This window comes from Mya arenaria, chromosome 12 (genome assembly GCF_026914265.1).
Source record: "Mya arenaria isolate MELC-2E11 chromosome 12, ASM2691426v1".
Taxonomy (NCBI): domain Eukaryota; kingdom Metazoa; phylum Mollusca; class Bivalvia; order Myida; family Myidae; genus Mya; species Mya arenaria.
In genome coordinates, this window is record NC_069133.1 from 67,236,158 (window position 1) to 67,308,246 (window position 72,089).

Genomic DNA, 72,089 nt, shown 5'->3' on the forward strand with positions numbered 1-72,089 from the left:
TAAAATGGTTGTGCCGAACTTCTATGTTGGAGAAGGTTTATGAGCAACATATTTTGCTAGACCTTTCTTCAATTGATGTATTTATAAACATTCTGATGTTGTTTTCCCTCAAAAGAAGATTTCTGGCGTGAGTTTCTTGTCTGATCATGTATAATACAAGTACTCTAATCTGGCAAAGTCGTGTGGGAACAATCCTTCTGTGTTCCCATCCTGAATCTGCAAGGCTGAATTAATATTTGACCCGTGATCAAATTCATCGAATACAATAGCTTACGTATACAAATTCAAATTCAAATAGCGAACAAGTAAACAAGTACAATTGTATCAAATAAATACATAAATGATCTTAACTATAAAATATTATATTTATATCATAGTATTAACAACAGTGTCTACAAAATACAATAATACAACAAGCATATGATATGTATTAAATTTGAAGTTTAAATATTTTACAAAATATACTACTTGTGCGTTATATTCTTAGAAGTACAAACGTGTCTAACATAAAAGAATATGTCCCATTCCCACCCCCACTAAAAGAGCGAAAACGAAATATTAGGAGGGTTTACAGGGTAAAGCTATGTCGATCTTAGTATTGTTTTGCTTACCAAATAAAATGCATTGTGATTTCAAAGAAAATGTTATACAGCTGAGAGCACACATAGTTTCTACTCATTAGAAATCTATACGTGAACATACGTTTTCCTTATTTCAAATGCATTAAATATATATACAGCTAAATATTTAAGATGTTTGCATTTTCAGACTTTAGCAACGAAACTGCCTTAAACATGCTCGGTCTCTCCCTATAATATTTCTTTATGTATTTACATTACATTGTCGTTGTACAAAAGACATTCAAATAACAGGTGGTACTCATCTTCTAACTTATTGCATGTTCTACATTAGCGATCATTTTTATGAATATTTGTCCATCTTCCAGTCTCAACCGAGAGCCGGTGTGATGATAATCGTAATTTAGTTAATGCTATTTTATATTTATTAATGTTTACATTCTTCAAATATGACTGAAACTCAAAGTTTGCAAACACTTTATAGAACGACGCTCTAGTTGAGTTTTCTAGTCTGCTGTACCAATTTTGGATAAAGATATCCTTTACTCGACGCTGAAAAATACTGATAAATGTTTTTGTGTTCCCCACCCCTTGGGCAATCCAGACTTCATGAAAACAATAATTGCACAACATATTTTTAACATTTACTGCCCAATTAATTTTTCTTGGATTATTTTCAATTTCATTTAACATCGTTTTATACATAACCTTTGAATACTTTCTGTCACAGCAATCTAATATTTTGAACCAGTATTTTAAAATGTACGTCAATCGCATAGAAAACAAATCTATTCTTCCTAATTCACCATATACGAAATCATTTTGTGTCGAAGTTTTAACCCCTAATAAGTTCTTACAAAACATTGTATGAATTATTTCTATATTGTTGGCACTGGAAAATCCCCAGACCTCACAACCATAAAATAAGATGGGCTTAACTAATTTATCAAATAGATCTAACACATGTTCAGTTGATATGTTGGCAAAACTCTGAAGATACCTTTTTAGTTTAAAAATAGCCTTATTTGACTGACCTGATAGTGTTTTTAACATTCCATAAAAGAGCCCCCAGATGTGAAAACAATACCTAAATAACAATATCTTGATACAACATCTATTTCTGAGTCACCATAATGGATTTTCAAATTTGGAGGTAGTCTACCACCTATCCTAAGTACAACAACTTTAGTCTTATTTACAGATAGCTTCCATCTGTTACAGTAGTCATGTAAAATGTTTAAATTACGTTGCATTTCCTCACTTGTTTTGGCAAATATTACAATATCATCTGCATACATCAATAGAAATAACTTGATTGTATCAATATCTATTCCTTTGGCTCTATTCAAAAATAATTCATCTTCTAAGTCAATTAGGTACATAGAAAAAATAAACGGGCTTAAACATTCCCCTTGACGAACACCAAGAAAACTTTCAAACAATTCACCAGTTTCTCCAAAAAGCTTCACTTTTGTTTTGACACTACTATATACACCTTTTATAACATTAAAAAGTTTTCCTCGAAGACCTAACTTATATAATTTATACCATATGTTAGGTCGAACAAGATAATCGAATGCTTTAGAGTAATCAACAAATAAACAATACAATTGTTCATTCGCATTAAGGACATGATTTATCAAGCTATGTAAAACAAATATATTGTCAGTAGTTCCCATTTTTGAACGAAACCCGGCTTGTGATTCAACGTACATGTAATTTCTTTCAGCCCATGATGCCAAACGTTCATTGATACATTTAGTAAATAATTTCCCTAATACACTCAATAATGTGATACCTCTAAAGTTCTTAACGTCTGACAGACTGCCCTTCTTGTGAATAGGCACTAAATATCCATCACTCCATAATTCCGGAAAATGACCTAATTCTAAAAGTTTATTGAACAGCAAAGATAATACTGGTGAAAATGTATCATTTCCGTAATATAAAAACTCATTTAAAACTTTATCTGGCCCAGCACTTCGACCTAGATTCAGCTCTTTAATATTTCTACTGATATCAACAGTAGTAAAAGGTGCATCTAACTCATTGAACATTATCTTCATCTCGTTATCAACTACATTTTCATTGAAATAAATAACATCTTCATCTGCTTGAAAAAATCTATCTTCAAGATTTTTAATTGCTCTAAAATATTCCGTGAACGTATTTAAGAAGATGTTATGTGGCGATTTTACGCCAGAAGTTTCTTTTAACAAGCGCCAGTATAACTTTGCATTTTTGACTCGTGCCTGTAATAAAACATCTGTTTTATCCTTGGCCTTCACAAAATTAAACGAACGTACACTTTTCTTATAAATACTTATATTCTACCATCGCTACTCTATTTAACTCACTGTTACTCACTCAATACGTGAGTAAACTAATTATTCACTAATCTCAAAATACAACAACACAAACAGTTTAGGAATTGGCAATGTAGTTGGTGAACATGTACACAGGAAAAGACAGTATTCGGATGCTGGAAGATTGGTAATAGCGTCTAAGCACATCTGGATCTTAACCTTTAGAGTCAGCAACAACTTTTAACGGAATCTTGGAAAACGCCATGAAGCAACTGGAACGAAACTTAATATACGGTGAATCTCAAATCATAAACGTAACTAATAAGTTACTAACTTATGTAAGACACTCACAGTGGAACTCTGTAAATGAAATAAATATACATATTAATAGAACACATGATACAGCAAATTCAACCTGAAAAAAAGGGATGGGATGGGCGGGAAATATGATCAAATTTATATCTTCACTTTCAGACATCGTAAAATACCTTCTAATGTCACCAAATACAAAACCTCGAGTGACGAAAACAGAATAGTTTTCCCCATATAACCAACAAAAAGACGAGGAAATCATGTTACTCGTGTCCCGCCAAACTAATCCACCTGAATACTGAAGTACCACGGGTACTTAAACCAATCTCATGAAATCAATAATGTATATATTTTTCGAAACGTAAATAATTGTATTTATCTTTTCTGTACAAATTAAGTTTACAATAAAAATCCTTCCGTTTATCTTGAACATGGTCAAATAACGGGTTCGAAAATCTTGATGTGTTACTATTTACATAATTGGCATTTCCACTATTAAGCAATTGACTGTTAATCCGTTTACTGAATAAAGGCTCGCATACACCTTCACAACATTATAACAGGTTATATATACATTGATCAATATCATCATTACTATTCGCTCTATCAATATTACAGTTCAGTTCAAACATACTGTGCTTGAATTCCTTTCTAGATATACTACAAACAAAGCCATCTTTATTGCCTGACTTCCATTTGAAATAATGGTCATCTAACGTTTTTGTTACATGTAAATCATTTAGAATATTATTATTTACATTCAATTTATCAACATTCATATGAAAATTCCACAAGACAATGATCTGATAATATATTAGGACCATTCGTGGTAAATGTCGTAAAATGCTTAAGCAACTTCTCACTAACAATACAATAATCTACAAGACTGGCTCCAGAACTTCCTATATATGTAAATGCACCTTTATCACCACATACACGTCCATTGGCAACGTAAGCCTGTCTGTTTTAGAAAATCCAACAGTAATGACCCATTAGCGTTAGTACCATTATCAAACGATAGCCTAGGTAATATATTATCAATATTATAATCGTCTGGTAAAATATTCAAATGAATTAACGATTCTGTATCTTCCGAAACAAAGTCTGGCAAAAGCCCTATTCTTGAGTTTAGATCACCGAGTAACAAAAATAAGCAATTTGCCTCATCATACTTATCCTAAATATGTATAATATTTTCCATGATAACATTGTATGTGTTGGTGTCAACAAGAGCATTCCTGCTTGACGTACTAGGAATAATATAACTAAGACAAACAAATAAATCATTTTTGAAATTGAAAAATCTACCGTCAAGTTTAATCCAAATATGTGTATCACTATGTTCCATGATAAACATATCTTTACTCACAAATTTATCTCTGACATAGATAATTATCCCTCCAGAATTACGGGTTGTGCCAATTATTTTTTCTTTTCTATTCAAAATAAAAGCTTGAAAACCTTTAAAGATGCACTATTACTCCAAAATAAGATTTAACACATTTAAAAAATTGTTTAATAATTTCAAAAAGGATGGACAAATGTCGAAAACAATGATGCTTATGAAGTATATCGAGTTTAATTTAAAAGAAATGTGCAGGAAACACGGTATTGCTACCTTATAAGATGATAGTAGATCGCAGTAAATATTTTAGCATTCACCAATCATTTAATATTTTTTGCGATTTCAGCTTTAAATACACGGTTATAATATTGTTAATGGTAATTAATAGTTTCCATAAATGTATTATTTAGTAAATAGTTGAGGGTTTATCACTCAAAATTTATGTTTGTTTTACATGTGTATGTATTGATTTTGAATAAGAGTGTCAATTTAACAGCAAAATCAAATTCTTCAGATCCCCATGTTTCAGTAAAACAAATAAGATCATTATTTTTGAAAATGATATTTACTTCTGGATAGTTTAATTTATTTTGACGTTTGGTAATTAAACCCTGGATATTAAGCAATGCGAACTTAACTGTAGATTTCGTATTAGTATGTACATTATTCGCACTTGGAAATTCCTAGCCAGCGTGACCTTGCGTTGACCCCTGTGAGCTGTCTTTCCCATTGGTTGCTTTTCTTGTGGATGATGACGTAGCTCGTCGTATTTGAGCGCTGGCTGACCTTGCTCTGCCTGGATTGGCTACAGCTTTCGCACGTGATTTTGGTCTACCACGTGGCGGTTGTTTATCAACAATGGCACGCGGATTACTCTTTAGCTGTATGTTCTGCTGATCAAGTAATGGTTGGGATTGCGAAGTTTCACTTTCAAGTGCCGAAAATGGATTAGCATGCACAAATTGATTCTGGGTGCTATTCAGCATATTTGTCAAAGGTAGTGCATTCTTATTCACAGCAATATTAGCTGGGGGGTTTTCCAGTCGGTTGACTAGCGTTGACTCTTGGAACGGACGGTCGTAGCATCTGCGTAGCATCTGTTGTTGTTACCGGTGGTTGTGTATATGTGCTTCCGCCCGCACCGTCGGACATCACTACTTCCGGTACAGGTTGTGTTCGTTTCAAAGGTCGGTTGAGTAGTCTGTGCCAATCAGGAAATTCATCCTGCACGGTCTGCCCATTAACAACAATAGCCGCCGGGTATCGGAGTTGAGTTATGGCTGAGCGGTTTTTGGCCCTATAATCTTTATACGTTGGCAAGAGCTTTTTCCGTGCTTGTCTTATCTCAACTGGTTAGTCTTTGTCTATGGCCATTCCCGAGCCTGCTAGAAATCGAGCGCTTTTCATAACTCTCTCCACCTCATACACATATCTTAATGTCATCAATATTGGCCTTTTTGTGTTTTTACCCCCTCTAAATCTTACTGGATCACCCTGTCTCTCGGCGCTTTCTATATAAAGCTCTCCTGGGTCCATGTTGAGGTAGTCATAGATGAAGTCATTCACCTCATCATAAATGTCTTTACTGGCAACCTCCTCAAGCCCATATATAAGTACATTTCTGTTACGCTCCTTAGTCTCTAAATCAATTATTTTGTATGTAAGGGCCAACATTTTCTCATCCTGTTCATTAACTCTCTGGTTAATATTTTTCACATTGTCTTGTATTTGTTCAATACTCGTTTGAGATTTCTCTATGCCATTAATCTTTGAAAATAATATGTTGATTTTGTCATGTAGTGACATACTCTCAAAAGAAGAAAGTTCGACGCTACCTGTAGAGTCCCGTTTTCTCTTCTTTGGGTCCTGAGATGATCCTGGCTTCGCCCCAGCTGGTTGTCCATTACGTCCAGCTAGTTGACACTGTTGGCTCTCCGACCCAAACAGATCTTCATTCTCCATTTCTTGGGAATTATTTAATAGTTGTGTTAAACTTTCACTGTTTTCAGCCATCACTATTTGGTATTCCAAACTATTTGTTCACTGTTTGAATCTAATAATCCATCAATAACACAACAAATCAAGTCATAAGCGTGACGGTTCATGCAAGTCAGTAGTCATATACAACTTGAACCTCGATTGCTTGCAATCATGACAGAATGTTTCATAGTTAAAACTTTAATCCTTTATCATTAAAGGGTGTTAGAAAACAAATGCATACTTATTATTCAGTGAAAATGACTATCGGTGCAAAACATATTCATCATGTGATTCTGATCCGTTCGATATACCGCCTCGCATGAATGGTGAGTCAATAAGCTAGCTGTATCTTTATATAATACCTATAATCGTTGTATAACAAAAATGTGTGAGGTGTTTTAGAAAGAGTACATGACATCTCTCTCTTATAAAGTTTTAAGAACATGCCTGGCGAGTGTGCTCAATTTAGACATACAATATAAACAAAATAGACATTTTCGACGTACATTTGTAATAAAGTCAATCCCATTGTATTATTCTGATTCATGCCATAACGACGATTAATCTTCTACAATCCCTCCAACTTCATTCGTTATAAAACAACGCATGCAGGTTTAAATATTTTAACGCATTTTTTTAAGCCTACATCATACGAACATTTTATCAGTTTAAGCGCTGTCCTCAGATAAAACACTTTCACGTTGTACAGCAACTGTGCTGTTTTTATAACAATCATATCGGTTCTACTTTTGATATAAAATTGTTTGTGAAAACCTGTTTTTGTATATACGAGGATACGTTTAACTATGGCGACTGTTACTACTGGTGACGGTAATGACCTCCTTGACTACAGAAGCAGGTTGGAGACAGAGGATCAAGGTTAACGCCATGAACATAATATTTTGTTTCTTCTTGTGTTTTCGTCAAATACAGGTATAAAAACCAAGATTGAAGAATGTATTGCCTTGTGTTTATTTTCATATGTGCATGCCAATATATGTTAATAGCTGCATAAAAATGTGGTGCTTGTCACAATTTTTAGTAGTCTTTCTATAACCAGGCAATAAAGTAGTAGAACAATTCACTTGCTCTTAACGACTAGATGTAAATGTCATGGATGGAGCTGAGACTCATAATGTAGTTATACTCAGATTTTCATCAATTTTGTCTTGAGGACTAGTTTCCAGAATCAGGTAGGCATTCGTCAATAACATCTGCCATCTAGCAGTGGTGTATGCTGTGATTGACCTTTTGGAAATATTGATACACGACTGGCTTTGATTTTGTGCGAAAACGTTTGTATACTTGCACTTGATCGTGGGACCATACAAAATGCTTTATTATACGACAATTCCCCTGGATGGAGTTATTCTATTGATAAAAAGAAACTCTTTATGTTATAATGAGGAGAGTTTAAGACCAAAATATTTTGTTGCAGGTAAGTCCTTTTAATTTTATCTATTTTTTAAACTTGAGTCAGTTCATTATTTTCAAATTTGTTTGGAAAGAAAATCAAAACGCTGCTGACCGATACTCGATTTTAAATTATATGTTTAAGCTAAAAACATGAATTAATCCTAAAGTAAGGGACTATTGAACATATTTATTTACGGCAACAATGTTCAAGCTGTTCAATTTGAGTTATTGTAATTAATTTTATAAGCCAATGCTTAACAGCAAATTACAGATACACTGAAAAAAAGCTTTGAAATGTTATTAACACATGACCATACGCTTACGTAACATCTATCGAACGGTACTGATTTAGATAATAATGTTTCACAATCTATGTAAAATAAACATGTTTAAACTTATGTTTCAGAATTGTAAATGCTTTATTCAGACACATTTAAGTACCTATAATACATAAAATAGCATGGCCAAATGATATATGTTTAATCGACTAATACAAAGAACAATTAAAATCGTAATTTACATTAAATCAGTCATGAATTTAAGAAATACTTTTCTTGTACAATTGTTATGATCCATGTCATAACAATGTTAATCTTTGTATATTTTATTTTCTTAAATGTTAAACAACTATACTATAATATATAATAACACAATGTCTATTTATTCTTATTCCATAATTCTCTATTGTTGATGCATTTTCCGTATGTATGTTGTTAATTGCCAAAGGCTAGCTCATGCCGGTTTGCCAATAAACTTTCAAACCTTTTAACTAAAATTAGATGAATAATTGACATCCTTTTGAATTGATGGCAATTTTAAAGGCGTTTTTTTTTTTCGCACATACAATTGTCAAAAATAATCATGTAAACCTCAAAGTCAATGTCAAAGAAAACTTCTAGCAAATCAATAGGTTGCTGATTAAGAAAAAGCTAAAACTGCGTTCACTAATGCACACGAACTGCAACGAAAACATTATGCAGTGAAATTTGATGGGGTGAGTGATCACGATTCACCATTGGAAAAAATATAAAGATATTCGGTGCTGATTCATATTCACAATAATGTTCGAGGCACTGGTAAAGAAAACCAGCACTTTCGAAGACCTATAAAATTTAAAGAACATAACATATTGAACGTCCCTCGTGCAAAGAGCACAGTTAGAATGGATGGAAATTTTGTTTTGTAAATCCCTTTCGACCTTTAAAATTCTCTGCGTCAACTTAAAGATACCGAACCAAATTTCCGGGCTGATCCAGGAGCTAGAGCCTTTGCCATCGCTCAGGATCCAACAAACCTATCACCTTTCCAAGTAGGTCAACAAAACGACAACTTCAAAAGTCATCAAAAAGATCAATGATAAATAAGCATGTAGAAATGCTGAATCCTGCAATATTGGTTTCGGTGATTTCTTTTGTAATACCGGCACCTGATGTTCGCGTAAATGTTACGACAGCAGATGGCAAATGTTTGCTTTATCTAAGAGGAAACAAAACATTCGAAGAAACACTCAAAGCTTCTAATGAATCAATGATTAATATAAAGTGTTTTGTTAACTGATGCAAAGCATTGCTGTGGAGTCTTCTTTCGTTAAGCTCTTATGACTAGTATTGACTTGAAAAGCACGACAGCAAGTTACTGTTCTTAAACGCAGGCATTATTTTCGTTTCTTATTAAAAGTGCATGCTATTGCGGAAGAAGCACTTTTAACCGATATGAAAAAATATTATACATGTATTATATGATGTACCCTCTAAGACTCAATATTCAAATACTTTATAACTGTATTAAATCCGTTTACTGCTTGTGAACGATGAATTAAATACACGCTTTGTACTATCCCTCTTTCAATTCAGAATTTGCTCAACGAAATAAGACGCTATTTACCTAGTGGTCTGTTTAGTCATTGTATGAGAAACGTTCATCGTGAGGATTTTACCTTCTCACAACTGTCTTCTCGTCATTCTCGTCATTCGATGAAAGAATTATTGCTCTGGAGATACCCAGTAGTATTTTCTTTTGCATACAATTGTTATAAAGGATTTAGATGCTCAAACATGAATCAGCACAGGCTTTAAAACCTTGCCAAGGTATTTGTAGTGGTTTCTCACAACGAATTACATTCCTTCAAATTCAACACGTTCGTGCCAAATATAGGTCAATGTTAAATTGTTGGATTATATTAAGCTTAAGCGGTTAACTATAGCACTCTGAACTGATTTACATTAAATTTGTGTAAGCAAATCGCATAGCGTATTTCTTTGAGAAATGTAAATTAAACACTTCAAAGACCAGACTACTAGTATTCCATTAACGCTTTCGTATATTATGACGAAAGTTAGGTAACAAATATTATAAAGATTCTATAATGTGCTTTTACGACTAGAGCGAACAATCAACTTTGTGCCTCAATCGTAAACTAAGACTTATTTATTTACAATACTTTGAAAGTTTTTGGTTTCAGTTATTGGTTATATATTTACTTGAAACAGATATATGGGACTTCAATATTCATGTATACCTTCATATAATATAGTATTTACGTAAACCTATCGGTTTCGATAGTCCCACGACATTGGAAAAAAGATTAAAAAAAACAATTGCACACCATACTAGTGTATTGTAACGTCAAAGACGTACTCGACTTGAGCTAGTTCAACGACAAACCGACCAGAGATGACAGACTGTATACAGAAGCTTGCACCATTTTATAACATGAACAATTTGAACCGATGGTTTTACTGAACTATTCAGTAATGTAATGTGCTGATCGCAAACACAAATGTAACCCATTACACGATGAAAATATGGGTATGTGAGAAAACAATTAATGCCTTCATTAATTAATATTCATTGTCAGTTACTATCACTTCCTTGGTATACTAATCTCTTTCAAGCCAAAATTAGAGACACTGAATACATTCCTCCTAAACACCTCGTCACACTATAGTTAGCATTTTCGTTCTATTTCAGAATTATGGGTACGTCATAACCTTCTTTGATAAATATAAATAGGGTAATTTTGTGTGACTTTTAAACGGTGCATACAACGAATGACTTATTCAAATGATGTCATAACATATAGTCAGCATGGCACTCGTGACATGGTTATAACTGTGATGAATTTAATCAACATCAGGCAATTATTCAGAACACTGTCAAAGTTTAAGAGCGTGATTAAAATGATTGTTGTTAATTTTTAAACTTGAAATAATCGATGATGATAACCACTCTTTTAATAAAAAAAATGCTAGAACAGTTGTCTCATATATTGTCAGAAATACAACAGATAACTAGTGGTAACGTCAAACCTATAGAACAGTAACAGTTCGAAAGTTAACAATGATGTTGTTAACAACGATGGTACCTTTAACAACCTTCTGAACTATTGGCCCATTGTTATTTAAATTTGCACTTAAATTTAAAACGAAGTAATGTGTATTAATTCATATTTACATTTTCATTAATTATTCAGGAAGTCAATTTCAAAGATAACTTACCTAATTCCCAGAGTTTTATTCGTAATGTACAATTATAAACTATTAAATCTCAAGTTTTCCTTTCGCTTTAAATTTTACACACACGCACGCACGCACGCACGCACGCACGCACGCACGCACGCACGCACGCACACACACACACACACACACACACACACACATACATATATCTATATATATATATATATATATATATATATATATATATATATATATATATATATATATATATAGTTGCAATATAAATATTTGCTTCCTTTTTGAAATGGGTTTCGTAAAAGCCGACCTTTATTTCCTTTCCCTCTAAGAAGTCATCCATATTGAAGCATAAAAGGGTTAATCAAAATCGATTTAATCAAAATGAATAAGAAAGAAACGCTGATTGTTCTAAACATCAGCCTTGTCCATACTTTCACATATTTATGGTGTAGAAGTTAGGAATTTATTTTTATTTACCTGTGAATATCTCTTTTAAATATTCCATATCAATAGTCGCTTGTCGACCTTGTCGACCAACTTAGTGTGTGTTAGGAGGTACTACAGGGTCTGTTTTCTCAAACGTCTTGACTATTGGTTTCAGACTCAATAACCAAAAACTGCAAGTCTTCATGTTATTGTATAGCTGCAATTGAAAAGGCAATAATACTTAAATTGGTCTTATTCGTTGCAAATTATAATATATTTACCAGTTATCTTAGGATTTTCTGTAAAATTATATTTACGAAATATTCAAGACATTTAACGAAAATCTTTTGTCTGAGACTCACAGTTAAACAAAGACTCAAGTCGTTAGTTAATACGGACAATGGACACTTCCCATCCAAAGGCAGCCTTGCTGATTATCGTTTTATCAACTTTACCACTTCTGTTCAGCCATTTGATGAGATTTCTGCTTGGCAAGCTTGGTTCACCGGTTCACTTGGTTGTGTTATTCATGAAATTCCTAAATTCATCAAAATAAATAGATTCTACCCAATGCTCATCAACCACAACATTGAATGATGATGATGATGATGATGATGATGATGTGCACAAATAAAGGGTTACCATTGCAATGATACATATTTTCTATAAAAATGATATAATCAGTTGTTGTTTTAAATTCTACATTACAGGTTAAATAAATTAATTCAAATACTCAAAGTAACAGTGTCTGTTACAGGAATTATTAAATAAAATGAAATAAATCTCCAATGTTTCCAATATAAATTTAATTCATGTTTAAGTTGACAGGAAGCGTGAGATAAGCTTTTTAGGAGGACATTTCTTTTAGAGTAACGAATGCATACGAAGTAGAGTGTTTCTATGCATGTAAAAGAGTGTTGATAATATCAAGGATGAACGTTAATAAGCATAAATAACTACTAAGTACGCTTTGTCAAGATATACTCAGAACTACGAATAGAAGGGTGAAGGGAGAGAGGGGAAGTGAAGGTAGAAGAGGATGTGGTTGGAGGAAAGAAGAAAAGATGAATGGGGGAAAGAGGCAGAGTAAAATAGAAGCGGGGTAAACTGAAGGAAAGGTTGGAGAGGACAAATAGGAAAAGAGGAATATAAAGATTAAGCAAAGCTAAGAGGTAGTGTGAGAAGGAAAAGAGAGAAGAGGATTAGTGGAGATGGTTGATAAACTAGGGACGAGTAAGGTCGAGAGCAAAGGTAAGGAACTGTGAGGAAAGCGGAAATAAGAGACCATTTGGGCTAGTATTAAAGGAGAAAGTCTATTGGATAGGTCTTGTAACATGCTCGACGGCACACGCATGTACGATGGTGACACTGAGAGTCACCAGAATGGCAGAAGTGAAGACAACTCTCGTAGGCACGAACACAGGAACGAGTGGTGTCTCTGAGAGCCAGACTCGAAAACCAGTACTGCTGGTTCACGTACAAATTTTTCCAAGATTTTTAATCCTTGGAGAGTGTGTCAAAGTATAAATTTGAAGGTTAAAATGGCAGATGTCATATCAATTTCCATGGAAATGATATTTGCAAACATCTCGCAGTGATGGACAAAAATATTGATTTAATGGTTTCGTAATTAAGAGCGTCACTCTGGAGCGATAGTTATTCAAAATTGAGGCTTATGTTATATTTACGCTATAAAGAAATATTTTTATGCCTTCCGGATTTGTTTCTACTGTCTTTTTAATATGAATAAACTTGATAAATAACCTATCAATTAACTTGATAAATAATATATCAATTATTATCATTACGAAAATTCTTGTAGCGCTTTTGACCATTACAATAAAAGGTGTAACATGTTCATGATAGGAGGCTTGAAACTTAAGTTACTTATCGGTTGTACATGTAAAACTGATGTCATACCAGACCCTTTAAATCCAAATGATTTTACATAGGTATGTTTTTATGAGTATGCCCTTATCGATAACCCTTTTCTATTTCTATGAACAGCTTTAAATGACAACTTGTCATCGAAAATGTCCATGAACAGTTTTTCTACTGATACCCAAATACAATAAAAGAGCGATTTTAGAATAAACTTCCTTTGTCAATTACAGTATAACATTTCTTACTGCTACTTATGTATCTCTTGGTAATTCTTAGTAGCTATAAGTAGTTCTAGTAGCTCGTAGTAGCTCTTGGTATTGTAATATTACACATTATGATATGTCGCCACAGGTAAATGTTATTCTTCATGTTCTGGTGTACTGATTTCACATGGAAAAAATTTAAGACATATTCATAAATTCTTGAAATAGACATTATTCCGTTGTTTATGTGATGGGCTCATCAGACAGTGATCATTTCTCTCATGTTATGAATCCAGCAAGTATGAAAACTAATTGACCTTTTGGCGAAACTGGATAGAGGTTAATGCTTGGCTCGATCAGATCTTATTCGGGGCCTAAAGTACTAAGATATGTTATTGCACCATTATCCTGTAATCACAATAATAACAATAACCTGAGTGTTCATCACCTATCTTTACTGGACCACACAAGTAGTACGAAGTAATGGTAATTGTGCTAGTATTGTCTTCCCTTAATTGATATGTAAGTAAACAGTATGATCGTATGCAACTTCTTTTCCGATATTATATTATCAATACAAGAACTCATGTCATCTATCAGTCTTGTAAAAACATGCATACTGCCTGCTCATCAAAGAGCTTTGATAGATTATTTCAGGCTCAACTGATGTGGTAACCGTCTGCGTGAAATGATTTGCTTCTTTCATGCACATTAATGATGCACGGATGCTACATTGATGAATAGAAAAAATGATGTTGACTTGTACAACAATATTATAAGTGTGTATAATTGCTCGTAAAACTAGCAAATGTATAGCGCATGTGAGTTCAGTTAAACACTCAATATCAAATCTGCTAAATGCATGTCAAGTTGAAGTCATATCGAGTTTTTCCAGAAGATGTCAAAACATTTTAGTAACTTAAAGTGAAGACCTTATTCTTACGCAGAAGGTCAATAGTAATTGTGGTGTGTAACCTCAGGTAAAGCAGGTAAATGATGTAGATCGACAATCAAACTGAACGACGCCAATAATTGATTCCGCGGTGAAGAAGTTGTTACGCCTCTAATTGTTTAGGCTAGAGACGGTAGGGTGTTCGAATGTTTAGCGATGAAGGTCAGTATCGACAGTTCGAATGTTTTGTTTAGCAGGTTAGCGATGGAATTAAGTTCGATTGTTAAGTGTGGAAGGTTTGGGACGGCAGTATGATCGGACGTTCATTGCGGTATTATAAAATAAGTAACAGAAGAAAATTCGAATGTTCAGTTTGAAAGGTTAGAGTCGATAGGAAATTTGAATGTTCAGTACAGTAGGTTAGAATCAAAAGAACGTTTGAATGTTTTTGTCATGTTATTTGCGTGTATCATACACTTTAAAGGTTATGTTCTTTATATTGTCCTTTTTTATAAATGTTCTAATTTTTCTATGACTTACAGTTGTAACTATAGTAATGTAATGATGTAACGAATACTATAGTGTTTTTTGTACGAATCTGCTGCTTTGAAATGTGGGGTATTCTGTAGATTCATTGAGGCTTCATATAATCATGTACTAGATTGGCATTCAAATCTACTTGTTTTACGTACTTTTACACGGCGAAAGAATTGTTTATGCCCTCATAAACACGTTATGGATATTTAATCAGCTAATGCTCAGTTACACTAAGTCTTTTCACTATTACTGTAGATAATTCCTCTGGATATGACGCATAAAATCTAGTAGTCTCCATACAAGCAGGGTCTTGTCTTTAGCTGTGGTTGTTTTGAATTTCAGGCTTAAAGGGGCTGTACTCCGTATGATGAAATAGCTATGAAAAAATAAAATTATCGAAAACTGACAAACTTGGTAACGATGTGTACAATTCATTGAAACTAACTAACTGAAGTACCACATAGTTTACAATTAATTTATTTTCCTCAGTTTTTTCGTATTGTCCAGTAAAAAAGTTTACTAAGTATGTCTACTTAGTAGAATTCATTCCTTACGCGTGATTGGTGTGTCGATGTTATCACGTGATATTACCAAGTTAGGTATATAGCTTAAATATTCAAGCTATTTAGGGTAAGCCTTCGTAGCACAGTGGATACAACACTGGACTGCAATTTTGGCGATCCCATTTCGAATCCGTTCTCCGACTCGATTTATTTTTACTTTTTGGAATTTTTTATAGCAATAATGATATCAAAGAGTAAAACATTTTATTAAATAATTGTCTACAGATTCGTCCTTTAAAGAGATGCATGCATCGATATGATACGACTGGCATTGCTTTTTGTGTTACACAAAACAGAAAATTAAACGTTTTAATTCATTCCCATTTAGTGTTGAGAGGCGACAAGTGGGTTTTGCAAAACTTGAAACTTGATTTAACTTTACCAAGTATTTCATCATATTAAAAGTGAGTAGTAACATATAAAATAGTTTAATTGATTGCTGTCAACATCATGTTTATGAGTAATTCATGGACGAACGATTACTCTCACCACGTTGGTACTCTAACAAAAGCAGAATGCCGATTGCAATTCTGAAATGAGACAAACCTCTTACAATTGGCATTACAAATCACATCAGTGCATTAACTGACTTTAATGAGGAATGCTCAATTAAAGGTCAATGCAGCACTGTGAAATCACTACACCAGACATTCATGTTAACGACATAATACACATCGTGCTTTGTGCTCTCCGATAAAATGACAATCAAACGCATATCAATTCTGAGACATTGGCTTCGAATGCATTTATTTCATAATGAGAGTGCAACCTGAACTTCATCCGCGCACTTATTAATGAGTATAAGCAAACCTTTATCTTCGACATGTTCATGACGCGATAAAATATAAACTACATTTATTAAAAAAAACATGTATAAACACACCTTTCTGTAGATCAGTTATTTTAATTTGTGTTTTTTTTTCGTTCTCTATTTAACAGACCGCAAACATCTAACATTCAAATAAGTTTATCTTTATTTACAGATATTTCTTGTTTTATGTCCTTTCAGTCACAAGTTACTACTTGTTTTAACGGAATCACCGAGAGTCTATCGTTGCATTATTGAATCGTTGTACCAAACACATTCGTAATTTAACTGTTATCCATGGCGTCACTACTTGTTGTTTTAGTAATAAATTTAAACGTCTAAAAACCTACTGTTAGGTCATAGATTGATTGATTGATTGGTTTTTCATATCCAATTAGTACACAAGATTGTTGATAATGAGAATATAAAAATAGTTGAAATAGATGTAGTTGTCTTTCATTTATTCTAATCTTAACATAACGAAACGATAATTGCCACTAGAAAGAGCTTTAACTAGCGAAGCGTATATTTGACTGCTATTTACTTACGCTCACGTTACTTATTGACCGTAAGCCTTCAAAACAAATTTTAAAACTTTTACTTCACTCACATGATTGAAAATGAGTATGATGAATTCAAAAACTCGGATAGTAAATGCAGTGACTTTGGCGTATTTTTTGTGAAACTCGGGCAAGATGTTTTATGATTATCTGGTGTCGTTTTAATAATCTGTAAATGAATGGAATAAACTCTCATCATTGTGAATTTTGTCCATTTGGAACCAAATGTTTAAGGTACATTTTTTGATATTGTTTGTTCCCAAGTACCTATACCTTCGTTTGATATTTATAGACATTAAACAGCTTGAAATGTAAAGCCTGACCAAGATTATTTTCTGAGCTCACTGTGTATGACGAATCTTGTCTGTCTGAAATTTGTAAGTATGTCTACAAATCATAACTAACAATATGTGTGGGTATATTACATTCGTCCAAAATGTTCAAACTTCATTTTACATTAGAAACAAACCTTTCACTTCCAGTGGCGAAGGGTTTAATATTAGAATTGTGAATGTTTAATGGATGAAGCGAAACAGCTGCCAAGAAATGTTGAGTATGCTGTAGTTTCACGGAGGGTTTCTATAACCATGTAATGAAGAGTCATCAAAGTCCACTTGAAGGTTCTCCGTACCTTTACATGTCAAACGAATAGTTAATGTCTATTCATAAACGTAATGGGTATTTATTCAGCTGATCCTTAGGTATACTCAGTCTTTACACTAATTTCTAAGATATTGTTTCTGGATATTACACATTAAATTAATAGTTCCTAAAACGAGCAGGCCCTTGTCATTGACGATGGTCGTTTTGATTTTAGGCCTTTATGGATGCTGGCATCCATAGGACACGACCGGCCTTGATTTTCAAACAGAAAATAAAAATAAATGATTAATTCATAATTATAGTTGAGAGGCGGAGAAGTGGGGTTTCTTTGAAACTGAAAGTACCTTTAACCAAGTCTGTGTTAGCATTTAATGACACTAGAAACATTTTAAATATTGATTTGATTGCTGTCAACATTATGGTTTTCAGTAATTTGTCGTGAAGAATACCTCTCTCCCCGATGTAACACCTCTGACAAAAGCAGAATACAGAATTAAATTCTGACATGAGAGAAACTTCTTAATATTGGCAATATAAATGACGTCACTGCATCAACTGAAATTCAAGAATAATGAATGAATGTCCGGAAGGTCAATGCAGCACTGTGAAACACTATACAACACATCCACATTAACGACTATCCACGACTTACCTTCCTTAAAATGCAACACATTCGTGCCAAATATAGGTCACGGTTATTTTGTAGCTTTACGGTATAAAGCTTTACGTTTACAACAGCTTTTCTGAACGGATACGAATATTTGTGTAAGCAAATCGCATTGTAAATTTTCACTTACACTTGCGTTTATTATGACTTAAGACAGGTACCAAATATCGTAAAGACACTACAATACGCTATTACGACTACGATTTGTAAGAACGAACACTCCCAACCTTTGTGCCTCAATCGAAAGCTAAGACTTATTTATATACATGTATACAATTTTGCAAGTTTGTGCTCATAGGTTTACAGTTATCGGTTATATATTTACTTCAAACAGAGATATATGACTTTAATAGCCATGTATACCTTCATAAAACCTAGAAATCACGTGAATCTTAATATGGTTGGATAGTCTCACGACATTGGAAATAAAGATATCTGTATTGTAACGTCAAAGACGTACTCGTCTTAAGCTGGTACTGATATTTCATCCAACGACAAATACGCAGTGCCATTCCGTATACAGTATACGATGAGCACTTTTATAACATGAACTATTTAAACGATCATTTTACTGGACTATTTAGTAATGTGATGGGCAAATCAGAAACATAACTGTTACCCATAAAACGATGAATATAGTGTGGGTATTTGAGAAAACAATTAATACCTTTATTAATTAATATAAATTGTCAGTTACTATTACTTTCTTAGTATACTCATGCCTTTCAAGCTATAATTAGAGACAGAGAATAATTCCTACAAAAAACCTCATCACTTTGCACCGTAGTTAGCATTTTTGTTTTATTTCAGAATTAAGGGTACGTTATAACCTACTGTGATAAAAAGGGTAATTTCGTATGACTTTTATACCGTGCATACAACGGATGACTTATTCAAATGATGTCATACCACATAGTCAGCATAGCACTTGTCTCAGATATTGTTAGAAATACAGCAGATAATTAGTGGAAACGTTAAACTTCAAGAGCACTTACAGAGTGAAAGTTAACAATGATGATGTTAGGAACGACGATAACTCGTCCCAAAAATCAGCCTTGTCTACTCTCTCATATATGTCTCTTGTAGATGTGACGAACTTATTTCAATTAATCTTTGTATGTCTCTTTGAAATATTCCATATTCATTGTCACTTCTCGACCAACTTGGTATGTTTCAGTGTGTGCTATGAAGTTCATCAGGTCTGTATACACTAAGGTCTTGACTCTGGCTTTAAAACTCAATACACAATACTGCATATCTTCATGTTATTGAACAGTTGTTATTGAAATAGCAAAAATGATTTAATTTGCCATATTTGTTGCAAATACAAATGTATTTAACAGTTATCATAAGATTTCTGTAAAATAATAACTATGAAATATTCAAGACATACACATATTCACTTGTCTGAGTCTGGCTCTCAAACAAAGACTCAAGTTGTTAGTGAATACGAACACTGTTTATTTTCCATCCAAAAGGCAGCCATTTGAAGAGATTGCTGTATGCCATGCTTGGTACACCGTTACACTTGGTTGTGTTACTCATGAAATTTCTGAATTCATCAAAATAAAAAGATCCTGCTCAATGTTCATCAACCACAACATTGAAATATGTGATGATGATGATGATGATGATGATGATGATGATGATGATGATGATGTCCTTTTCGAACGTTTTATCATTAATGTTGTTACAACTTGCAGGTACAATAAATTAATTCAAATATGCAAAGAGACAGTGTTCATAAGGATTCTTCTATAAAATGAAATAAATCTCACTTCACAATACAGTTGTACGGACATCTAGTTCTAAACTGTTTCTCTTTCCTTTCAGCACCCTAAAGGAAAATTTATCAACCTTCGAAATGTGTTTCACAATACATGCCTGTTAAATCCCTTGTTTCCAATATAAATAATTCATTTATAAGTTCACAGGAAGCATGATAAACGCTCTGATGAGTTCACTTGTTTTTACAGAAAAAGCCACAAAGATCCAAACTAGCTCTACGAATAGAGTAACGAACAGTCATACATACTGATTTTATAACTAAAAAATGTTTCTTTACATGAGTGTTGATAATATCAAAACTGAAAGTTAATAAGCATAACGAATTTCTGAGAACGCTATGGCAAGAACTTCTCAGAACTACCAAGACCTTTAAATATAGTATATTATGATAGGACGTTTTTCTTGTAACCAGATCACGTCGAGTTCGGTATGCGTTTACTCGCCGAACGAGAGGTGATGCAGGTCACCAGAAAATCTCCCTAATGCAATATTCCATTTCTTACTTAACTATTTGTTCCTGTTCATTTTTCGGTTTCATTTTGATTTAAAGTTACCGCCATCTGTCAAATTTCCAAATATAAAATGGCTTGATCGTATGAATATTTTACGTACTATTGTGTACACAAATCATGAATGGCTACTTCAGCGAAACAAGTCAAAAGTTACATAATTCACTTAATTGAGCAAAATAAGAAGATATTGTTTGATTTCTCAGCAAATAAATAAATTGCTTATACGAAAACAAGTATTAAATGTCACAGCACAAAACAATACATAAACGGTATTTATTTTACAAGTGTATATAAAATCTTCATATCCTAAGGCGGCCATTTTAACAAAAGTTAATGTTTATGGGATTTTTGACGATCATTATATGCAGACCTGAGGGAGGCTCATGAGTCAATTGCAATTACTATCGATGACACGAATAAGACTTTTTTGTATTGGGGAACTATTCATATTTATGATAATGTAACAATCTATGATATTCGAACTGGCTGGGACCAATAATATATCCTTCTAAAAGAGCAAACAGATAGTTGTCTAGATAATCGGACGTGTTCTCTGCCTCACGCGTATCCTCATGTTTCTTTGAATACTATGTTCCTGAATATTAACATGCTACTGATGGCGTGAGCAAAATTAGTAAATGTTTTGCAGCTAAAATTTGACAGGTTTTACAAGTAAGTTTTGTCACTCTTTTTTAAGAGACGCAAAAGTAGTTCATATATACTACACACCGTATAAGAATGATAAGGAATCTGAAAACCACAGTATAGTGATACGGATTTTTAAATGTTATTTTCACTGTTTGATATGGAAAAGTAAATTGAAAGGCGTATATTTAATCTCTTTAACAAGATCTACTCAGAACTGCTAAGATCATAATTTCAAGAGCTACTAAGTACTCGTACTAAAGTAATTTTACAAGAGCTGCTTTGAACTACTAACAGCTATTCATAACTTATACAAGAGATACTTAGAACTACTAGCACTTATAAATAATGAATTTGAAAAGTCCTTTAACCTATTGAGATTGGTATGTCTACATGATTATGCCTTAATCGAGACCTCTTCTTTGGGAACAATCTTCAATGTCAACCTGTCATCATTATTTGAAATACAGTATTACATTTATACCGATTTTTTAATATCTCGGCGTAGTTCTTAAAAGGTCTCCCTGGGTATGTATTCGTAGCTCTAACAAGCAATTAGTCTGATAAAATAACACATATGATATGTCGCCACAGGTACATGTTCCGATTCATGGTCATGTGTATTGATTTCACATGGAAAAGGATTTGGGGAATATCCATACGTTCTTGAAAAATACACTATTCCGTTGTTTATGTGATCGGTTTATCCGATGATGACCATTTCATCCATCCACTCTAAAAACTATTTAACTTCATAGCGATTATGTAGAAAGGTTAATGCATGGATCGATCATTTTTGATAGAAATTCGGCACCAAAAGTACAGACAAAGATATGTTATTGCACCAATATCTTGTAGTCACTATAATTACACTGCTTTGTATGTTCAACACCTATCTGTATTGTACCACAAATACAAACCAATGGCAATTGAGCTAATTTTTAACTTAACTGATATGTTAGTAAACAGTATGATCGTATGCAGCTTCTTTTCCGAAAGTAATTTAACGCAAGAACTCATATCATATCATATCGTATTGTGAAATCATGTTTCCACCTGCTCATCAAAGATCTATGATAGATTATTTCAGACTCCTCTGATGTAGGAACCATCAGCGTGAAATGAGTTGCTTCTTTCATGCCAATTGATGGTGCAGCGATGCTACATGGCTGATTAGAAAACTCATTTGCTGCACAAATTGTTTTACAATATTATATTAACACCTCAACTTCCATTCCTTAAATGAACTGCCTTTCGGCAATTGTGTTCATCAATCGATGAACGCAACATCTTCGGATATGTTCGGATCACAATTCATCGCATAACAATATACATGAAAACTATTGATCTTGTTATTGTTTGTAATGTGTCAGCAGGTCCCGTAAAATATCATACCCCGATAATGACATCAACCCCGCAATTCATTCCTTAAATAAGTGTGAAGTATTGCTCATAAAGCTGTGTATTTGTTTAATTTATTGGGTATGTTTCAAAGGGTAAAAGGCAATTGATCCTTGCATTTAAGTTCAATTATACATTAGATCTTAAATGTGAACTTTTGTTTCTTCTATGACAATTAAACGCATATCCAAGATATTTGTTTCAAATATCTTGAGTATATAAAGCGTGTGCATACTGGAACCCATCGAGGCCTTATTTATGAGAATTAACAAACCTATACATTCTACGTTTTCACAACGCGGTAAAAAGTTACAGAATTATTAATAAGTACACTTTTGATATGGAACTGTATTGAAAATACAACATTTTTCATTTTTTTTTAATTAATGTGAGCTTGCTTCTTTTGACCCCGACAACTAAAATGGTAAGGTAATGTTTAGCTATTGTAGATGGCGAATCCAGCTTATTAACAAACGGTCTTCGGTTTGAGGCCAACACAAAGCGCATTTGTTTCCGAACAGGTTTACTGGTACAATCAAAGTGAAATGTAACAAGACTTAGTCGACCAAAGCAAACACACTGGTTAATGAATTATACTACCATATTATAGTATAAAAGCAGAGGTTTATCAAAGATTTATCTAGAATGATATCTACTCTGTTTCGTAAGTTCGTAGTCGTTTTTATCTTTCTGACACCAATACTACGACTTATTTTGACTTCGAAAATAAATGAAAAATATAAATTATTCAAGTACAACAAAAATACCATACAATTGGTAATAATACTCTTTTATGGTAAAAAGTAAGTATTTGTTATCATTGTTCTGTTCTGTAATCATTCGAAATCAGGTTTCGCATATATAATCAGTACACACGAGTGTATGAAATAAGAATATATAAATTGATCAACCATGTGTGACAGCGTTGGTCTCCTCTACAATAAAGTCTCATAACAAAATAATAATCGCCAGTTGACAGACCTTAACCAAAAACTAGCGTTGCGTATATCCCAACGATATTTTATACTTACGTCACGACGTCAGTTATTGACCGTAGTCCCAGACAACAAATTTCAGTACTCTTATGTAACGCACAACCCTATGATTGAAAAACAGACTATATGCCTGAAATAGTATTTACTTTTATATCCAGCGTATTAAAAAGTCGAAACTTGAACACTGTTTTGTTTTGTATGATATGTAAGTTTTATAATAATCATAACGATGTATTTATAAGTAGAATATGAGTAAGCATAACTTAGAAAGGTTAAAGGCTTAACCGGATGAATTTAACCTCATTTGTAGCACAACTTCGACAGCCAATCATTTATATGAAATAAGGTGAAATGCAATGACCTGAGAAGTACATGCAGTAACTATCAAATATTTTGTGAAACTAGGGCAAGATTTAATATGACTATCTAGTGTCGGTTTGCTAAAAATACCTAAGATTGTTATTGCTGGACATAAAACAGCTGGGATTTTAAAACTTGTATAAATGTATTTGTCCTAGCTCATTGTGTTTGTCGAAATATTGTTTGTCGTAAAATTTCTGCTTTCGTGATATACATGTCTACAATGCAACACAAACAGAAGATTTAAGGACATGATATTCGTATGATCAAACTTCAATTAATATCAGACACATTTATCTCATTTCAAGCGGTGATTGAGGCATTCATTTTCAAATAGAATTAATGATCTATTCCCAATTCTTCCTCCGCTTTAATTGATCAAATTAAAATTTCAGGTTGATTAATATAACATCCGTTTAACATATGAACCATCCTAGCCATTTATAAACTGAAGAGGACACTTATAATGCATTGTCGGATACCCCCAATACAATATCATAATGGAATTAACGGAATGAAAAATGTGGATGCCCCATGTATTAGGAAGTTGTACCAATTGATGGTAAAACTAAAAAGAGCCTATTTTTATTGATAATTAAAATTAGCGAAACTTCAAAACAACATAAGAAAACTTACACAAAAACTTTTCCGTGAAGATTTATTTCTTGGTTGTTGTATTGTTGGTATCGCCTTGGCTCCATGAGGACTTTCATAATCCTGTATTTCTATCTATAACTGAAAACACTTGATCAAGTATACTTGGACTGTTCTTACTTATCAAGTTACATGTACTTGTGATGATTACATTCATTGGCACCATTTTTACAAGCCTCCTCTTTTTCATAGCCAAAATGTAAATGCATACTTGTTTAGTATTAACGTGAACCGCAATCTGGTCAGGGAAGTATAAGTTAACTTCAAAATACAGAGATCATTAACGGAACGAAAAAAGTGTAATATCATTTTAAAAAATAGCCATACTTTATAGTAATTGTAATTTGGCCTTTGTTCAATGGCCCTCAATCCGGGTCGTATATATGTCTATTATTTGGATCGTATATGTGTCTATTATTTGGATCGTATATATGTCTATTATTTGGATCGTATATATGTCTATTATTTGGATCGTATATATGTCTATTATTTGGGTCGTATATATGTCTATTATTTGGGTCGTATATATGTCTATTATTTGGGTCGTATATATGTCAATTATTTGGGTCGTATATATGTCTATTATTTGGGTCGTATATATGTCTATTATTTGGATCGTATATATGTCTATTATTTGGATCGTATATATGTCTATTATTTGGGTCGTATATATGTCTATTATTTGGATCGTATATATGTCTATTATTTGGATGGTATATATGTCTATTATTTGGATCGTATATATGTCTATTATTTGGATCGTATAGTCTTTTCTTACGAGTAGTATCGTTTTCAAATCTAAGCCGTTAGGTCTGCTTATCGGGGCTGTATGTTTCATCAAGAATGATGACATTGACCGAATGGTCCGCTAGCCAACCCTGTCCGTTTTTACGACAGCCTTTCTGTAGTTGTTTATATAAATATTGGCTGCATTGCCCATAAGCAAAATACGTTTTAACGTTGGCCTTATAGTAAGACGATCTTGGTCGTATCGTTCGTACGAAATGTATCGGCGATGGGAAAAGCTACTTGCACTTTTAAATTATTCAGTCAAACATTCTCAAAAATAATGTGACCGATGGTATTGTAACAATTAGGGATGCAAACGAATATTCGATCTAATGTTTGGTATTCGAATGTCAAAAGCGGTATTCGAATATTCGAAAAAAAGTTAAATAAATAGAATAAAAAAGATTTGCCTACAACGCTGCTGTTGTGTATAAAGTCCGTTTGTCTTGTTTTTACAACAATTGGCCACATGCCAGGGGTGTGAATGTGATGTCAATACACTAAACACGCGTCATATGTCATTTTGGGACATATCGTGGGGTATTATAAAATGTCCCCCGTAATTTAACAACTGGCTATTTATTGGACAAGTGACACCAAAAGAATAAATTCTTTTCCGAAAATTTAGATGCCTTGCCAAGTAAGGATTTCAGGAATCGGTCTTCACACTAATGTGCTGTCTTGGTTGCAAATTAAGCTGTGCAACATTGTTCAAATCGCCGTGATACTTTGTTTGGCATGTGCTACAATAATGTAGTTACATGTATGTGCTGTTCACTGTTCTGGCTTTGAAATGTAACTGTATATTTTAGGGATTTAGGATATGTTCCTGTATTGATGTACAATTTCGTTTTATTATTCTACTAGTTCCCGAATGGGTTTAGTATACTAGGTAGAGGTCTATCCCAGAACGAGGGTGCTCCTTCTACGGAAATACCTTCCATTGGCTCATTACGACATTTAATTAGGAATCCGTTTTATTTCACATCGATTGCCATATGAAGGCAACGGAATCGAAATTATTCAATTTTGACTTTTGATTGTTCATAATGTATTATTTGTTTCTTTGTAAACATGGGGAAAATACAGAGGCTCATTTAGGGAAATCAGGGTCCGCCGCGCGTACTTCCTACGACAATGTAGGATTAAAATGCCTTTGTTATTACTTAAGCGAATGATAATAATAGTGTATTACAACTTCTAAAAGTTGTATTTTGGTTATCAAAAATTCGAATATTCGATCGAAATATTTAGCAAAAATTCGAATATCAATTTTGTCATTCGTTTGCATCCCTTGTAATAAGACAAGCATGTTCATTTGCTACTGTTCCAACAAACACTAAACATATGAATAAAAGAAAAAGACCAGCTGATGAATATAATTTAATATAATTACAGCAAAACAGTTTGAATTCAGGCTCTGTGTTAATTTAGCCTTCTTGGTAATTAAGCAAAGAGAATGATCAGTCAATTTTTGGAGCAGATCTGGTATGTGCAAAGTAGTGTACGATGATCATTTCATCAACCGAAAAGTAGAACAATTATGCTATTTATAGATCAAGTGACATTCTATTGCCGTTAATTGTATTTAATTGTATTTTACGTCGATGAAACTAGTGACGACATTGACGAAGCCGCTGATCAAATAGATAATAAATACTACGTTCAATTGACATAGAAGTGTTATGTTCAGTGTTGACGTTTGTTTTATCCAATATAAATTGACAATAAAAAATAAAAAAAATAAACATTAAAGAGTCAAAACATGGGGTTCGGACTTAAATGACCACGTACTTACCAAATAGTTTAATATGCTGATGATCCGCAATACGAAAACATTGTGGGACGTCAGTAAGTTCTGCAGAGAGTAATGATAATATTCCATCCATTCAGACAAAATATTGTTATCACATATTTGCTGACAATGATTAAAAAAGGGGATTTTATTCCGGTCATAAACTTATGTTCTAGAAATAATTTCACTGTATGAACATACGGCAGGGCTTAATGAAACATGTGTTTCACCTTTTGTTTAGAAATTTCGAGCCCATTTGACTGACTTTTGCAGTTTATATATCATATATGATAATGCCCTTACCTCGGGCCCGAGAGAAACATGCAAAGATTTTTGCTCCGATCTTTCGATCGTATTCAAAACATTAAACACGTACGGAATCCCAGAGACTGTCTAGCTTGGTGGTAAACTGTCGCTCGTCCGATAATGAGATAAAGCGAAATACAGCATAGTTGCAAACAAAGTACATTAAAGGACGTTGGTGCCAAATGGCTTCTTCCCAACTGGTCTATTTACTGATCTTAGTTGTGTACACAAGGTATGGGGGTCAACAAATCAGTGAGAAGTGACTTGCTCTTGCCAGTTACAAGTGTTCATCACCTATAGCGGCAAACCCGTGGTCTAGTGGTTAGACACTTACCTGTTTTTCTCGTGTCAGCTAATGTTTTATCAAAGAGCTCTAGTAGAATCTTGTAAAAACATGGATACTATCGGGTTGCTACTTTCATGCTGATTGATGGTACATTGATTTTACATGGTTCATTAGAAAACTAGTTGCATGCACTAATACTTCAGCAATATTGTATTGTCCTTTAGGGCGCATAAAGCTGTGTATAGTTGTTATATAATTTGTGTGTTAACGGATATTTACATATGTATTTAAAATAAGGGTTTTATGTTAAACCCTTGGATGCTTTATGATTGATGAATGTATTAGATTTTCAAGAAGACCGTATTCCAATAAAAGTTAAAAAGTAATTGACAGTGGAAATGTAACTTTGTCCTCAGAAGAGATTTATATGTAGTAGGTTTGCTTTTACCCGTATACTATAAGAATATTACACTAAAGTAAATAATGAACACCTTGACACATTCGAACACATTCAGATGACATTCAAGTGTTTGAATGAAGCAGAATAAAATCAACGCACGAGATACCTGCTATATGAGCCCTGTATATGCGTCGTTTGATGTATATGAAACTTCCAATATTTTCCATAATTAACTTCACTCCTAATTAAATGACTTTCTAATGTTCGTTTGAAATAAGTAGATTATGGGGGTGGCGGGTCATTCCATTGATGTATTTCTCAGACGACTAACCGCATATTAATTATCTTAATATTATCTGTAGTAGTATAAACACATTTTGAACTCTCACATATAAAATATAGTTCAAGCCTCCTTCAATAAACCCATGTGTGCCAGCAAAACTAATATAAGAAATAATTCTGTAAAATATGATACCATCATGGCGATAATATCATCAATGTAAATTAATAATGCATAATTATTCTGTTATAAGCAAAATACAACGATAACGCGCTAATGGAATAAATTAATATGGCGACAGTTTAACTAGAATAAGAGTTTGATTAGTGAATATGCCGGACACAGGAGTGTTTTCTCCGGACATTCTGGTCCACCATCCCCCACATCACAAACACGCACACGCACACACGCACACGCACACGCACACACACACTCACACACACGAAACAAGACCACATTCTGGTGTCACATCTTACTAACGGGAGAAATAAATGTTGTTATAACTTGTCGTTTTTCACGTATTGTTTCAAAATGAAACATAATATAAAACAGTTTCAACTAAATGAACAAGCTTACGAAGAAGATATTTTCTTGATGTAAAATTATTCACAGTTCATTTGCAAATACGTTTATAAACCTTCACTACTTTTACTGAAGCCATAATGATTAAGCCGTAGATGAGAAATTCGTTTCAATCTGGGATTGTTTTACACAGATGAGAAATGTAAGAGGCTTCATTGACAAGTCTATCTGATTTGTTTCTCTTATTTGGCTTCAGCGAAGAACTAATGACAAGCATAGTAATGTTCGGTACGAAAGTATTTATTTCTTCGGGACTTCCCAGGGTAGCGCTGTGACTAGGAGAATACGGCTGAGAATGCCAACACCGTTCAACGATCTGGACGGAACCAGCATGAGTAATGCAGATAAGCATCGGATGGCAAATATATAACACGTGTTTTGAAGAAAGGATAAACATTACACACTTTTGCTTTTACAATCAACTTGATATATATTAATCTGGTAAAACAATTTTTTGTTTGTTTCCGTTATGTCACAAAATCCTTTAGCTGGTATGGCGATAACACTTAGTCGTTCAGGCGTGTGCCAGTAAAATAGTCTTATAAGAAAGTACAGATCATACCTGCTGTGCTAGAAGCCTTAGTATTGATTTTAATAGTGTTCTGTTTATTCTGCCTCAATATTGCTAAGTAATCTGAGATCTTAACTTGGCGTGTCAAATTACCGGCGTAAAGTATCATCATACAATGCATTATCGAGTACTTTTAACGTGTTGAAGATTTTTAGATTTCAAAGTTATACAAAACCATTCGGAGATAATATGTGTGAAAGGTATAGATACATGTGGTAAGTGTAGAATTAATTATATTAATCCATCGCTAAACAACATCTTTATTATGAAAACGAGCTGGTGGTTTGTGACAAAACGGATAATCATCAAAAGCATAATTTTCGAAAGTTGTATCAGCAATGTTAATTAACTAAGACAATATTGTACTCATATATTTTTGTAAGCTAATTGACAAATTTTACTTTCGGCTCTTTTGCACATTCTTCACGATTGCTCTCATATAATCAATAAAATTGTTCAATTATATTCAAAGTTGCAGCTAGGTCGCTTAAATGTACGAAAAAAAAAACATTCCTACATTCATTAAACCCTCACTCGTTATTTTTACACTAGTTCCGTTTTATCACAACAAGTGCATGGTCCGTTTTAGCTCGTCCAGGTTGTATTTATACCCTCATTCATCCTAGTAATGCTTAATTGTTTCAATGCACAGGTGATATGGGTTTAAATTAATTTCAATAATGTGTGTGATGTAAGTTACGGTGGTGTTGACTTGTATTTTGATGTTGAGGCCTCTAACGCCAAATGTTTGCCTGTCCGTCATTCCCATTTATATATTAAGAATATTTAAAATCAAAACCAATACAGTGTAATGTTCTGTGATAGTTTTACAATTCATGCAAGTTTAAATGCTTATCAAAGCGTTTACGCCTAGACGAAGTTTGAAAGTTTGCCAACGGAATAAGTGCTTAAATTTCTTTATATTAAGCTTACAGTAAAATCTTTTTCGGTAATTAAGGTTGCATTTACTACATTGCATTTATTATGTAGAAACAAATGTAGTTGCTTTTCCTGCGGAAATGTCTGCCACATGAAACACGTGAGTTTTGTTTTATCTTTAAAATGTCAAGTTTATATACATAGCCCTGTTTTGGCAGGATTCAAACTGTTCTTGGCAAATGAATGTATGAGAATAGACGTGAAAGTGTTGGTAGTTCTGGACACTTACTGTTTAGTTCTTGCCATTGTGAGGCAAACGAAACCACTGCTGTTACAAGTTATTAATATATACTAACACCAATCAAGCCGTTATGAGTCAGACAATATTTGTTCCACGAAAATATAAGTAGTGACGTACTTTTGTGCACGTCCGTCTTATTGTTATGTAGTGCGGACAAGGTCGCAATCTGGACTTAATTGGTTAATTGAGCAATAAGGTACGGTGCCAAGCCTGAACTCACATCATTGTATTTTCCATGTTCAATTCGTCCTCATTTTCGGACTTTTGAAATAACTTAAAATATTAAACCTGAAATGTGTTTATGTGTCCAAGCAGTGTTGCGATCTCCAAATGTTTCATAATTAAGAATGTTTCTTCATGTGTAGATCCCGCAGTCGATGTATTATTGTCCTGGGGTTTTAGAGAACATCTTTCTGTTTGTAAGTAATGAGAACATAAAAGTAAGTCCTAGCAATATTCGTACTTCAACGTATTAAAGGTTAAGCAGAACTATGTACTTGCCCAAGTGTGCCATCTGGTTTGGGATTTTCTTGTGTTTGAGGCATTTGTGTTTTGTTTTAACCTTTTTATACTAATCTCTTTCCACAACAAAATGAAAAGGCAATTACGTAAATTGAAGGGAAAACATGCAGACACTAATATGGCCAGACATTTTCTGGCATTAAAACGCTATAAACATTTCGAACTTACTTAAAACCAATGGTGAAAATTCTTCGAGGTTTTTTTAGCCTGTTTCCATGATACACATCACCATGCAGCCATCACTCGCTCATTAAGAATGGCTCATGTTGTTTATACTCAAAGTTCTTGTCTAGTTACATGATCGGAATAAAACTCTTATCTAATAGAGAGTATATCAAAGATAGTTTTGTTGATGAACTATCTTTGATATACCATCTTGAGGTTTTCTACATTATAATTTCCATTTCTTTAAATTTCATTTTACATATATAATGTAATAAGGCGTATGTGATTTCCAACAAGCATAGTATCGCGTTTTATATTTCATATTTACATGAAAACATTAGAGTACAAATCATAAGTTACTACCTGTAATGTACGTGTGCTGATCTGTTGTTTCCATATTTCATAGCTTATAAAAAGAATCAAAATCCTTCAAACCAAAATGCACACTGTCAATGAATTTCCAGTGAAATTAAATCCTATTACATTTCTAACTCATACAAAATATTTCGTTTGCATTATTATTTTATGATTTTATTATCAAGAATTGATTCTGTTAGGTTCTGTTGTGATTCTAAAGACCAGACCATTATCTGGTGCGTTCCTGTTGATTGGTGGTTTAACTTTGTTGTTAATTTTACATAAATATTTTATAACTATAAAGACGGTGCAGGGCAAATATTTCTCAGTGGATTAAAAGTGAACATTTCTTACAAGTTCGAGGTGTTTATGCTTCTACTAGAATAACTGAAATATATTTCCAGAGGACATCCGTCTCCTGTACAAACTGGAAGGGTCGATGGACGCGGATGACGGTCATTTGTCGGTGTCAGCTGCCGGCAGTACGGACACATTGGCCACTGACGTCACGGTTTCTTCGGAAAAGCTGGACCAGCCCGAGGGATGTCTTGGAAAGACAAAAAGAGTCGCCCAAACCGTGTACAAGGCGGCACGATCCCTGGTTGGGCTTATCATTATTCTTATAGCATACACCGCGCTCGGCGCCGCCATATTTATGGCCGTGGAATCATATCATGAACAAAAGTACAAATCCAATATTACGGATATTAGAAAAAATCTAATTACTCAATTACTGCAGTCAGTGAATCAGGTCCAAGGCGTGAACAAGTTCAGGGCGGTCACAACCAATCTCTTGGTGGACTATGAATCGTCGATCCGGGAGGCGATTAAGAATGATGTGACCACGGACTCCACAGTAGAGGTGTGGACGTACTGGGACAGCCTGTTCTTCGTATGGACAGTCTATACCACCATAGGTAATAAGAGTGCATGTTTTTATAGAAAAATATATCTCTCGCCTTGTACTTTCCTAAAACCTTGCATATCGATATCAAGAACAAAAGGACAGATACATGCCTCCAATGCATTATTTGTTCGTCTATATTTAGAAACAGCATCTTCAACTATACATACGGTCACTAGTCCAAATAGTTTTGAGCCGACGTTTTTAACGATGTTTTATATGGCAAATCCTTACAAATTGTAATTCTTATTGAGATTCCGGGTAAAACATATTACGTCTGAAATGATCAAAACATTTACAAACATGCTATATAACCATGATATTTGATTTCATAATAGCTCCGTACACGAAAAGACAGTATCCAACGAACAATTTTAAGTTTTAGGTTTTTTTATTCCATCCTGTCAAAACATAATGATATATATATATATATATATATATATATATATATATATATATATATATATATATGAAGGGCACCCATAACTCACAATGAAATAGTGTTGTGTGTCAGACTCTGTGTCATTAGAAGCTTTGTTGACCTGAATATATTTTATTTTACGAATAAAGCCTCTTTTAATGCATTTAATGCGTGTTTTTTTACAGTTACATGGTTTAATATGAGTGCTTTTTTTTATAATCTATTTCAAACGTCCCGTACTAGTCTAGAATAATAGACGTTTAAAACGGGATTCTTCTCATCTCTAAACGTCCAAACGGGTTAGTGAAAAAGTGTTTGATGTTTGAAATAGGCAATTAGATAACGGTGTCATCGCGTTCCAAGTGTACACGAAAATGTAATGACCATGTTTGCATCAATACTTTTCTATCAAGCACTCAATAATTGCTAAGCTAGTCACCTGAGATATTATGGAATGCACCATAATATATATATATATATATATATATATATATATATATATATATATATATATATATATATATATATATATATATATATATATATATATATATATATATATATATATATATATACTATACAGAATTTGAAGTCTAAACTGCGAAAGAAATAAACTTTTTGTCAAGCACCACAACACGTTCAAAACATGCGTCTTTTATTGTGCAGTAGAAATCCAAACCTATCAGTTTTACAGAAATCAAACTAAGCTTTATCTAAGCGGTATAATATTTACTTTGAAATCTTATAGCTTGATGCCGTTTACCCTGATTATGATTAGAGATGCAGAACACCAGCTCTATATCCAATATTTTTATATGTTCTTTCTCAGACAAGGCAGGGTGTTGTTAGGGTTATACCAATTATATGATTTTTTATTTTCCATTCGTATGCAAATTTGGATATTTTTGGGGAGAAATGATAATAATGACTATCGAATTATGTAAAGTTATGGGGGGGGGTATCAATATTTTATGTGTCATATCCCTATAGTCATAGCGAATGATGGCTTTCGTTTAACAAAAATGATATAACATAAAAAGCACACGCCTTATCTCCCTCCCTTTTTCTTACAAACTAACGCATGAAAGACTCCGATTAAATTTTCCTATACTAAACAATGATATTAATTAACCTATCAAATACATGTTTGTATGCATGTATTGTCTACTAATATGAACATTTTGAAAGGCATCAGCTTTGTTATGATTCGTAAGGTAATAAATGACAGACAAAATTTATTTCTACAGTATTTGTACAAATGGAGTTCAAATGCAGTTTTCAAGAACTCTCCCATGCCTATCGATTTATTTTCAATAAAGCTAGATTTTAACATGCATGCTTTGTATAACAAGAGTCCCACATATTATATATTATATCTATAATTTATTTTTGAACTCTTTATGGAAAACGATAGATGTTCGTGTTTTTTTATGAATAACACATTCACTATAAATACGATTTAAGGAACCTTACTTGGGAAATAACTTTTTTAGTTTTTTAAGTTTCGGAAAATTATAAAAAGGGTATAGCATGAGTGGAAATATAAGTGATCAGTTCTGGTATTTCCATTAAACACAGGTAAGTAAAAACAATCGCCAAAATTATAAATGGTAGAGTTAGTGCTATTGTATTCCCTGTATTTTTAATGATTAGATCGCATTAGAGTTGTGCTGTCTTGTCTTCTTTTCACCATGTTCGTAATTCACAAAAATGTTCATGATATAAACGAATTGTTTATCAAACATTGATTCGAAATATTGTTATTTATTATAAAATTCTACTGTATGGAATATTCTCGTGTGCTGTGCAGAGTTCATACAGCATAAACGCAAGATCAAATGCGATCAATCCTCAATTTATAACACTTCTCCCTTTAATTTGTGTTAATACCGTTTCAGAAATTTGCTCATATTATAGAAACGTGGCATGCACAGTTTTTTGCACATAAAAGCACAAGTTTTATACACAGAGCTTTTTCAAACACTCGGGACATTTTAGAACCAGTACTTTCCAAATAATATATCTGCACTGTTTTCCTATAAAAGGTGCAGGCATTGAGCGAGATAACAAGTCAGTCCGTCTGTTGAAACATAAGTTTGTCTCTCTTGTTTAGCTTTACATATTGATAAGCACTTTAACAATGAAACACTTTTAGTAAGGCCTAAATATATTTGAAGTCACGTTTGCGCACTTTCCGCTTTTCAAAAAAGGTGTCTACCTAAATCTAAAGGTTATTATTTTGTCATTTGGTGTAATAATTATGTATTTAAAATAAGAATCAAAATAAATAAAAGCGAGCTGCAATACTCGATGCCCGTTGTACTTAATACAAATGTAAAACTGTTACCATATTTTATATATTTTTTTTCAACGAGTTGTTGAAAATAGTTAGTAAGCGAGCATTTTGCGTGATTCCTAACCTATTTCTAGCAATTTTATATTAAACGATGAGGAATGTCAGATCCTTTTTATCACATGTTGTTTTTCCTCAGATAAAAAAAAAATATGTTTTACCTGCGCCGATGGCAAGCCGAATACCACAAACTGACAAAGCAATGTTATTTTCCGCGCTATATTCACTGCAGAAATGTAGTACCTAGAAGAATAGAAAACAGAATATATATATCCGATCATTTTAATTCCGTTTAAGATAAGATTAGAAAGAATACTGCGATAATTTCCAGTAAGAAATGCAAAATAAATACTTTACTTTTAACAAAATCTTAATATTTTACTCATACCCGGTTTGGTGATGTCATAACTGTTAATTGTAATTTGTAATGTGTGTGTCATTTTTTAATACTGAAAGTGCCGAAGGTTTTGCGTGAGAAGAAATATCACGTTTTCCTCTTTTTTTTAAATAAAAACAAAACACTACTTTTTTCGAATATATCTTTTTTTTTATTAAAAAAAAAAGAAACAATCGTATAACTTGCTGGAATTTTGCCATGAGTATTTAAAGATGAATGGTGTTTGATATTCTATTTGGCACACAATACACATGTTTCCTAGACATGGCCGAAATTGTCCGATGTTTGTATCTATTTCACTTTTATTTAACTTAAAATAATTGATTATAATTGAGTTTATAAGTTTGTTTGAAAATATTATTAGATTATGAATTATTTTTAGACTGACGCATCAGTTTTGCCTCAGTTGAATACCATTTTAAATGTGTTCGACTGCGCGGAATAGTGATACATAAACACGATGAACAAGATTTGTGTGATTGGTATTTAGCACATTATTAATCATTACATTTTCGGTTAAGATCTACTAGAGATACATAACACGATGAACAAGGTTAATGTGATTGGTATTGATCACATAGTTACATTTTTGGGTACGATCTACTAGACATACATTAACACGATGAACAAGGCTCATGGGATTAGTAATTATCACATTTTTACATTTTCGGTTAAGATCTACTAGAGATACTTAACACGATGAACAAGGTAAATGTGATTGGTATTGATCACATAGTTACATTTTTGGGTTACATAACTTCTACCTAGCTTTTACTGGGTGGTTTTGTGTGTGTTGGTGATCATGTACTACGATGTATGCCCTACTCTTCAATGTGTACACTGGTAGGTAATTTGTAAGTTCGTTACATTGTACAGTTTTTTTACTGTTTTCCAGGTTACGGGAACATATATCCCGTAACGGGTATCGGGCGTATGTTGACGATCGTGTATGCGAGTGTGGGGATCCCCCTGGTGCTTTTGGTGCTTGCGGAACAAGGGAAAGTGTCCACTCGTGGTCTAAAGTACCTGTGGGCCTTCTTAAGGAGGTACTACTACACCGGCTACTTCCGAAAGGTCCGTTCTTCGCTGCAGCATAAATATCAGGTAGCCCTTCATGCTTTCTATCAATTATAGTAGTGTTTGTTTTTATTAAAACGTTCAAAGCATTGAACTAAATGCACGCATTTTCACACTACTCCTAGTATCGTAAAAACTGTGTATATGTAAATGTTTGAACATCATTTTATAATTTAAAAAAACACTTATTTCAAACTACTTCTGACAAACAATCAGGTTACGAAGGCGGACTTTAAGATGACAAGAAGCTCCAGCGCACCAGTCCTCGTAGAACAGGCGCACGTTGAAGCAGGAGAGGCAGATAGCCTGGAGGCAAAGAGCCTCCATAGCCTTGACGACGAGGCGACCGCGGCGGCGGCGGGGCAGCGCAGTCGCAGTAGTTCCAAGGTGGTAAATGGGTACGAGGTGGACGATGAGTTTAACCTTCCAATCAGTATTGCGATCGGTATCTTGTTTGTGTACATCATGCTGGGAGCGACCATGTACATGATATGGGAGGACTGGACATTTATAGAGTCATTCTACTTTGTATTTGTGTCTCTTTCAACCATTGGCTTCGGTGATGTTTTACCTGCACATCAGAAGTTTTTTATTATCTCATCGATATACATGTGTGTCGGTCTGTCATTGGTTTCTATGTGTATCAATGTCGCGGTCGAGTTTTTCCACAGTATGTCCAAAAGGGCTAAGAAGAAAATGGGCGAGGCAAAAAGGAAGATAGGTGATAAGGTAAACCAAGCTAGCAAAAATGCGCGGGAAAAGGTATCAGATATGAAACACAATATTAAAGATGAAACAAGCAGGTTAAGGCAGAAGACAGATGCACGTCTCACTAACCTAAGAACAAACATTACTGATGAAACATCCAAGTTCAAACATAAGACTGACAAAGCGTTTACTGGTATTAAAACTAACATATCAAACGAAACAACCAGATTTAAAAAGCGAGCCGATGAGAAATTCAGAAAAAGAGGGTCAACTCCGGACGGCGGTAGCTCAGCAAATATTTCCAGAGAAAAACTAGCAACTGTAGGCATTCCCGAAGACATACCTGCCGCCGACGACACATATAAACCAATTGGTGACGTCCAGTCAAACACCAGTGAAAATCCAATATCACCAAAACACCGGAAGGAGTGTAAGAAAAGGGCCCCAACACCGCCTACATCAACTACAAAATCCTCAACAAGATCCCCTACTAAATCGCCGACGCAAACATTTGTCACACTTGGATCATTCGAATTTCTGTGAAGAAAGACACCAAATAGAGTTCTGAACAAGCAGGACTTTCTGGTCGTATACTGTCTTGGTTTTCCAATTACTTAGGAAATAGGTCTCAGCGCGTTGTAATTCCAGGAGCTACTTCCTCATTATCTGAGATTAAAGCTGGAGTCCCACAGGGATCAATTCTAGGTCCTCTTTTGTTCCTCGTATGCATCAATGATATTGTTAAGGATGTTGATTCAAATATAAACCTTTTTGCGGATGATACGAGTCTCTTTGTTATTGTCGACTCCCCTCATTCTACAGCCTTAAAACTACTGAATGATATTAACAAAATATCTCTCTGGGCCGACAAATGGCTCGTTAAGTTCAATCCATCAAAATCAGAATCAATGGTCATATCTCGTTAAAGAAATAAACCCATTCACCCACCAGTAAATATGTTCGACACAGCTATTCCTTCTGTTGAATCTCACAAACACCTTGGCATTTTTCTCTCTGATGATTGCAGTTGGCATGCTCATATTAACTACATCAAAGATAAAGCCTGGTCCAGAGTTAATATAATGAAACGTCTTCGTTATCTACTTGATAGGCGGTCTCTGGGGGTAATATTTCTTTCCTTTATTAGGCCTATCTTGGAGTATGCAGATGCTATCTGGGATAATTGTACACAATACGAAAAAGACGAACTGGATAAAATACAAAACGAATGTGCACGTATGGTTACTGGTTGTACTAGACTTGTTTCTCTGCATTTACTACAAATTGAATCTGGTTGGGAAACTTTAAGTACTAGACGCGAGAAACACAAACTTCTTCTCTTCTTCAAAATGAAAAATGGTTTTACGCCAGATTACTTGTCGGTTTTGGTTCCCCAGACAGTAGGACAAGCTTCATCAAGAACACTTAGAAATTCATCCAATATATCTAGTTTCCGAGCCCGCACATCTTTGTTTTGAATTCATTCCTTCCTTCTACAATATCTGCATGGAATTCTCTTCCAGTTGACACAAAGCTATAAACAATATCGTTGGTTTTAAATCATACCTCTATTCTGATAAGCTCAAAACATTTAGAATATTTTATTACGGGAAACGCCGGCTTCAGGTCCTGCACACTCGCCTACGCAACGATTGTAGTTTCCTGAATCACCATCTCTATGTTCCCTCACCATTTTGCATGTGTGGAAGACAGGAGACTACATACCACTATCTCTTTATTTGTCCTCTCTTTACTGAACAAAGGCAAAATATGTTTAATCTCCAACTGAAGTTACCCTCCGTTGCTTACTATATGGTGATGACACACTGACTGAAGAGCAAAATAATACTCTGTTTGATGCAGTTCATTTATTTGTCAAAAAGATTTGAAAGCCAGTGATCGACTCAAACCACCAACATTCACACATCTTTTACTTTGCCTCTCCTTCATTTCTTCTTCGTTCTTTCTCATACTATATTTTTTTCTACCTCAATACAGTTGATTAATTTAGAGTAAAGTTTTTTGTTCTACAATAAATGTTTTTGCATTTAACGTCTATCATTCAATTGCCTAAATTTTAAACATTATTTAATATGAGCTTGTATATTAATATGATTATAACTCCATCACTAGTATCCGCCTCAAATGCTAATTGTAATTTATCATAACAGGGAAAGGAACTCTATTAGTTTATTTCTACCGTTCCAATCCTGAAATTTGATTATGTATTTGTATTGAAATGTTGATAAATTTTGCTCAATAAAATATGTTTAAACCAAATAGATATCTGAAATACCTGGGTGCAGTAGTTTGTGTTTAGATGACAATTTAACCAAGACAATGTAATTGCTCTCTATATGTTATTGTTATAATCAAGAATAAAAGCAATACAGATTTAAATTTGTTTCAACATATATGAGATGTATGTTGTTTATTTTGACAAATTGATAAATATCATATATATACACAAAATGTATCATGGAATGGTTAAGGTAATTTAAAATGCATTTACCAATATAAATTGACCAGGAATGTCGGAGACACACGGCGGATGTATTTGGTAAATGCATACTAATAATACTTTTACCAGCTTAGTGTATGATATAATGTTTTGCCTACTGATCCAACCTCTGTTAAAATCGACTGATTCACTGTTGATTTACGAAAATCACTTCATGTTATACTCGAAAGATATTGCCATCACAATGGACAAATATAATTTCAAACACCAAATAAAGCAAATTAAGAACTATCGGTTTAACGTTTTAAAATGTACTTGTATTTTATTTTCAAACTACATGCGAAAAGCTGGACATTTGCTAATAACGTTAATTGACGTGTGTATTCCATCATGCGTCCATATCTTGCTCAAACCTGCCGCCACTGTATCTATTACTCAATGTGTGTTGCGTTTCATTAACATACAAGTCAGCTTTTTGTTCATTTAAAGTTTATGATTTAATGTATTTGACATTTACGCGATGCCATTTCAGTTTCCTAATTGTGCTATGTGTTCCTTTTCCAAAAAAGTATAAACGTATCCCTTTTAATGTTTCAAATATATTTAACTGTTTAAAATTATGGGTCCTGTGTAGTTGTAAATGCATAGGACATCGTATAAGTCGTGTATACGTTGAGAGTGCTAGTACGCCCTTTTTCAGAGTCTGTTTTGTGTTTCATGTTAATGTAAAGAATTCTACATAATATCCAATTAAACAAACAACATGTAAATTGTTTATTTTGAATTGTGTTCGAATCATGTAAACGATTCGAATTCGCATCAATCAAGTATTTATATGAATCTTTTTAATAGTTCTTAAGATGGTTTCACATACAAATATTGATCAACGCATGTCTTGACGGCTCTCTTACTCTGAAAGTGGTCAACGGCTGTAACCATGACGTCAGCTCAATCACTCGGAATAAAGGGAAAGGGCTGTGACATGACGGCAGGCCACTCACTCGGAATTTTGGACAAGAGCTGTAACATGACGTCAGGCCACTCACTCGGAATATTGGGCAAGGGCTGTAACATGACATCAGGCCACTCACTCGGAATATTGTGCAAGGGCTGTTAAATGACGTCAGGCCACTCACTCGGAATATTGGGCAAGGGCTGTAAAATGACGTCAGGCCACTCACTCGGAATATTGGGCAAGGGCTGTAACATGACGTCAGGTCACTCACTCGGAATATTCGGCAAGGGCTGTAACATGACGTCAGGTCACTCACTCGGAATATTGTGAAAGGGCTGTAACATGACGTCAGGCCACTCACTCGGAAAATGACGCTTAAGAAACGTAAATGAGATTTGTATTTGAATATTGTCACATAAATATTTTAATTGTACTCTGAATAAATTTCAAAACGATTTGGTCACTGATTACGCATCTATTTTCAAATTCGGGTCCATGGCGTAAGCTTCGACTGCTTCCAGAAAACGGCACCCTAAACTGTCAGTAATAGCTACTTTGCACATGCGCAGAGGGCGGGCAGAGCGATTTATGAAAATAGTCGACTTATCCAAATCATGTACATCGACAAAATACACGGTACGAAAATGAATGTTTAAGTTCATTGTCAAATCTGCTCTACATGATATGGAGCTGAAGTAAATATGACAAATTGTTATTGGCCAACAAATGTGTGAGGACACCAACTCGTGTGGGATATTAAGACGGGGAGGTCTAGTAATACAACGTAGACTTGTTAAAGTCAAATAGTCGTATTGACCTTTCGAGAGAACAAGCAAAATCCATATTTGGCAGTGTACGCACGCATTTTGTGTAATGCAGACTTTCAAAATTCTTAAATATTATTTGTGATATAGAATTCGGATATGCCATATTCAGTCCGCAAATAAAATGAGGACATTGTTAGCACCAGAAGCAAAACACATATAATTGTGAATAGTGACGCTATGTATCATGCAAAATAAGGTTGAAATGGTTGATTAATATTTTTTGTTTGTGCCGTAAAACTACGTTGGTGAAGGTTTTATTGCAACATGTTTTGCTAGACATATTTCCAATTAAATTATTAGTAAACATGATTGTGTTGTTTGCCTTCAAAGAAGATTTATGGAAAGTTCATGTCTGATAATGTATGCTAAAAGTGCTCTAATCTAGCAGAGTCGTGTGGAAACAAGCCTGCTGCGTTCCCATCCTGAATCTGTCAGGCTGAATCAATATAGGAAGCAGTGTTTATAATAAGGTTACGTTTTATAATTAGAGAGGGAATAAATATACACAACTTAATTTATTTACTTTCTTTCAAATTTACTGTTTGCGTGCGTTTGGATGGGCGGGAAGCAATTTAAATTCCTATTAGCTGTTGTTCTTTTTCTCGTCAATTACGATTGCAACGCTTGGATGCCAGACATTTTTTTTACCATATGTGACGTTTAATAGTTTCGAACTGAACTGATTTTGAAGCATGGTATTTTCAAAAAGGTCAATACGTGTTTTAGGCTCCCACCACAAGACAAAAACGCTATTAATCACGAATCACGTGACCACGTTTACTCCTTTAAAAATTGTAAAACTAAAACGGTTTGATAATACAGCGAAAACGAACTAGATGCCATTGGCATTGACACCGATTCGAAAGAACATTGTGAAAGATAAAGAAAATAAAGAAGTGAGGCCATATGCTTAACCGTTCCCTTATATAGCCCATATTATTTGTTCCATATCCGATCATTATGTAAGTTTGCATGAATTACGTCTATTTTGTTATTGCTTTATATTATCGCCTTTTTATGTAAATGTGGTTTGTCAATGACCATAGTTTAAACATATTCTTTTTAATCAGCGTATACATATATAACATAATTACAAACAAATACACATGCCCACTCTAGAAAACGGGGTAAGAACTAATATAAATATATCTGATGAAAGTGTTTCTTTGACCTTCTTGGAAATAATGATCTAAATATTCTGTTCTGTTCTGTATGATGATGCAGATTTTCATCGTCTCATCATTACATAAAAAACAGGCAAATCGAATGGAACAGCATGGATCGCGCCGTTGGGCATATAAAAACATGTGGCGTAATAAATCGTTGGTTTTTCATCAATGACTCAACTATGAAACAATCTACTCTACAAAGATTAGTTAAGGTAACTTTGTGTTTTGCTATATGTAAGTAATGAAGGCTTTTGGCAAAAAAAACGCATAATTATGATTCCACAATGTACTACTATTTTGGCTTGTCCTTTTCACACGTATCTCTTTACATTACATTAGAATATCTGTATATTGTCTTCAAAGCTTCCTGGCGTTTACATGAAAGGACATTATTATTATTAACAAAATTATAAGATACGAAGAGAGATATATCACCTGTTGATATGTGTTTGAAAGTCGCGTTAATGTTTCATTAATTTATGACATTTCAAGAAATTTTAAGAAATAGTTGTTAGACATTCAAAGCTGATATCAGATCAGCCAGTAAAGTAGCAATGCATTTTCGCGACTAATACAACTGTCCGATCAAGAATTATTCATTTGTGACTAAATTGACTTGCAAAAACAGCTTTTTTATTTAGTCTATAGTATTAATTTCGTAAAACCCAATGATATTAGTATTGAAGCTATCACAATTAACAAAGCCAAGGCAAACTTTGAATTCAAATTTAGAATGATAATCTCAGTTGATCACATAAGCTGTAACAAAATAATGGCTAGGGTGCTACAATATTGGGAACAATTTGACTGATATCATTTGAGCGGAAAAACAGCAGAAAAAAAATCTATCTAATATGTACTTTCAGTTTAAGATAATTTATTTTGATTTGGTTTTCATGCAATGTAACAATAATTCTTAAAATAACTGCGTGTTGTGTACATTTTAAAAATAGATTCTTGAACTCGATATCTGATCCCAATAGTAGCATGGTATGTATGCTCTCTCTCCCCCCACCCCCCACACACACACACACAAAAATACACATACGCACACACACACAATATTAACTGAATAAAGTCACAAAACTTTCAATCTGTTGTTAGTTAACTACATAAGGTGGTAAATTATTATGTGCAATATTCAAGTACATTTTCAATATTTTTATTGGTTCCGACAGAAGCTATGTATTTTATTTTGACCTTATTCCTGTACTTTATTTTGCAATATTGTGAATGCTAGACGGTGAGACATTTTTTGTACCTATTGCAACTTAGTGGCTGTTTAGACAGTGCTCGAGATATATTCTGTTTGCGGGATTTCAGCCTCTCAGAACTCGTCATTCAATGAAAAGATGATTTTTCTATTTTTACAACTTGAACCTCGATTACGCTACATTTAGCTCGAACAAAACTCGCAGTCATGGAAGAATATTTCATAGATATAATTAGAAGTTTAAAATTATTTATAATTGAAGGCTGTTAGAAAAACAATGAATAATTATGAGTCATCTGTTAACCTGCCTAAAGGCGTAAAACATACTTATCATGTGAGTCTGATTCGTTCGATAGACGGCATTGTAGGTATTGGTGAGACAATGAGCCAGTTGTAAGGTGCTATAAGAACAATGAAGGACTTTGGAAAAAGGTTTTCTCCTTTTCTCTCGGATAATGTTTTAAAAACATGTATGAGGATAGTGAAGTGTATTCAATACAGACAAACACTGCAAATAAAGTTGACATTTTCGACGTGCGTAAGTAAAAATGAGAATCCCATTGTATTATTCTGACTCATGCCATTAGGACGAGTTTCTTACTATCATCCCTCCAACTTCATTCGTTGTAAAAAGTATTGTATTCTTTTTTTGATGTAAACAACGCAAGCAGATTTAAATATTTTAACGTATTTTATTGCACTCCTACATAAAACGAACTTCCTCTTAGTTTAAGTGGTGTTCTCGGATAACACGTTTTTACGCTCTTCTTGCAGCTGTGCTGTTTTTATAACAAACATATTGTCTGCAATTTTAATATAAAATAGTGTGTGAAAATCAGTGAACGTTTCTTGTATTCAACTTTTATCGAGGATACGTTGAACTATGGCGATGATTTCTACTGGTGACGGTGATGATCTTCTTGACTTCAGCAACAGGTTGGAGACAGAGGATCAAGGTAAAAACCATCAACATATATTTTTGTTTTATCTCTTGCTTTTGCCAAATACAGGTGTAAGAACTAAGATTTAAGAAAGTATTATCTAAGTTTTAGTTTCATACTTTGCATGCCAATTCATGTCAATAGCTGCTTAGAAATGTGGTGCATGCCATAATTATGAGTAGTCTTCCTATAACCATGCAATAAAGTAGCATCATTATTCACTTGCTCTTAATGTCTTTATGTAAATATTATGGATTCTTAATTATTATATTCGCATATTGTAGTTATACTCAGATTTGCAGCAATAATGTCTTGAGGATTTGTCTTCTGATTCAGGCAGTCCTTCGTTATTGACAGCTGTCACCTAGGAATTGTATGCAGTGAATGAACTTCAAGCAACTGGATTTGAGTTTGTCTCCTTGTATTCGATCATTGAACCATAGAAAAATGTTTGTTATGCAACAATTCCTCTGCTTGAAATTATTTGATTGACTAAAAGGAATTCTTTGGGTTTCAACGAAGAAAGTTTATGTCCCAAATTTTATGTTGCTGATAAATCCTTTTCATTTTAAGAATTTCTTTCAAAATTGAGTCATTTCATTATTATCAAGTTTATTTGAAAAAAAAATCGAAACACTGCAGACCGATACTTAATTTAAAAATATAATATATATATATATATAAGCAAAACACTATTTTATATTTTACGTGACTCTTACATTTGGGCATAAATGAAGCCTCAAAAGAGGGACTAGTTTACATTCTTTATTTCGGCAATGTTCAAGCTGTTCAATTTGAGTTATTGTAATCACTTTTATAAGCCAATACTTAACAGCAATTTACATATACATTGGAAGAAAATTTATAAATGTTAGTACCTCGTGACCAAACGCTTACGTAACATCTAGCGAACGACAGTGATTTAAATAATGTTGTTGTTTCACAATCGATCTAAAATAAATATGTTTAAACTCATTGAATAATTAAAGCCTAAAATAATTCCATTTTCGATAGCGTTTTTCACGCTTATCAGCTCAATAAAGCATCAAATGTCACATTTTTTATATCGGTCATTAAAAGAGCTCATATTTTACCTTTTGGTCATGTTTTATCATTGATACAAGCTCCATTTTGTTGTCATTTCAAAAGGGTTTCGAACATGCCAATCTTTATCCCCTGTTCCTCTGAGAAAGCATCCTTGTTGAAGTATAAAAATCGGTGATATCGACTTAATCAAACTGAATAGGAAAGAAAAGCTGTTTGTTCAAAACATCAGCCTTGTCTACACGCTCATATATTTATGTTGTATATGTTAGGAACTTCTTTTTATTTACCTTTCAATATATCTTTGAAAGATTCCATAGTCACTTGTCGACCAACTTGGAATGTTTCAGTGTATGTTATGAAGTACTGCTGGGTCTGCATTCTCTAACGCCTTGACTCTGGGTTTCAGTCTCAATACTCAAAACTGCATAGCTTCGTGTTATTGAATAGTTGCTATTAAAATAGCAATTATGATTAAATTGGCCATATTTGTTGCAAATAAAAATACGTTTTAATATTCCAAAAAGGATGAATAAATGTCCAAAACAATGGTTTGTGAAAGGATATTGAGTTTAATTTAAAAGAAATGACATTAAAGCACAGTATTTCTACCTTATGAGACTATAGTAGAACACAGTTAGTATTTTAGCATTCACCAATCATTTAATATGTTTGCGTTTTCTGCTATTAAGTTCACGGTTACAATCATGATATCAGTAGTTAATATTTTCCGTAAATGTATTATTCAGTAAGTAATTTAAGGTTTATCATTCAAAGTTTATGTTTGTTATACATGTGTATGTATTGGTTTTGAATAAGAGTGTCAATTTAATCTTTTTCATTTTCTGTAAAATTCAGGACTACGAAAAATTCAATCCATTTAAAAGAATCACTTGTCTGAGTTTGACACTCAAACAAAGACTCAAGTCGTTAGTGAATAAGGAGCCTAAACACTTTCCATCCAAAAGGCAGCCTTTCTGATCATCTCTTTATCAACATGATATCTTCTATTCAACAATTTGAAGAGATTGCTGCTTGTCATGCTTGGTTCACCGGTACACTTGGTTGTGTTATTCATGAAATTCCGAAAAACGTCAAATGAAATAGATTCTGCTCATCAACCACAACATTGAAATCTGTGATGATGATGATAATGATGATGATGATGATGATGATGATGATGATGATGATATGGAATAATACATATCTCCTATTAAGATAAAATAATCAAGTTTCATTTCTCATAGAGGTAAACAAAGCGTCCTTTTCTAACAACTAATTGGTGACCATTACAATAATAGGTGCAAAAATGTCAATGAAAGAAAAAAAAACACGTTTGAAACAAAAGTTACATTTTGGTTGTACATGTAAAACTGATGTCATACCAGACACTTTAAATTCAAATTATTTTAAACACAAATGTCTATTACGTATGCCTGAATTGACACCCCTCTTATATGAACAGCCTTAAATGACAACCTGTCATCAAACATTGAATTACAAAATTACATTCATACTTTTTAAGTATGTCGTCGTGGTTCTTTATAGTTATATGTACCTCTGAGTAGGTCTTAGTAATTCTAAGTAGTTCGTAGTAGCTCTAAGTAGCTATTAGTCCGCGAATACAACACGTATCATATATCGCCATAGCTAAATGCTCTGCTTCATGTTCAGGTGTATTGATTTCACATGGGAAGTGATTTGTGAGATATCCATACGTTAATGAAACAGACACTTATCCTTTGTTTATGTGAAGGGTTTATCAAACTGTGATCATTTCATTTATGCTATGAATCTATCCACTCGGAAATCTTATTGACTTCAATGAGAATCTGGAGCAAAGAAAATGCATGGCTCGATCATTTCTGATAGAAATACGGGGATTAGAGTAAGGTCTAAGATATGATATTGCACTATTATCCTGGGGCCGTATTCAATATGTATCTTAGATCGGTCATATCCTTAGATTTGCCATTTTTATCTTAGATTTGATCTTAAACCAACTAAAATCTAAGAATCCGATTTAAGTTTTGCACAAAACTAAGATTTCTACTTAGATCGTTCTGAAAGTTTAAGGAAGCGTCTACCTTCCTTAAAGGTGATCTTAAATATAATTATTGCGGCGATTAACCATATTTTTTCTTTTTTTTTCACCGAAAAGACCTGCTTCTAACACACGCCGGTAAGTAAATTATCCTTCGTAATAGTTCAGTGTAACCTGCTGTACATTAGGGAGTAGTATTTCAATGAGAAGGACGAATAAGGATGTTTACCAAAATGTGACTTTTTTATATAGAAGTTTCTGTGGCTCGTATATTATTCACAAATAAGTAGATTTGTTTAAATTAAATCATGAGAGACGCTACGGATATGTATGATTGTTTCGATAAATACACAAATACCTTGAACATTAAATACCCCCATGCTGTGGCCATTTTTTTTTTTCGCACTATCGACTGTTGAAAGCAAATTATGCATTTTTCCTAAATATATATTTATTGTTTCATCTCAAATTAACAGTTTTTTTGTGTTCTTTAAATATGTAATGTATTTGAATTCACATTATACAAAACTTGACATTGACAGAAATGGTAAAAATATGCAAAAATGGATATTGCCTCGGAAAATGAAAGATCATAAGTTTCAAATGTGAACGGGTGTTTTTATGCAGGACTTGTTTTATGTCTGAATTAAATCATAATTCGAGTCTTGCTGTATGCTACCCAACACATCAGTTTCTCCGTGCTATGAAGCACAAAATTGTGGCCCGGATTGTTCATACATGAAATATGTTTGGTAAGGAAATCTATCCGTGATTTTTAAGGTATGTATATTATGTATATTTTTTAAGTAATAATAATGGCGAAAACACTTCAATGAGGATTATTTTACATATTTTTTTCCTTAAGGTGAATCATAACTGACTATCATTTCAGTCCATGGATCGTGCACCGGATTTGGATAATCTTCAAGATGGGGAAATCATCGAAAGATACAGATTTGACCGGAATGGAATAGACTTCTTGGTTGCCTTATTAGGACAGTCGATACAGCCCAAAGCGCTAAGAAATAAGGCTTTGAGCACAAAGCAGAAAGTTCTCATAACTTTAAGATACCTGGCAACAGGCCCAATTCAGCTTAATGATGCTGACATACATGGGGTGAGTCAGCCAACCGTGTCAAGGGTTTTATCCCAAGTAATTGCAGCCCTTTCTTCGCCGGAATTGATAAGGCGTTATATCAGATTGCCACGCCGAATTGAAGAATGCAGGCGGAATGCTGAGCATATCAGAGGCATTGCGCGATTCCCTTCTGTCATTGGGGCCATAGATGGGACTCATATTAATATCGTGGCACCTCATGTTCAAGAGGAAATATATGTGAACAGGAAGGGACAGCATAGTGTTAATGTCCAAGTTGTGTTTGATGGTTCATACAACATCATGGATGTTGTTTGCCGCTGGCCCGGCTCAGTTCATGACAGCCGCATTTTGAGAGAAAGTGGCTTGTTTCACCTGTTTGAGAATGGCCACATGCCCCAAGGGTTCCACCTACTAGGTGACAGCGGATACCCTGCCAAGTGGTGACTGTTAACACCATACCTGGCCCCCTCAACACCTGCAGAACATGCTTATAATAGGTACAGTATTCAAGTTACAATCAACATCTAGTAGTTTCTTGAAACGTCCTGAAATTTCTTCAGAAATGCTTGTTTCAAAATATATTACAGCTGTCATGCCATATATGGGATTGATATTCCATTACATGCTTTCTTGTTAATAAGAGATTTATTAGTATCATAATTTCACTGTTAGAAACTTTGAAATAATGTTTTTTATAAATATGTCTCACAGTTTTGATTTTTTTATCCAAAGACCATTTCTAAAAGCAAATTTCAATGACAATTATATCACCTATTAGTTTAAACATTATTTAATATACAATTATTGTTAAGATATTTATGATAAATTATACTAATTCACTATAATTTGCAAGATTTTTCGCGAGAGTGTGGTCTTGTGTTGTGGGGTAAGCCGGAGTACCCTGAGAAAACCCATTTGTCCGGCTTGGTGACCACCAACCCAACGTACAGGCCGGGAATCGAACCTATATTGTCTCGGTGAGAAGTGAGTGCATTAACCGGACAACCATCTCTTAAATTACAGTATGGTAACTTATAAATATTACTTTCAGTGCTCATCAATAAAATTCAAATTATATTCCTCTGAAACAAACAATTTCCATCTTAATTTACTTTGTTGCTAAATGTATACAGTTAATTAATGAATGTTTTGCACATAACTAATATCATTTTAGTTATTTTTGAAACAAAATGTATTGTTTTATTAAGTTGTCAATTAATTTTAACCTAAACAAGCAAATCAACATTTTATGTGATATATCTCAAATGACATGAACATGTTTTGAACTCAAATAACCATTAATTTGTTCCCATTGTTGAATTAATTATAAATGTCTTGCATTTTTTTTCCTTGCATGTATGAAAAATATATATTTATTTTACACACCATTTAAGAAGTCACAAAATCACCAGGGCATTGGTTGAGAGAGGCATAGGCCAGTTGAAGAGGAGATTTGGGATTCTCCATAGAGAAATCGTTCTTCAACCGGAAAAATGTGCAGTATTCCATTGAATGAAATAACCTTGTCAAGTAGTCTTGACTTTTTATGTGCTTGTCTGTGCTGTATCTGTACCAATCATTATAGGATTTTTAAAAACACCTTGCCTTGAATGTTTATCATGATGAGGCGGCATATCACACACAAGGTCAAGGTCATGGTTAAAGGTCAAATGTTGAAAAGAGGACTGTTGATAGGACTTTTTCCTGACGCCTAATAATCAAACATTATGGGATTTCCAACAAACTTGACATGAATGTTTGTCAAAATGGGAGTCTGTGTTGCAAGTGCATGGAAAATCATTATGTCTGTGTGAAAGACTGTTTCAACAGGCTAAACTTTTTTGTCGCCTCTTTGACGTCTACTTTTTAGTATTCAGTCTTGTTTAAGGAACTCTTAGCTTTCATATGCATTCATACTTGATTATATAAGAATAAACGAGGCGTAACATGTTTTCTTTCTATCCAGCCTTTAATGAAATACATCTGTGACAGAAGTTATTCAACATGTACATTGTGCAATAATAATAGTAACATCACAGTATTTCAACAATTTGTTCAGCAGAAAGAAAGTAACATATTTATATTTAAGGCCATAGTTGTTGTTTTTTTGGCACTCAAACTTTGAAAAAAAATGATATCCGCAGGATTAGGTAAATACATAAAAATATAAACCAACATTTTCAACGTTTTGTTTCAAAACTATTAAATGTCCCATTTCTATAATTTCTTTTACATTTATTGGATTATCGCAAACACTGTCACGTAAAAAACTATTATTGTGTTAATTAAACGTTTATTTATGTTTGTACTTCTATTATCATGCATTAACAGTTAAATAGCTTTTAGTAAATGTATTTAGATGCATATGTTTGTGAAATAATTATGATAGTTGCATCTTTGAAATGTTGAAATTAATTAAGGTATGTGTTTCCTCTATACTATTCATTTAATATGGACCAATGCAATCTATGAACAAACTGAAATGAATGGGAAAAAACGCACAATTATTATCATAATTCTTGTCATTCAATTAAAACAAAAAGCTTATTCATAAGGTTAAACAAAAGGAATTGTAGGATCATACAGTAACACAGTGAGCTGGTAATGGAAACCAACTATAAGAATAACCACAAAGTAAATTTGTAAAATCAGCTAGAACATTGTACATGAATGTGGACATTATTATCTTATGACATAAAATTCATAAACAGACAATGGCAAAACATACAGCCGCTCTATTCAATGTATGGGGGCACACGTACGGCATCTGAATAGAAGATCTCACAGACAGATTTGGTATGACTAGAACTATGGTTATCACAATAGTTTTGGGAACACTTTGTATCTAAAAACAAGTTCACATACTATATATTTGATATGACTAGAACTATGGTTATCGCAATAGTTTTGGGAACACGTTGTATCTAAAAGCAAGTTCACATACTTCGTTTGATATCATATGACTAGAACTGTGGTTCAATATCACAATAGTTTTTTTTGGCTAACACTTTGTATATCTTGATACTTTCATAAAGAAAGACAGCCTTGTAATATACAATCAAATTAAATGCCATAACTCTGTTAAAGATTAAATAAATAAGTATCATTTTAACACTTAAATACATGTTTATTTCTTATAATAATTAATTCATTTATATGATAAAAAGGTTGGTGCTTGCATGTTGTGTACTGCACAATATTTGCAAGGAGAGAGCCATTCCCATGGCAGGACCAGATGATGGAGATGCTGTAAATGATGGTGATGGCAGGCCACAGCCTCAAGCAGACAACCTTGTGGGCCTTAGATACAGAGAACAGTTTACAACAAGATACTTTGGTAAGACTGTATCTGTTTAATACAGAAAATTAGTAAATATGCTGCTAATTTTGCAAATATAGTAGTTTCTTTATTATCCTGCATTTATAAGATAAATAGACAATTATCCACAATGTGGAAAACAATTATAGTACTTAATACAACACTGTACAAATTTTCAAGCGACAAAATAAGTGGACATTAATATAGCATGTAATTCTACACTGTACAAATTTAATAACTAAAAGTTAAATGGAAATAACAAACAGTCACATTTTTGTAGTCTATAAACCATAGTTTCAATATGTTGATAAATAAGCATCCGTTCATGTGGAAACTTTCCTCGACCTTATAAACCCTGATTCACTGTACAGGCATGGAAATGAAATTCACACAAATGTAAGTTGACAAGCTTTATTGTTCTTTTTCAAATCGCTTGGCAAGTATAGCCACCTCCAACTCCAACTTCCTTTTCTTCAGCCTCCTAATTGAACCGCACTCATGGCAGCTGCAATGACTGGATGGTGGAGTCGTGCCTATACATGACTGTGTGCTGGGTGCAGCAATGGCCATTTCAGCACACTCCGACAATGGCTGATATGTTCTGAAATTATACCATTTTTATTGAAATAGAACTTGTTTAACTTGTTTAAATTTGTAAGCTGTTTTTAATGATTTGTCTTTATGTTTGTGAAGTATTGAAGTCTTTGGGACTGTACTATTTCTGAATTATGATGTTGCAGACTTATGTGTGTTATATATTTGTATGTGTAAATATAAGGTATGAGTAGTGGTATTTATTTGCCAGTGGTATGTATGTGCATGCATATGTCAGTATTGAAGTAATATGTATGAGTTATTTCTGTGTATTTGCTAGTGGTATTTATTTGCCAGTGGTATGTATGTGTATGCATATGTCAGTATTGAAGTAATATGTATGAGTTATTTCTGTGTATTTGCTAGTGATATTTATTTGCCAGTGGTATGTATGTGCATGCATATGTCAGTATTGAAGTAATATGTATGAGTTATTTCTGTGTATTTGCTAGTGGTATTTATTTGCCAGTGGTATGTATGTGCATGCATATGTCAGTATTGAAGTAATATGTATGAGTTATTTCTGTGTATTTGCTAGTGGTATTTATTTGCCAGTGGTATGTATGTGTATGCATATGTCAGTATTGAAGTAATATGTATGAGTTATTTCTGTGTATTTGCTAGTGATATTTATTTGCCAGTGGTATGTATGTGCATGCATATGTCAGTATTGAAGTAATATGTATGAGTTATTTCTGTGTATTTGCTAGTGGTATTTATTTGCCAGTGGTATGTATGTGCATGCATATGTCAGTATTGAAGTAATATGTATGAGTTATTTCTGTGTATTTGCTAGTGGTATTTATTTGCCAGTGGTATGTATGTGTTTGCATATGTCAGTATTGAAGTAATATGTATGAGTTATTTCAGTGTATTTGCTAGTGATATTTATTTGCCAGTGGTATGTATGTGCATGCATATGTTAGTATTGAAGTAATATGTATTAGTTATTTCTGTGTATTTGCTAGTGATATTTATTTGCCAGTAGTATGTATGTGTATGCATTTGTCAGTATTGAAGTAATATGTATGAGTTATTTCTGTGTATTTGCTAGTGATATTTATTTGCCAGTGGTATGTATGTGCATGCATATGTCAATATTGAAGTAATATGTATGAGTTATTTCTGTGTATTTGCTAGTGATATTTATATGCTAGTGGTATGTATGTGTATGCATATGTCAGTATTGAAGTAATATGTATGAGTTATTTCTGTGTATTTGCTAGTGATATTTATTTACCAGTGGTATGTATGTGTATGCAAATATCAGTATTGAAGTAATATGTATGAGTTATTGCTTTGTTTTTTCTAGTGATATTTATTTGCCAGTGGTTTGTATGTGCATGCATATGTTAGTTGTATGTATGAGTTAGTGAACTCTGTTAATTATTTCCTCCATTGTTTCTTAGACATTGAAATGATTGTTAAATGTTGCACTTGTTTTCACTCTGTTATAATGATATTATATACTTTAAGAAGTTGAAACTTAAAAGGAGTTGTTTTAATTCTACATGAATTGTTCACTTTTTTGTTTAAGTCCCTTGTACCTACCTTTCCAATCTGAAACTTCTTTAGTCTTCCATATCAAAATCAATTAAACAAATCAAAGGTTTAATAGCCACTCTGGTTACATGTAGCATGGTGTAAGTGCATTCATTAATTGAAAGAATACATGAACCCAATCATTAAGGAAAAGCAAAGCTTGTGTACAGTTTTTAAAAAGTGGTATAATATTTCAAGCTGTAGGTTTTAATGCTTCATTTGAATATTAATTTAAGAATTTATGGGGGTGCAAAATTATATCAATAGCAATGTTATCAAAGTGTTCTCAGATTGTACAGATCGTTTCCATGCAATCTTCACTTATACCATATTTATGGTACATGTATGTAAATATCAAAGAAAATGTTATGATCTAACTAAATTTATTTTTTCCTTGTTAAATTTTGCTTAAAATTTAAATAGCTTTGTGAAATACTTACGTGTACTCGTTCAACATTTGGTAGATTGGTACCGTGTCTGTTTCTCCAATTTCTGTTACATTTTGGCTGAAAAAGTAATTTGTTCAACCAATATTCATTTTACAACAGTTGTGAAAAAAGTTATATGAATTTTTACCAAGTCACTCTATTTTACACAATGTTGTGCAAGAGTGTGGTGTTGTTGTGTGGAGGAAATCTGAATACCCTGAGAAAACTTACTTGCCCAACTACAGTCGTGTGCAATTAGGTCGGGAGCAATCCCAGATCAACTTGGTGAGAAGCAAGTTTGCTTATCACTGCACTTAAACTGGGCAAACTAAATAAATAAGGCACCAGTGAAATGATAATATGCATTTATGAATGAAATCAAGCACGTTTAATCCCTTGTGTGCAGTCAAATGCAACAAATTGTTAACTATAGACATGAAAATTGATTAGAAAGGAAATGTTTGCTTCATTTAAAAAGAACTGTAAACGGCCAATTGATCATTATTAAATAGCACTTAAATCATCTAGCTATACAGAGCTACATTTGTACCTAGGAAGATAATATAACAAAGTGTTTGCCCACAGAGTTATAGGTAATGGGTCTGAACCCTGGCTGAAACACATACCATTTTTGTGCATACTGTTACACAAATTTCTAACCAAGAATTTGACCCAACATTGATAGTTAAATTGTGTATGGATAATCAATCATTAATTTAAAGTACCTTTCATGAATGCATGTCGCGTCAAAGGATTCAGCAACACCAATATCCTCAATGCCACAGTCTACTTTTCCTATCACATTCATGACAGCATCTGTGATTTCCGACAACACTGCTGTATTGTTCCCATGACCTGTTGAACAAATGGCTCGTGAGTTTTTTGCCTGTATGCAACATATATAATTATCAATTACCATTTAGGACTGACTATAATCACATTTAATATATACATATAACTTAAACATTTAAACATTGATATGTGAATAAGACATTTTTTAAAATAACACTAGTACTTTATCTTAAAACTGTCACAATCTTGCAGAGATAAAACAATTTAGTTAACATTTATGAACATGAAGTCTTAAAAGTCATAATGCAGTCAATTTTCAAAACATAATGAGAAATATCCTATTTACAAAAAAAAAACTAAATAAATGAAGGACATATCAATGAACCTGTAAGTTGCAACTGCCGCCTATAATCCATGTATTTGGGACGGTGAACCTGCACCAGGTTGTCCCATTTTTTCATAAGCAGATCCAATGACCTATGGATACCATTGGAATGGGAATTAAATTCCAATTCAACCACTGCCCACATTTTCTTTTTGGTTTCAGATGTAATTCCTGTGAAATATATACAGTACCGGGTCATGATTGCGAAATCTTGTTATTTTTAATGAGACATAAAATAGTAAAAAACACATCTGTCATGGCCATGCCAAACACATATTACGCAAGCCTGCTGCTCCTACCCACAACCCACCGAATGGAATGTAAATATTGTGCCTAGGCTAATATGTACGGGAACCTAAGGTGCATGTTAACATGGATAAAAACATAATGAAATTGGCATTCATTTAAAAATGACTATAATATTTATTATTCTTATTCCTGTACTTTTCCGCACATTTGGTTGTGGATGGCGTGGCCAATACAACATAGCCTGTGCGGTACAAATGAAATTTAGCTAATGTTAGTAACAGTAAACATGCATTCACATACATGTACATTTTCAAGTACAGTTACTTCATTTTAACTAATTTTACTGGTAATATAAAATAAATGATTTTATTTCGAAATTGAATTTTATTGATAAACAATAGAACTCAGTGAAAAAATGCAAACAAAAATGGTGATAATAAAAAAGCAATGAAAACAAACCATACATTGTCAACTGTCAATTTTGACATTCAATATTATTTACGCAATTGTATTGTCTTTTTATCAGTAACAGATCATCTTACTGGAAGAAAATCCCTTCTTATACTGGGCGTGTCAGGACATATCATGGCCGATCTTACCCCCCATTAACTTCGCCAACAAAGCGCATTCCTCCTTGGAAAAGTTTGGGTTTCGTTTCTTTTCCCCCCGTGCGGCCATGTTTGTTTACATCTCTGCAGCGTAACCCAGTTCGCGCGCATGTATATATTTCTATTTTTAACGCTGGGAAACCAGACAAAATCTAATTATAGAAACGGAGCCTCGAAATGGCATTTGAGATCGAATCTTAGTCGGGATCTACTCTTAGTTTTTGATCTTTTGATCCAAGGACCGATTTAAGATTTTTATTTTAAGATCAGAGCGAATCTTAGTCAAAATCTAAGATACATATTAAATACGGCCCCAGGCAATTATTCAGAACACTGTCAAAGTTTAAGAGCGTGATTAACATGATTGTTGCTAATTTTTAAACTTGAAATAATCGATGATGTGTAAACACTCTTTTTGATAAAAAACAATGAATGCTAGAGCAGTTGTCCCATATATTGTTAGAAATACAACATATAACTAGTGGTAACGTCAAACCTATAAAGCATTAACAGTTCGAAAGTTAACAATGATGTTGTTAACAACGATGGTATATTTAACAACCTTCTGAACTATTGGCCGATTTTTATTTAAATTTGCACTTAAAACGAAGTGATGTGTATTAATTCATATTAACATTTTCATTAATTATTTAGGAAGTCAATTTCAAAGATAACTTACCTAATTCCCAGAGTTTTGTTCGTAATGTACAATTATAAACTATTAAATCTAAAGTTTATCCTGTTGTTTTAAATTTTTATATACACAAACACACACACACACATATATATATATCGGCTTCTTCGAAACCCATTTCTCGAAGGAAGCAAATATTTATATTGCAATATAAATATTTGCTTCCTTCGTGAAATGGGTTTCGAAAAAGCCGACCTGTATTCCCTTTCCCACTGAGAAGTCATCCATACTAAAGCATAAAAGGGTTAATCAAAATGAATAAGAAAGAAATGCTGATTGTTCAAAATATCAGCCATGTCCATACGCTCATATATTTATGGTGTAGATGTTAGGAACTTCTTTTTATTTACCTATGAATATCTCTTTTAAATATTCCATATCCATAGTCACTTGTCGACCAACTAAGTGTGTAAGGAGGTACTACAGGGTCCGTATTCTCAAACGTTTTGACTCTGGGTTTCAGACTCAAAGACCAAAAACTGCAAGTCTTCATGTTATTGTATAGCTGCAATTGAAATAGCAATATTGCTTAAATTTGTCATACTCATTGCAAATTAAAATATATTTACCAGTTATCTAAATATTTTCTTTAAAATTATATTTACGAAATATTCAAGACATTTAACGAAAATCTTTTGTCTGAGACTGACACTCAAACAAAGACTCAAGTCGTTAGTGAATACGGACAATGGACTCTTCCCATCCAAAAGGCAGCCTTGCTGATTATCTTTTTATCAACTTTACATCTTCTGTTCAGCCATTTGAAGAGATTTCTGCTTGGCATGCTTGGTTCACCGGTTCACTCGGTTGTGTTATTCATGAAATTCCTAAATTCCTCAAAATAGTTTTTACCCAATGCTCATCAACCACAACATTGAATGATGATGATGATGATGATGATGATGATGATGATGATGATGATGATGGTGATAATGATGATGATGATGATGACGATGACGATGACGATGACGATGATGATGATGATGATGATGATGATAATGATGATGTGCACAAATAAAAGGTTACCAATGCAATGATACATATTTTCTATAAAATAATATAATCAGTTGTTGTTTTAAGTTCAACATTACAGGTTAAATAAATTAATTCAAATACTCAAAGTAACAGTGTTTCACACTGTTATAGTAATTATTGATAAAATGAAATAAATCTCCAATGTTTCCAATTTAAATAATTCATTAATAAGTTGACAGGAAGCGTGAGATAAGTTTTTTTAAGAGGACATTTCTTTTGACGAAAAAGCCACATAAAGTTAAACTAGTAATACGAATAAAGTAACGAATGCATACGAAGTAGAGTGTTTTTATGCATGAAAAAGAGTGTTGATAATATCAAGGATGAACGTTAATAAGCATAAATAACTTCTAAGAACGCTTTGGCAAGATATACTCAGAACTACGAACAGAAGGGTGAAGGGGAAGAGGGGAAGTGAAGATAGTAGAGGATGTGGTTTGAGGAAAGAAAAAAAGATGAATGGGGGAAAGAGGCAGGGTAAAATAGAAGCGGGGTAAATTGAAGGATATGTTGAAGAGGACAAATAGGAAAAGAGGAATATAAAGATTAAGCAAAGCTTAGTGGTAGTGTGAGAAGGAAAAGAGAGAAGATGATAAGTGAAGAAGAATGATAAAGTAGGGACGAGTAAGGTCGAGAGATAAGGTAAGGCATTGAGAAAGCGTAAATTAGAAACCATTTTGGCTAATATTAAAGCAGTACTGCAAACATCTCGCAGTGATGCACCTTCATTTAATGCTTTCGTAATTAAGAGCGTCATTCTGGAGCGATAGTTTTTTTTCAAAATTGGGGCTTATGTTATATTTACGCTATAAAGAAATATTTTTATGCCTTCCGGATATGTTTCTACTGTCTTTTTCATATGAATAAATTTGATGAATAACCTATCAATTAACTTGATAAATAATATACCAATTATTATCATTATAACAATTATTTACTGTAGCGCTTTTACAATAAAGTGTGCAGCATGTCCATGATAAGAGGCTTGAAACTTAAGTTCTTTATCGGTTGTACATGTAAAATTGTCATACCAGACCCTTTAAATCCAAATGATTATGTCTTTATGAGTATGCATTTATCGAGAACCCTTTTCAATTTCTATGAACAGCTTTCAATGATGACTTGTTATCGAAAATGTCCATGAACAGGTTTCCTACTGATATCCAAATACATAGAGCGATTTTAGAATGAACTTCCTTTCTCAATTGCAATATAACATTTCTTACTGCTACTCGTGTATTTCTTAGTAATTCTTAGTAGCTATAAGTAGTTCTATTAGCTTGTAGTAGCTCTTGGTATTGTAATATAACACATATGATATGTAGCCACAGGTAAATGTTCTGCTTCATGTTATGGTGTACTGATTTCACATGAAAAATGATTTGAGACATATTCATAAATTCTTGAAATAGACATTATTCCGTTGTTTATGTGATGGGCACATCAGATAGTGATCATTTCTCTCATGTTATGAATCCAGCAACTATGAAAACTAATTGACCTTTTGGCGAAACTGGAGAGAGGTTAATGCTTGGCTCGATCAGATCAAAAAGTACTAAGATATGTTATTGCATCATTATCCTGTAATCACAATAATAACAATAACCTGAGTGTTCATCACCTATCTTAACTGAACCACACAAGTAGTACGAAGTAATTGTAATTGTGCTAGTATTGCCTTCCCTTAATTGATATGTAAGTAAACAGTATGATCGTATGCAACTTCTTTTCCGATATTATATTATCAATACAAGAACTCATGTCATCTATCTGTCTTGTAAAAACATGCATACTGCCTGATCATCAAAGAACTTTGATAGATTATTTCAGGCTCAACTGATGTGGTAACCGTCTGCGTGAAATGAGTTGCTTCTTTCATGCAAATTAATGATGCACGGATGCTACATTGATGAATAGAAAAAAAATGATGTTGATTTGTACAACAATATTATAAGTGTGTATACTTGCTCGTAAAACTAGCAAATGTATAGCGCATGTGAGTTCAGTTAAACACTCAATTTCAAATCTGCTAAATGCATGTCAAGTTGAAGTCATATCGATTTTTTCCAGAAGATGTCAAAACATTTTAGTAACTTAAAATGAAGACCTTATTCTTACACAGAAGGTCAATATTAATTGTGGTGTGTAACCTCAGGTAAAGCAGGTAAATGATGTAGATCGACAATCAAACTGAACGACGCCAATAATTGATTCCGCGGTGAATAAGTTGTTACGCCTCTAATTGTCTAGGCTTGAGAGGGAAGGGTGTTCGAATGTTTAGCGTTGAAGGTCAGTATCGACAGTTCGAATGTTTTGTTCGGAAGCTTAGCGATGGAATTAAATTCGAATATTTACATCCGTACTTGATTTTCTGAACGATAAAAATTGAGTTCATTTTGCATGAACCGGTCGACCTTTTGTTACCTTTGTAGGCGGAGTTTGGCAAGAAATCAACGCTCTGATTGGACGCTGGTGAATCACCGCGCGTAGTGATCTTACTACGATCTACTTTATAGCTAAAAAAAGAAGAGCACATGTTCTGTCGAATGTCGGCTTGTTTACAAGTTTCTTTTGATTTTAATTTAACGTAGAATTTAATTGAAAGACATTATTTTTTAGAAATATCATTTGAAAAATGGATGTTATTGCATTTGATAACAAAAGAACACGCTTTGAACAAATAATAAAAACAAATTAAAATTGACTTACGCGGTTTTTACTACTGTTCGTCTGCAACAACTGTCAAAGCAAACATGGCTGATGATGAGTTCGGCGATTTCTTTTTAGAACAACTATTTGATCAATTATCGGATTCAGACAATGAATTACTTTCAACAATAGAATTATGCGATATCTTCGCCCAGTCATTTGAAAAAGTCAGTAATAATATACTTTCAACTGAGACAACACCAGTGTCACTGGCGACAACACCAGTGTCACTAGCAGTGGACGGGACATCAGAACCGAAACCAAAACGGTTTAAGGCACTGGCAGATGATGAAATCGACAGCACTGAGGGAAAACCAAAATCTACCTCCACAAAGAAAAACTCCCAATGGGGCATAAATTTGTTTCAGGGTATGAAATAAATCATTAAACCCTTTTTATGATAATAAAGTAAAAGGTAACAATTTTCTAAAATAAAAAGTCCTTTCCAATGCCTTGCATTAATCAATTAAGGATTGACTCTTATTTTTTGTGCGTTCATGCAGTATGAACGCTCGGCCTGTATATACTGTATGAACGCACAAAAAATAAAAAATAAAAATACTTATATTTTCGCACTTTATTCCTTTATTTTTTCAACCTAAAAGGATTGACTCTTATTTTTTGTGCGTTCATGCAGAATGAACGCTCGGCCGCGATTTTGCAAATCCATGAATCGCGCTATGAATCATACTGCATGAACGCACAAAAAATAAAAACTCAATACTTATATTTTCGCACTTTATTCCTTTATTTTTCCAACCTAAGAGTGTTCGAGAAAAACTGTTTACTCTTAAAAGTCGTCCATGAATCACACTAGTGTTTCTTGGGAAATTTACAAAGCCCATTTAGCCGTCACCAGGCTATAACATTGCATGAAGACACAAAATATATCAATCGTCCCCAATAAAAAAAGTAATTAAATAATACAAAAAGTAGCTGTAAAGAGCTTCCTATATAAAATTAAATCACTTACCAGAAAATAATACACAATCCCAAGTCAATATTTTAATCAGAACGATGTGTTTCTATGCACCAATATATAAATCAATATTTCTACTCAATAAAAAAAGAGTAGACAAAATTAACCATATATACTAGTGCATATTTGTTGTTCAACAATGTTTGATTTTCTCCATCCATTCAGTGTAACCTGAAATTGGGTATGAAAATTAAATGAATATTCAATAATTGTAACCCTATGTTCAAAACTATAAAAACACAGTAGATAGTCTAAAATAATACTATAATGCCATATTTTTTTACCAATTATAAAAAAACTATACAGCTTCTTTTGAAAAAAAAACAACGACATTGTTTACATTTAAGGCAAGGAAAATTGTAGATTATCATCCGTAGTTTAAAAGAACAAACACAGGGTGTTGTTGTTTTCTTTAATTTTTAAAGAAAAATTGCCGGGTTATAATCAATAAAAAGTTTTGGCTTTAGGTTTGGAACAGGTCTAGGTTCAATACGGATAAAAAAATATCAACCATTAAAAGACATCTTTTCTTTTCAGAAAGGCACAAGGAAGTTTTCGAACACGAATTAGATTTTTACACAGTCACTAAGGACAATCTCGCTGAAAAACTAAGAAAGTTCTACTGCGAAGCTAATCCGAAGCAAAATGGTCACCGTGAAAAAGTTCTACCAGCCCATCAAGCCAATGAGTACCATCGCAACACAATGACCAACATAAAATGCGATAAATCGGTTTCTTAAGGATATTGACAGGAATGTTGATATTGTACGTGACCCAGAGTTCACAAAATCTAATCGCACCTTTGATGGACATTTAAAAAGTAGGATGGAATCCGGAACTTCTCGTCCAACCCAACATAAGGAAATCGTCTCATGTGATGATCTGAAGAAAATATCCGATTACCTGAAAGGCTATGAAAACTCTCCAATCATTCTGAGAGAGGCAGCATGGTTCCTTATAGCTATCCATTTTGTCACAAGAGGCATGGAGTTCCATTACCAGCTTCGGAAGAACAGCATTGAGTTCCGTGAGGATGCTGATGGCGAATTCCTGATTCTGAACCGAGAAACCAAAGAAAAAAATCACCAAGATGGCGCAAACCAAAAAAGTCTCCTCTCTGAAAAGAGAATATATGCAACACGAGAGGCTCTATGTCCTGTGAAAGTTCTCAGGCTGTTTACCAGTAAACAAAATATCAATGCCAAGATGCTCTTTAACCAAATGGATAATCATGCACTTGTAAATCCATCTCAATTTAAAATTTGGTACACTGAGAAGCCCCTGGCAAAAAGAACATATGAAATGTTCATGTAGAACATAAGCACCACAGCTGGTCTCAATCAACGCTACACTGCACACTGTCTACGTGCAACAGCCATTCAAGCCATGAATGATGCGGGGTATGAAGCTAGGCATATAATGTTCATGAGTGGCCACAGGAATGAAGCTTCGATAAAGTCATACAACCGGGGATGTAGCACATCTCAGAAAAAAGCAATAAGCAACACCCTGGCAGCACTCACCGAGGGAGCATCTAATTCCAATCTTCCTAGACCATCAACAGCTCTGCAGCCTTACAAGCAAACTCAAATGAGTTTTGTTGATGATCAGGTGCCAACTTCCTCACAGATCGTTCATAGCAATGAACAAAATATAAGTCATGCCGATTTTTTCAGAGCTGCCACTTTCAGCAATTGCACGATCAACATTACTTAGCCACAGTAATAGATTGACAATATCTGATTTACATTTACACATGTTCATGTTTGTTACAAGGCAGTTTTCTGCTTTATTAGTTGCAAAATTTGAAATACCTACAAGACAGTTTGTTATCATTTCATTTAATACTTAATTTAATGGACATAAAGAATATACTGTAGTGGTATTAAAGTTAGAAGTGTGATTTAAGCTGCACTCTCAAACATTAACCATTTTGACAATTTTTTTTGTCTTAGAATGAACCAATTTTGGCATAAATATCTTGAAACCATCTGTGAGAGTTCAGCTTTAACACAATTTAAGTAAATACTAAAACATATATGAATGGTTTCCAAATAGTATGTTTTATACGACAGTTATATTTTGAAACATTCTGGCTAATACAAGACTTTATGATATTTAATTCATAAAATTTCAGAAAACTGATCATTTATTGTGTGCATTAAATTGATAATTTGTTGTCAGGCGCATAGCTATGGCCAATTTGGGCGTATGCCGATCAATGACATACAGCATATTGAACCTTTCACTGTTTTGTTTTTACTTAAGATTCGGGATTTTTTGACTGACAAAAACTTTGACTTGTTAAAATCTTATTAGTATTACACAACAGCTTATTTGCTTACAGTCAGCTACGCGCCTGGTTGTGTTATTTTTCTATGCCAAAATATCTCAACAAAGCTTAAATGTTACAGGTTCTTGATCATAAATGATCGTTTTGATGTAAAGTAAATAACTTTAATTGAAATAAAATGTAACTATTTTTTCAAGTTTCGATGTGAAATAAATTGAAAAAAAAATATGATGTTTTATTAACAGAATATTTCAAAACTGCGGGCTTATACAATTAAATTCGTTCTGCCTTAGCCTAGAGTCGTCTTGTCTTAGTCATGTACCAGAACTAGCTGATAGCTGACGTCTGAACATTTTGAACAGAAACAACTGATGAAAATGAAATAAATGTGTCCAATTTTAAAATTTTGACATCATGAATAAAATACATTTTCACATCATCAGAAGAATTGAATATGAAAAAGTTTGTAAGCGTGCCTCTATATTTAAGAATATTTTAAAATCATATCACGTATTTAAAAAAACAAAAACTGTTTCATTTTAATGCATGAAATGAAAATAGACTGTCATAGTGTCATATATTTTCGCGAGTTCGAACAATCTTCTAAATTTTGACAATTCGAGAATACTAGCACATCAGAACACTTTAATATATTTGCAAAAATGAAAAGACAACGAAAAAATGAAATTATGACCTCTTAATTACCTTGGACTGGAAGTATTCTATAAAATCACCGTGACCACATTTTTATACCCTCTCACATGTGTCATGCATATGTAAAACTCGAGTTAAAATGTACCGAAAATTATCTTAATTTAAATGAACATATTACAACAAAACATCTTTACTACATCCACAGATTTTACAGAAACTACCAAATGATTAAAAATATATTTGATTAATATTTTTTTCTGCAAATTACTTATGGACTATTTGTTAAGCGGAGGAAAAAAGAACGCCTGGTTAAAACACTAATGGCGACAAGTGCTCTTACCCTTTACATTTGCTCTACACGTTTTGTTTCCCTTTGTTGTAATAAGAGACTTGTTCTCAAACACTATTAGAGCGAAAAAATAAAGATATAAAAAGGAAAACATGTAAATATAAGTATTGATTCTTATTTTTTGTGCGTTCATGCAGTATGAACGCTCGGCCGCTAACGCGGTTTATGCATATGCAAAATCGCGACCGAGCGTTCATACTGCATGAACGCACAAAAATAAGAATCAATCCTTAATTGTTTAGTGTGGAAGGTTTGGGACGGCATTATGATCGGACGTTCATTGCGGTAATTAAAAGACAGTAGAAAATTCGAATGTTCAGTGTGGAAGGTTAGAGTCGATAGGAAATTCGAAAATTCAGTACAGTAGGTTAGAATCAAAAGAACGTTTGGATGTTTTCGTCATGTTATTTGCGTGTATCATACGGTTTAAAGGTTATGTTCTTTATATTGTCCTTTTTTTATAAATGTTCTAATTTTTATATGACTTACAGTTGTAACTATAGTAATGTGATAATGTAACGAATAATATAGTGTTTTTGTACGAATCTGCTGCTTTGAAATGTGGGGTATTCTGTATATTCAATGAGGCTTCATATAATCATGTAATAGATTGGCATTCAAATCTACTTGTTTTACGTACTTTTACACGGCGAAAGAATTGTTTATGGCTTCATAAGCACGTTATGGATATTTAATCAGCTGATGCTCAGTTACACTAAGTCTTTTCACTATTACTGTAGATAATTCCTCTGGATATGACGCATAAAATCAAGTATTCCCCATACAAGCAGTCCCTTGTTTTTAGCTGTGCTTGTTTTGAATTTCAGGCTTAAAGGAGCTGTATTCCGTATGATGAAATAGCTTAATTAAATTGTCGAAAACTGACATAAACTTGATGTGTACAATTCATTGAAACTAACTAACTGAAGTACCACATAGTTTACAATTAATTTATTTTTGGCAGTTTTTTTCGTATTTTTCCATTAAAAAAGATTACTAAGTATGTCTACCTAGTAGAATTCATTCCTTACGCGTGATTGGTGTGTCGATGTTATCACGTGATATTACCAAGTTAGGTATATAGCTTAAATATTCCAGCTGTTTAGGGTAAGCCATCGTAGCACAGTGGATACAACACTGGACTGCAATTTTGGCGATACCGGTTCGAACCCGTTCTGCGACTCGATTTATTTTTACTTTTTGGTATTTTTTAACAATAATGATATCAAAGAGTAAAACATTTTATTAAATAATTGTCCGGAGATTCGTCCTTTAAAGAGATGCATGCATCGATATGATACGACTGGCATTGCTTTTTGTGTTACACAAAACAGAAAATAAAACGTTTTGATTCATTTCTATTTAGTGTTGAGAGGCGACAAGTGGGTTTTTCAAAACTTGAAACTTGATTTGACCTTACCAAGTATGTCATCATATTAAAAGTGAGTATTAACATATTAAATAGTTTAATTGATTGCTGTCAACATTATGGTTATGAGTAATTCATCGACGAACGATTCCTCTTACCCCGTTGGTACTCCTCTGACAAAAGCAGAATGCCAAATGAAATTATAAAATGCGATAAACCTCTTACAATTAGCATTACAAATCACATCAGTGCATTAACTGACTTTAATGAGGAATGACTAAATGCCCGAATGCTCAATTAAAGGTCAATGCAGCACTGTGAAATCACTACACCAGACATTGATGTTAACGACATAATACACATCGTGTTTTGTACTCTCCGATAATATGACAATCAAACGCATATCAATTCTGAGACAGTTGCTTCAAAAGCATTTATTTCATAATGAGAGTGCAACCTGGACTTCAACCGGGCACTTATTAATGATTATAAACAAACCTACAACTTCGACATTTTTACGACACAGTAAAATATAAACTACATTTATTAAAAAAATATGTATTTACACATCTTTTCTGTAATTCAGTTATTTAAGTGTGTGTTTTTTTCGTTCCCTATTTTACATACCGCAAACATCTAACTTTCCAAGAAGTTTATCTTTACCTACAGATATTTCTTGTTTTATTTCCTTTCAGTCACAAGTAACTACTTGTTTTAACGGAATCACCGAGAGTCTATAGTTGCAGTATTGAATTGTTTTACCAAACACATTCGTGATTTAACTGTTATCCATGGCGTCACTACTTGTTGTTTTAGTGATATATTTGAATGTCTGAAAACCTACTGTTACGTCATAGATTGATGAGACATTCACCTGCTGTTTGACATTAAAAATACAAAATGTGACGCATAAAACATAATGGAAGCAAAATTCGAACAGTAAATTGCGACTCGGATATCGTTTGAAAATTGTTTCGTTGAGAAATTCGACATTTAGTATAAATATTATAAATCGGGATTAATTTTGACCCCGAAGATTGAAATGGTAAGATATATTTAGCAATGGCACATCCAGTTTATTAACAAACATTTATTGGTTGGAGCCCAACACCAACGAATTTGTTTCCGAACAGGTTTACTAATACAATATAAAATCAAAACCCACATTATATGACATGTTACAGGACTAAGTCGGCACAAGCTGAGACGCTTGTAAATGAATAATACTTATGTTTAAAAATATAATATATATATATTGATAATTTATCCAGCATAACATCTACTCTGCTTTCATAAGTTGGAAGTCGTGTATAACTTTCTGAAAAGTGTACTTTTTGTTAATCTGTCCTTATCAATTAAAAGTAATATTTAAGTTTATTAAACTACAATAAAGATACCATACAATTGTTAATAATTTTATGGGAAATAGTGAATGCTTGTAAGTTTGTTCTGTTCCATAATATTTGGAAACCTGGTTTTTCATATTTAACTAGTACACACGATTGTTGACAATGAAAATATAAAAATTGTTGAAATAGTTGTAGGACAACGTTGTCTTTATTCTATTTTTAACTTAAGTCCCATAACGAAACGATAATCGGCAGAGCTTAAACTTTAACTAGCTTGGCGTATATTACAACGCTATTTACTTACACGCACGTTAGTTATTGACCGTAGTCCTTCAAAACAAATTTTAAAACTTTAACTTCACACACGTGATTGAAAATGAGTATGATCAATTCAAAGACTCGTGTAGTAAATGCAGTGACTATGGCGTATTTTTTGTGAAACTAGGGCAAGATAGTTTATGACTATCTTTTTAATAATCTGTAGATGAATGGAATAAACCCTCTTCACTGTGAATTTTGTCCATTTTGAAACATTTAGATAAACCCAATGAATAAGATGTATTTTCGATATTGTTTGTTCCCAAGTACCTATACCTTCGTTTGATATTTATAGGCATAAAACAACTTGAAATTTAATGCCTGACCAAGTTTATTTTCCGAGCTCATTGTGTATGACGAATCTTGTCTGTCTGAAATTTGTAAGTATGTCTATAAATTATTACTTTCAATATGTTTGAGTATATGACATTCGTCTACATACTACTAATTTTCAAACTTCATTTTACATCCAGTGGCGAAATACTTTTGATGCACTATGATTGAAAAAAACATTCTTGATTCATTTTCCATACAGCCACCACTTTTATTGCGCCAATTATTCAAATTTCATACATGTCGTTTCGTCTGCAGACCTGGGACATACCGTCTGCCAATCAGAGCCGTAAGATCCGCCATTTTTACCTTTATGTTCCATGACCGACTGATCCGCAGACTTGGGCCGTATCGTCCATAAACTCGGGACGTCGTATCGTCCGTTACCGTAGGCCATCCGGTCAAACTGGACACTGTCTTCCGTCATTCTTGGCTTTACAATCTTGGTCGTATCATCTAAAGTGTATCGGCGATGGGCGAGAAACATACACTTTTTATTTTTTTCTGTCCAACAATCTCAAAAATGTTATAAACGATGGTATTGCGATATAACGAACTATTATGTTAATTGGGTTATGTTTCAAAACACACTAAACAAATAATTGACAGATATAGACTAGCCGATAAATAGAACTATAGTAAAACAATAAGAACTTAGGCTCCGTGGTAATTAAGATAACATAATGATCAGATAATTAACTGTAGCAACTCTCTTTCATGGTAAATTATTGTATGAATGTTCCAATGATAGATTTTTACGGAACATTTCGTGACGTATACACTTCTTAGTGTGAATGCCTTTCATTTAAATTACTTCCATAGTTATAAGAACGCAACAAGATTGGAATCCATATGAAAGTAGTAAATATATGCCTGCTATAGATCAAATGACATTTTATAGCGGTGAATTGTATGTGACGTCCATGACAATATTTTTTTGCAAAAAAACGTATCGCAATTGACGCCGACGCTGATCAAACAGTTAAATTAATAATACGTCCATCCTCAAAGAAGCATAATATTCAGTGTTGGCATTGCTTTAATCCCAACAAATATTGCAAATATAGAGTGAACGTATCAAACTTGTATTAAACACTTAGGATTCGGACTTAAATGACCATGTAGTAACCAAATATAACGATCAACTTCAATAGTAAAACATTGTGTGACGGCAGTCTGTTCGTATTTATATGCATTTTCAAAGAACAATGTAGAAATTTCCATTCATTCAGAAAAAGAATTGTTATGACATATTTCCATACAATAATTGTGAAACATGCATTTTCTTCCGCTCATAAATTCACGCGAAGCATGGTCTTAAAATGGTATGTCTGTATGAACATACCACAGAGCTCAACGAAACATGCGTTTTACGTTGTTTAGATACTTTGAAACCATATGACACTCTTTTTATTGTTATCATATAATTGAAATGATAATGCCCTAATCACGGGCATGACAGAAACATACAAATACTTGTGCTACAATTCCTTGATCTTATTCAAATGAATTTCCAATGTACAAAATTCCAGTCATAAGTGGTGCATGTTCTTAGCTTAATGACACAATGTCGTCCGTACGATATTGAGAGATAAAACCAGAACAAAAATTCAACGCTTGCGAACAAAATATATAATAGGACTTTGATGCCAAATGTTTACTTCGCAAAAGTGGGATGCCCTAGCAGCTAACAAAGGTCACTCCTGGTGTGCACAATTACAGCGGTGAATCCGTTGTCCAGTATTAAGAGAATTTTCTGGTGTTTGACAGTGTATTATCCAAGCGCAATTATCAAGTAGAATCCTATGAAAACATGGATACTATCGGGTCGCTACTTTCATGTTAGTTGATGATACATTCTACATGACTCATTAGTAAACTTGTTGTATGCACTAATTGTTGTGAATAACTTATCTAGTTGTTGTCTTTTATTGCGCAATCTGTATTGTCGTTTTATTATTTGTGTTTTAACGGATATGAAAAAGTATATTCAGGTTAAGGGTTTTATATTAGAATTGTGAATGTTTAATGGATAAAGCGAAACAGCTTCCTCGATACTTTGAGTATGCTGTAGTTCCCCGGCGGGTTTCTATAACCATGTAATGAAGGGTCATTAAAGTTCACTTGAAGGTTCTCCGTACATTTACATGTCAAACGAATTGTTCATGTCTTTGCATACACGTAATGGGTAATTAACTGATGCTGAGGTATGCTCAGTCTTTACACTTATTTCTAAGATATTGTTTTTGGATATTACACATTAAATTAATAGTTCCTAAAACGAGCAGTCACTTGTCATTGACGATGGTAGTTTTCAATTTAAGCCTTTATGG

The 72,089-nt window shown here is 33.4% G+C and overlaps 3 protein-coding genes across 3 annotated transcripts; 2 read left to right on the plus strand and 1 right to left on the minus strand.

Annotated features, from left to right (window-relative positions):
- The first annotated feature begins 7,327 nt into the window (after positions 1 to 7,327).
- Positions 7,328 to 38,547, plus strand: LOC128210905 (uncoordinated protein 58-like). Its single transcript, XM_052915256.1, has 6 exons — positions 7,328 to 7,400; positions 9,164 to 9,246; positions 29,546 to 29,684; positions 32,549 to 33,061; positions 37,115 to 37,352; positions 37,545 to 38,547. The coding sequence occupies exons 1-6, from the start codon at positions 7,328 to 7,330 to the stop codon at positions 38,545 to 38,547; spliced, it is 2,049 nt and encodes a 682-aa protein (XP_052771216.1).
- A 6,965-nt stretch (positions 38,548 to 45,512) lies between these two features.
- On the plus strand, positions 45,513 to 50,201 carry LOC128210906 (putative nuclease HARBI1). Its single transcript, XM_052915257.1, has 3 exons — positions 45,513 to 45,585; positions 49,201 to 49,205; positions 49,551 to 50,201. The coding sequence occupies exons 1-3, from the start codon at positions 45,513 to 45,515 to the stop codon at positions 50,199 to 50,201; spliced, it is 729 nt and encodes a 242-aa protein (XP_052771217.1).
- Positions 50,202 to 52,780: 2,579 nt separating this feature from the next.
- LOC128210907 (uncharacterized) lies at positions 52,781 to 57,744 on the minus strand. Its single transcript, XM_052915258.1, has 5 exons — positions 57,666 to 57,744; positions 56,818 to 56,988; positions 56,366 to 56,495; positions 55,653 to 55,718; positions 52,781 to 53,677 (listed from the first exon to the last, which is right to left on the minus strand). Exons 1-5 carry the CDS (start codon positions 57,742 to 57,744, stop codon positions 53,488 to 53,490), a joined length of 636 nt encoding a protein of 211 aa, XP_052771218.1. The 3' UTR covers positions 52,781 to 53,487.
- Between the last annotated feature and the right edge of the window lie 14,345 nt (positions 57,745 to 72,089).

Bases quoted from the DNA above. Each gene is read 5' to 3' on its own strand.
- LOC128210907 (XM_052915258.1), bottom strand. From the start codon at position 57,744: ATGGCCGCACGGGGGGAAAAGAAACGAAACCCAAACTTTTCCAAGGAG. The intron at 56,496-56,817 runs GTTCATTGATAT...TTTGTTCAACAG, and splicing joins GCGGCAGTTGCAACTTACAG to GTCATGGGAACAATACAGCA. The intron at 55,719-56,365 runs GTACTTTAAATT...TTACTTTTTCAG, and splicing joins GCGACATGCATTCATGAAAG to CCAAAATGTAACAGAAATTG.
- LOC128210906 (XM_052915257.1), top strand. From the start codon at position 45,513: ATGGCGATGATTTCTACTGGTGACGGTGATGATCTTCTTGACTTCAGC.
- LOC128210905 (XM_052915256.1), top strand. From the start codon at position 7,328: ATGGCGACTGTTACTACTGGTGACGGTAATGACCTCCTTGACTACAGA. The intron at 9,247-29,545 runs GTAGGTCAACAA...ATTTGGCTTCAG, and splicing joins CAAACCTATCACCTTTCCAA to CGAAGAACTAATGACAAGCA. The intron at 29,685-32,548 runs GTAATGCAGATA...ATATATTTCCAG, and splicing joins TCTGGACGGAACCAGCATGA to AGGACATCCGTCTCCTGTAC.